Source organism: Taudactylus pleione, unplaced genomic scaffold (assembly GCF_031769625.1).
Source record: "Taudactylus pleione unplaced genomic scaffold, aTauple2 ptg000969l, whole genome shotgun sequence".
NCBI lineage: Eukaryota > Metazoa > Chordata > Amphibia > Anura > Myobatrachidae > Taudactylus > Taudactylus pleione.
This window is the reverse complement of record NW_028285370.1, coordinates 3,080,948-3,141,895: the sequence shown is the minus strand read 5'-3', so window position 1 is coordinate 3,141,895 and position 60,948 is coordinate 3,080,948. Positions and strand designations below refer to the sequence as shown.

The 60,948-nt window shown below is 49.5% G+C and overlaps 1 protein-coding gene across 1 annotated transcript; it reads left to right on the top strand.

Moving 5' to 3' along the window:
- The first annotated feature begins 255 nt into the window (after positions 1-255).
- On the top strand, positions 256-22,684 carry ATP6V0B (ATPase H+ transporting V0 subunit b). Its single transcript, XM_088460667.1, has 8 exons — positions 256-490; positions 4,812-4,860; positions 10,857-10,940; positions 11,312-11,389; positions 11,723-11,792; positions 13,392-13,443; positions 14,477-14,667; positions 20,895-22,684. Exons 1-8 carry the CDS (start codon positions 403-405, stop codon positions 20,919-20,921), a joined length of 639 nt encoding a protein of 212 aa, XP_088316793.1. The 5' UTR covers positions 256-402; the 3' UTR covers positions 20,922-22,684.
- The last annotated feature ends 38,264 nt before the right edge of the window (positions 22,685-60,948 follow it).

Sequence of the window (60,948 nt, the reverse complement as noted above, 5' to 3'; positions counted from 1 at the left end):
TAGACAAGGTCATAAAGCCAATCGAGCTGGGACTTGTAGTCCACTCTCAGGCTGCATATTGGAGCAGGAGAGCGGTGACACGGCCGGGGACCGACCTCTGGGCTCCAGGGAAGGCAATAGGCAGTAGTTACTATCAGTGACAGAGAGACATGATGATGAATCCTAACGCCAGGAACAAACATGGCGCCGGAGAACGGAAGACGCAGGCACCGTGCTGACGTTAGGAGGCGTACTATGGGCAGACCTGTGAGGGGCGGACTGCGGCGTGACGCCCATGGTGGTTGTCACGTGTCCTACAGTCAGGTGATTGGTGAGACGGCGTCAGCTGACCTGTCCCCGGGATCCGTGGTGCGCTTCTCTCCTCCCGGGTCAGTGTGACACCGAGCGGCCGCACAGAGCATCATGTCGTCCGCCGGCTCCACCATGAACGGGCACCTCATGCTGTACACCGGGATCACGCTGGCCTTCTGGGCCACCCTCATCATCGTTGGTAAGAGGCTCCCAGTGCCCGCCCAATGTCAGTGTTGGGCCACTCTGCAGAGGCTGTTGGGCTCCCATAGGGAGCAGAGGCTGTTGGGGCCCTGGTAGTTTGTAGCATTGAGGGAGTGCGTAAAATGAATCCTCTTATGTGTCCTCAATCTAATTGGTGTCCAGAATTGAACTTCTTATTCTGCCTACTCCATCCATCTTTCCTCCTATGTTTGTGTTAATGTGATGTTTTGTATTGGGGAAAAATAATTTCTACATGTAATCTCTGGTGTGGGTTACTTCAGGTGATTATTAGACACTGTGTTGTACGTATATTGCTGTATATCTGTTACTGTACAGGTAGTGGATTTGAGAACTTGTATGGGCAGATCTCATCCATAAACCTCTTCGTAATCCTTGCAAATCATTATTTCATTGTAGTATCCCCTTATCTATCTGACATTGCCCTGTGTGCACAGTATTTGTCCATTTAATCTCAGTATTTCTGGTTGGATTTGTCACTGCTTTTGGGGAAGTGATATTAATAGAAGAGGGAAGATCAGTTATTCAGTATCACAGTTTCCACGAAGACCCGGCTCTAGCGTGCCCATCTTGTGCCTATTTCCTGGGAAGGAAGAATATTCTAGAACAGGATCGGTCGCTGCTTGCTACTTTGTTTTGTGGAGTATATCCCTAATCATTCAGTGTACTGTGCTGGATTTGTCTTTTGAGGGTCCTAATTCATGCCGTCTTTTGCCCCATGCATTCACCCAAACAATGAGATCTAACCAGAATGGGATTGGAATGCCGGCGGCTGTTTAGCGGATGCTCGACAGGAGGAGATCCCAGCTGGGGCAGGTAAGTATCCTAACCCTAACCTCTCCCCAGGGGTGCCTAAATATGACCCATCCCCCTGCACCCTAAACCTAACCTCCCCCCGGTGGTGCCTAATCCTAACCCCACTAGAGTCCCTAATGCTAAGCCCTCCCCCCGCGGCTAGCGCTAAGGGTGCCCCGGACTTACCTTCGTTTGGTAAGTGCCCTTCCGCTGTCGGGATTGGTCTCCTAACTACATCCCCCATCTGTCCATCTATATGGAGAACCTAGGTGGGTGAACAACTGTTTTGTGAAGTGCATTTACAGCTGCCCACTGATTGGAGGACCATCAAATGCCTGTCTCTGTGTTTGTGCACCTGCCAACTAGGTTTTCTTTCTGCCCTATCAAATCTGATTAGATTTGGCCTGTGATGGCCAAAGTCTGTTTTATGAACTGGGTGCATGTTGGGCGATATCTGAAGTGCTAAACATCAACGTGATCTCTGTTTGATAGTTATTGTGACCAGTTTAGTAATGAAGTGTAAATATATAAACTAGATTCCTTATACTAGATTTAGCCCGCAATGCAGGAGTTGCCCCACCAGTTCTTCATTGTTGGGGGGTAAACAGTTTGTGTTCTCACAGTGACTCTGATCTGGGACAGTCTGGTTTCATCTCTTCTAATCTTATTCATCAGGTTCTCAACTGTCCCACATATCATTCAAACGTACGAACCTCTCAGACAGACAGAGGTTATTTTTAACACTGATAATAAGCTGTCTGTACAGAAATACAGACTCTAGTGATTTTAAAGGGAGTAGTTGGGTCTATCCCCTTTTTTTGTTTGATGTGACATATATTAATTTGTTCTCATTTATGGCCATCTATCGCCATACTGAAACCTACAGTCTACTGCAGAGATATGGGACTACATTACACACATGCAGTTAAATATTGGTGCGTTGCAGATGATTAATTTTATTTCCAAATCTTGGTTTCCCCTCTGGACACTGATTGAGGAACTTATTAGCAGAGCTCCATCTCTATATCTGTCAGGACTTCCTCAAATCTCTATAACTGGCTTCTGTGACGTTTGGCGTTGCTACGAGCTTACCAGCTGCATGTCGTCCTCTGCATGGAGATAGGATGGATTCTACTAGAATCCATCCTATCTCCATATTTCATACTAGCTGGGTATAAGTGTTCAAGTTATTACGTTTTATGTGATGTCGTCCAAATCCATCCAGTGGAAGGCCCAGATTAGGCTGCCCGGTTCAGAGTTCTGCCCAGCATACACCAACGGGAGGTCCAACCGAGACCCTAACCCCCCTAATACCTGGCCATGATCGAACTGGACCACCTCGCAATGGTTTCATCCCAATCGGTGCAGGGGTGTCCGAATGCATTACTGGACAGACAACAAACAGACCAATGAATTTTATATATAAGATGGTTTAATTTGACGAATGGTAGAATAGAGAGGTTGGGTTCTGTGTGCATGTATAGGTTTAGAGCGATGTGTCTGTGCTTTTATGCTGAGTTGGACCTACGCTGTCTTTTGTAGTATAAAATCCACAATTAATACTGTGTACATCCACAGAAAACCATATGCAGATTTTCTTGCATCTGACACTGCTGGCGATTGGAGAAGTCCACAGTGTAGGCTAACGTGTGCAGAGAACAGGAAGGGCATGATTGGGAACAAACCCTCATGAGGATGTCAGTAGCCGCATTCCTTATGGGTACCTGGCGATTGGTGTAAATTGACAGTGATGAGGCCGCCAGCACTTGCGCTAGCAGTTTCTGATTGACTTATTGCAGATAGGTACTTTTTACATTGATCATGTCTATGAACTTTTTTTTGCTACTTTAATTTTGTCACTGATTAGAATAGAGTGTAGTTACTAGTCCTTGAGTGGGCCTACATCACCACTCTTAGGGATTCCCTCTCACCATCAGTAACCACCTGTTACTGACTCCTCCGTCTGCGCAGTGGTAGCGCAACTCGCTTCTACATCTGCTTGTTCCACATGGGCTCCTACCAAAGGCACCTCCTGCTGCAACACCTCCTGGGCGGTTACTGACGGCGCAAGGGATTTCCTCAGTGGTGTGAATTGAGCCTACTCCGGTATGAGTAACCACCCTCTATTCTACCAGTGTCAAAAATCTGATTGCCTGGCGGAGCAAGTTCACCCGGTCACACATTTGTTTGCAGGAAGGATGGAAAAGCTGTTTTATTATACAGTGTTTTTTTAACTCAAACTTACTGGTAAATGCAATTTTTTCCATATCCAATCAAATTTTAAAAATGTCTTCCTATACTTTTGACCCAGTGGGTGCAACTTGGTGTCCGAGCTCCTCCTTATCTGCAGCTTATTTGATATATTTTATATGAACATGTCAGCCCCTTAATGGTCCAATAAAATTCCATTTGTATTTTTAACAAGTGTTAACAGCTCCGAACGCTACTGTAAACTATGAAATCGATGTAGATTACTGCACACTTAATTCAATTATCTTTGACTATCCGAAACAAAGTGCATTAATAGGCTTTGAGAGTGCATTATTTTTCCACAGGAAAGTTACTCCTCTGGCAGTATGGGTTCATGCTTGGTGACTAGAACGTGACGTTTGGGTAATAATTGGACAACCACAAGTACTCTGTGCACGGGGCATTGTCATTCTGTAAGTCACCCCTCTGGCATTGAAATAAATGCCACAACATGGAATGAAGTGAATCCATTAATTACTGAAACCAAACCATGTCAGGAAGATGCATCACACAGTATTGCAGAACCACCAGGACCCTTTCCAGGTGGTGGAGATCTTTAGGTTGGCATCACACCTCTATTCCTCAATTTGTGTAGTACACATGAGGATTCATCTGACTGTCGCCTTTCTCCATGTCAATAGCGACCTTTGTACCACTGTACTCACAAATAGGCCCTGCAAGGTGTGATGAACGGTTTATGCTCTGCAACCCAACTAGTGCCTGATGAAAGTGGCTACTCTGAGCCGCAAGTTGAAATGTGCAGCTTTGAATCAATGCATGGTTATCTGTATCCCGGAAAATGCTCTTCCATCGTTTGTTGCCCTCTGCTGCTGATTTCCCTTCTGAGTCCCAGGCTGACATCACTTTCGCTGCCTCTGCACGTGAAACAAAGCAGGACGAGTGTTTTTCGGTCACTGGAGCTCCTGCCGATCATGCAGAGTGGTCTCCTCTTCCAGCCATAATTATAAACATCCCGGCATTATTAAACATGACCCCGACCAGGCTGGGATGTTCTTTCCACTTGTGTAGAATCCTTTGCGAACAATGTTTGGAGGTCTCTCGTGTACTCAGGGTTTTCTCTTAGTAACACAGTAGTGTACAGGTAGTGCTCACCGTTACAAAGATCTAGGAACATGATAATCTTGTTACTCATAATAATTAGTGATGTATAAAGGCCGTCTCAACATATGACATTTGTTATATCTGTGAGGAGAAATGTAAAAATACTGATTATCATGCCTTGTTTTATATTCTAGGAACCTGTTACACAATATTTGATTTGGGGTTTCGATTTGATGTTGGTTGGTAAGTGGCTTTATTCTTACATTACTAAATAATTAGTGCAACATATAATATATTTAGCTCACATCACAACTAGAGATGTGCACTTCGGTTTTGACTCAGATCTTACCACCAAGTTCGTATCTCATAACGAGGCAAAAGGTCAACTTTGTCTGTGAAAGGTGAAGTTTTGCCTCGTTCCGAGATCTGAAGTTGGCGTTACGATCCGAGCCAAAACCGAACTGCTCATCTATCTAATCACAATGGCTCCTTGGCAGTCTCTGTGTGTGGAGTCTCCTGGTGTCTCCATATTTGTAAATGTCCGTTTATCTGCTGGTATTTAGCAATATTGGGGCAGCTGCGTAGCACATAAAGGTTGTCTATTGGTTTCTGAGATGAAGAGTGACCTGCGCCAGTAACCGTCACTTTCAACCAAATGCGTTTGTTCTGCCTCCTGTGTCAGCAGATTGCAGGCGAGGTCTGAACATTTTATCAAGCTGCGCAAACATTGTTTTGTACAGCAAATTCTTATCCATGATTATAATGTGCAAGTGTTTTCACACAAAATGTATTAATCGTTTGCAGCTCGCAGTAAATATGTGAGTTTATTTAAATCCTGTCTGATTTTTGTTTTGTTTTGCCCCTTACATATATGTTCTCACAATCTCCCAAATTAATTATTACATTTCAAGGCTTGTTCACACATGAGCTGAGTAAATAGGCTAATGAGCACTATTTATTTATTAATAGATGATTATATAGCGCACACATATTGTGCAGAGATTACTTTTGGTCATTTATTTCAGTCCCTGGTCTGTGGAGCTTGCATTCTATATGTATACATGCACATACCAGTATATTTATTGCATAGTGAGAGGAAACCAAAGCACCCAGGGGAAACCCAGGCAAACACTGGGAGAACGTACAAACTCTACAAAGGGCCTTTGTACTAATCGAACCCAGAACCTCAGTGCTGTGAGGTAGTAATGCTAACCACTATGCCAACCGTGCGAATGTGCAATATGTTAATGTGTAGTCCCTGCACTTTTGTTGCATTGTACTTTAATTTCAGTGAATTACTGTATTGGGAGCCCACCGTTAGCTGATGAGAAACAGATTGTGTAGTGTTAAAACTTTAGAATGCAATGGTGCATATGTGCTGGAGGCAATAATTCCTTGTGCCCTGGTCAGGTGTTACTGGCTGAAGAATGCATTAAGAGCGGATAGGTGTGAATGAGCCATCATAATACTAACCATGATTTTATGCTGTGGGAATTTTCTAGCAGTAAATGTAGAATACAGCAGTGTTGCTGGAGGAGGAATTAGGACATTATATTACTGATCTGTAGTGTCTTGTATAAACTTGCTGGTGACCTGGAGAAGACAAAGGAAGGAGCGGACATCTCTTATTTCTCATTGTCTCTGGATGAAAAGTCATCTTTACTAAAACAGCCCGTGCCTCTCCCCTGTGTTTGTGTTCACAACATAGCAGATTGCCATCACTGTGTGGCTGGCTGAGCCCGGTTCCTGTGTGTCTGAAGTCACTGGTACAGGTTATCCTCACTGTAACACTGACCCTCAATACTGAGCACTGTCACTGTGTGTGCAATGGGATATGTATTTGTATATAACAGAGGTTCCCAAACTCTGTTCTCAAGGCACCCTAACAGTCCAGGTTTAAGGATATCCATGTTTCACCACAGGTTACTTAATTAGTACCTCAGTCAATTTGATTTAACCACCTGTTCTCAACCATGGATATCTCTAACACCTGAATTGTTGAGGTGCCTTGAGGACCGTGTTTGGGAACCTCTGGTATATAGTAATGAGTACAGGTTTTGCTCGTCCAGTCCAGATGGAGGGGTCTACTCTCACTGCAATGGGGTATGTATGTATGTGTCTCTGCCAGCCTGTCCTGATGAGGGGTCTCCTCTCACTGTGTGTAATGGGATATACATGTGTACATAGAAGGCTGTACAGGTTCCCCCTGTGTCTCTGTGGTCCTGTCCTGATTAGGGTACTCCTCTCACTGTGTGTAATGGGATATACATGTGTACATAGAAGGCTGTACAGGTTCCCCCTGTGTCTCTGTGGTCCTGTCCTGATGAGGGGTCTCCTCTCACTGTGTGTAATGGGATATACATGTGTACATAGAAGGCTGTACAGGTCCCCCCTGTGTCTCTGTGGTCCTGTCCTGATGAGGGTACTCCTCTCACTGTGTGTAATGGGATATACATGTGTACATAGAAGGCTGTACAGGTTCTCTCTGTGGTCCTGTCCTGATGAGGGGTCTCCTCTCACTGTGTGTAATGGGATATACATGTGTACATAGAAGTCTGTACAGGTTCCCCCTGTGTCTCTGTGGTCTTGTCCTGATGAGGGGTCTCCTCTCACTGTGTGTAATGGGATATACATGTGTACATAGAAGGCTGTACAGGTTCCCCCCCCTGTGTCTCTGTGGTCCTGTCCTGATGAGGGGTCTCCTCTCACTGTGTGTAATGGGATATACATTGTGTACATAGAAGTCTGTACAGGTTCCCCCTGTGTCTCTGTGGTCCTGTCCTGATGAGGGGTCTCCTCTCACTGTGTGTAATGGGATATACATGTGTACATAGAAGGCTGTACAGGTTCCCCCCCCTGTGTCTCTGTGGTCCTGTCCTGATGAGGGGTCTCCTCTCACTGTGTGTAATGGGATATACATGTGTACATAGAAGTCTGTACAGGTATAAAGTTTTTTTTCTTATTTTATTCCCTGTAGTTACATTTAATAATTTGTAAGAACCAGTTCAGGAGGCAGCAATATGGTACTTACTACATGTACTGTACTAACACATTTCCTCGATCCTATAACATGGTCACTCCAGTCAGACCAGTATACACACGCAGACATGCCAGCACTGAAATAGCGATTATTCTTCTCTTATATCGCCGGAATAGGCCCTGTCACAGTGATCATATTGTGGTAACGCTGCACCCTATATGGGGTTGTCATACTACATTTGATGTCTTAGTCGCATGTTGACGCAGTGCCTCCGACCCTCACCTCACTGATTATACACTAAGGGCCTGATTCAGAGGTGCTCGCAAAAAGCGAGCGCTTGCTCTGAATCAGGGCGGCCGTTTCTTTGTTTTTGTTTTAAACCGGCCTCCTGGCCGCTCGCTAAGCTGTGGGTGACCACCCACAGCTTTTGCGAGCGGCCAGGTGATGGTCGCGACCCTCGGGCTTGCAACGAGACCCTTGTGGGTAGGGTCTCGTTCCCGCAAGCCCCAGTGAGCTTCCTGCTCTAATAGAGCAGGAAGCTCACTACTGAGCTCTCCTTCGGGAATGCCTCCATTTGACCTGCCACACCCCCCCCGCGCTCCGGGGCTCGCACACTGCCCGACCATCGACCCGCTTGCGAGCGCATAGCGCTTGTGAGCGGGTCTGAATCAGGCCCTAAGTGTTTTTATGCAGCCCTTTAATTAAACAATGCTTATTCTTTATGTCACCATTCTGTGGTCTGTCACTTAGTTATAACTAATGTGGATGCTCACCCTCCAAACTCTATTGGCCACACAGAGAAGTTGTCCTGTTACTCCAGCTGGAAATATCTGACTGGTTTATACTGGTAGTTGGTCCTGGAAATGATAAAACTGGGAAGAAGGATCTTACTGAGCAGGCGCCTTTATTTCCCGTCTCTCTGCACTATGTAAGGTGGCACCCGGCTGTCTGGGGAAGGGGCAGTTCCTCCGGGACACGTACAGCCTATTGTATATTGTGAGCGTCTTGTGACTTGGTGTAATGGATGGGATCCTCCCCGAGCTGGTGTTTAATATCCCTGGGCAGGGAACCAGCAAATTCCTGCATGGTAATGATAGTAATAGTACAGATATATGTACTGTGATCGCACCTTAGGGAAAATAAATGGCTGCATGCACCGCATCTACACGGTGCTAGAACATTGGGGGAGTAGAGAGAACATGCAAGCACGGATACATGAAGGGAATCGCAGCTCTTGTATTAAGAAGCGCAGCCTGGTTACCCTCTGTCACTTTAGTATTATATAGCCGGTCCTATAACCCACAGTATGCCTCTCTGTTTCCAATGTAATAGGAAGGTATTAATAAGGTAACGACTGTACACTGCAGGGGGTAAATACACAGCGAGGTTATGATGTCAGTGGTCTTATAAAATCTATATATTAGAGGCATATAATCAGGTTGGGTACGGGATCCCGGCTGTCAGAATCCTATCCCTAACCCTCCCTCCACCGGTGCCTGAACCTTACCTCCGCCCCTCGTGCCTAAACCTAACCCCCCTCCTCCCTGCACCCTAAACCTAACCCTCGCCCCTTAGTGCCCAATCCTTACCCTCACCCTAACTGCAGTACTTGCCGTCGGGATGCTAGTGCCGGGATTCTGACAGGTGTCGGGATTCCAGCGCTGGCATTCTAAGTGCCGGCATTCCGACTGTCGGGATATTGACCGGATCCCTTATCGCCTCCTCTTCCTTCATCAGACTCCTTACTCTGGAATCGATTTGTCTCTATGAAGTTGAGTGCTCTTTGCAGTCTCACATCCCTTGGTTCGTGCTGGAATGTCGGTAGACATTCAGCTCATACAGTTGTACATACAATGTTAGTTAATTTTAGCCTTTTCTCCAAATATTGGTAAATAGTCAGTGGGGGCAATTCAATGGCCCCGATGCTGTTTTTCATCTTAGCATGTCGCTAACAGCATCACGGCTGGCACTTAAGTTGGAAAATACCGTTTAGCGCGCCTAAACACCCTGCTGCGCTGACCAGCATCTCCCGACTAAGTGCCTGGCACGGGGGAAACGATTGAATATCTCTGAGAACTCCTTCCTGGCGCTATACACACCGCGTTCAATTGAATTACCCCCAGTGAAGCTGATTCTGAGTTTTGGGAGTTAAGCAAAAAAAAAATGAAAAGCCAGTGACACTTTTGGTAACACCATGCTTCAGGGGGGGCAGATGTACAATGTGCAGAGAGATTTAGCGTTTTTAGGCCACATGCACAAGAGGCCAGTAATTACCCTACATGCAAACATTATAAACGTATTTGCCCCCTTTGCAGTGCAACATGGTTTGTCCAGGTACTTGTGTATATATGTGTATTTTTTTTTTTTGCTTCTCAAATTAGAATCAGGCCCAAAGTGTGCATACAATGTCAACCATGTCTCACATTAGCACGTGTGTTTCCAATGGCCATGTAACTGATATACTGTGCTATTTAGATTGTAAATTGGTACATACACTTTGCCTTGTGCTTCCGTGCCGGCACCTATTTCTAATGAATGGACAGGCTGCACATTCGCGAATATTGGTTTACCTCCAACTTTAAATAAGGCATGGTCATTTGTAGGTAGTATAAGGCATGGTCATTTGTAGGTAGTATAAGGCATGGTCATTTGTAGGTAGTGTAAGGCATGGTCATTTGTAGGTAGTATAAGGGATGGTCATTTGTAGGTAGTGTAAGGGATGGTCATTTGTAGGTAGTGTAAGGGATGGTCATTTGTAGGTAGTGTAAGGCATGGTCATTTGTAGGTAGTATAAGGCATGGTCATTTGTAGGTAGTATAAGGCATGGTCATTTGTAGGTAGTGTAAGGCATGGTCATTTGTAGGTAGTGTAAGGCATGGTCATTTGTAGGTAGTGTAAGGCATGGTCATTTGTAGGTAGTGTAAGGCATGGTCATTTGTAGGTAGTGTAAGGCATGGTCATTTGTAGGTAGTGTAAGGCATGGTCATTTGTAGGTAGTGTAAGGCATGGTCATTTGTAGGTAGTGTAAGGGATGGTCATTTGTAGGTAGTGTAAGGGATGGTCATTTGTAGGTAGTGTAAGGGATGGTCATTTGTAGGTAGTAGAAGGCATGGTCATTTGTAGCTAGTAGAAGGCATGGTCATTTTTAGCTAGTAGAAGGCATGGTCATTTGTAGGTAGTATCTCACTCACTGTATGTTTCAGATGATTCTACTTAAGTCACTGACTGGGGCTGTCTGTTGCACTTCTTCTCTTTCCAGGTTCCTGACGGAGACATCGCCATACATGTGGGCCAACCTTGGTATTGGATTAGCCATCTCTCTGTCTGTGGTGGGTGCTGCATGGTGAGTGATGGGGGGGCTGCTGCTTGTATTACTGTATGACTGTGTATACAGCATATTCCTGTCACATGGAGCGTGTGACCTACAGACAGTGCATGCTGTGCTGTGCACGTTCTGCCTGTGGCTTTTATACTCTGTATTTACACCCGGAGCTGTGAGCGTTTTGCCTGTGACAATTTCGGGGTTCAGAATGTTCCCACTAAGATAAAATAGCCGCAGTTCCTCTCCTCTATGTGCCCTGGGGTGTGTGTTTTCTGACATACTAATGTTACGGAATAACGTGATTGATATACTGTTAACCATTTGTTGTTCTGCGCATTGTGACTAAACAGCTGCACTTTATTATTCTCACAGTGTCTTCTGACTTGTTCTAGGGGCATCTACATCACTGGCTCCAGTATCCTGGGAGGTGGGGTGAAAGCTCCACGAATTAAAACCAAGAACTTGGTCAGGTAAGCTGTGATTGCTAGTAAGTAATATAATATGCTCCGCGTGACTTATTACAATGGTTCTGCTGAAGTTTGATCATTTGAAAATGTCAAAACTGTAAAATTTGATTTAGTGACTAAATAAAACCCGCAGCAACTTTTCACAAATCGTTTCCCAGCCCAACGGGAACAGAGCACTTTCCCACAGACTTGTTTAACTTTTGGCAAAGCGTCCTGGGCACCTGTGAGTTTGTCGATACAGATATGCCGGAGTAAGGCCCCTGTAATAATACCACCTTTTAATTGGCAGATATCGACTTGAGAGTGATCCTCATTATCATCTTCTTGTTTTCCCAGCATCATTTTCTGCGAGGCTGTGGCAATCTATGGCATCATTATGGCCATTGTAATCAGCAATATGGCCGAGGTAAGGATCTGTTTTCTTCTGTCCCTATGTACCTCTAACAACTTATCGCAAAAGAATAAACTTTCCCTTTGAACGACTGTGTGGGTGACACTGTACATAGGCTTTGGGTACGTGTTGTAGTGGGCAAGCAATTAGTGTTCCAGCACTTGCATGTGGTCTAGGCAGCCATTGTGTAGTTTGGACTAATATTGTGGAATGCCGCTTATCTAGTCATGGGTGCCAACGCAGAGGCACAAGGCTTTGGGGGAAGGGGGCAATTCAGTTGTCGGCGAAGGGTGAGAATTGCCATCGTCAGCCCGTCTCGCACCCTTCACCCGGCCGAATGCCCGATTCGCACATATGTGCTTGCTACACTATGGGGTAGCGAACACTTCTGTGCGAAATCCTGCTGCAGTAAAGCACGCCCCCTGCTGCGCACATTCTGCTGGGCGCATGGATTCGCCCTTAATTGAATTCCCCTCTTAATCTCCACTAAACTGGTGGGCAATATTCTAATGAATATTGGATGAGCCTCGAACAGTGATGCTCGACCTCGGTCCTCAAGGCACACTAACAGTCCTGGTTTTAGTGATATCCATTCTAAAGCACAGATGGTTAAATCAAAATAACGGCGGTACTAATTAAGTCACCTGTGCTCAAGTATGGCTATCCTTAAAACCTGGACTGTTAGTGTGTCTTGAAGTCCGTGGTTGGGAACCGCTGGCCTAGAAGGTGGGCTCAGCTTCTACTTTGCTGGTGACTGGTTCACTTAGAATGATGATTTTTCAGTATAGCTACCCTCGCAGTCCTGCAGTGACAACATATATTAATAGTTACTGATATCTGTAGGCAATTAGTCCTCCTAATGTTTGATTTACGTGATTACAAGGATACAAAAAATAGTTTCTTTAACCAGTTGGTGAGAGCAGACTTGCAAACATACACGTGTTCATTTTGTTCTCACCCAATAGTTCTGAATCTTTCATATAACATGACTAATTAAATCAAGATTAAAAAAACATCTATGACTTCAGCTATTTGATGGCAGTAGTCACATTTAACAAATAAGTACAAATTTTTAATGATATTCTTGTATTTAAGAGTAATAAGTCCCAGGTAAAAAAAATTCATTGGTAAGAGCAAGGACAAAGTAATTAAACGTTTGAGACCATAGTGTTCATTCTAGCACCCTGCACCTGTCACAACCCGTGCAGTTCCTCTTTCCTGCCTGTGGTGTCGCTCTCTGGTGTCTGGTGCTTCTAGCACACTCTGGTCTATCTCAGCAGTTTGTTGCATTAGCTGAGTGTGCTACCGTAGAATCACCAGAGCAGAGAGCGACACCACAGGTAGGAAAGAGGAACTGCACGAGTTGTGATAGGTGCAGGTTGCTAGAATAAACACCAAGGCTGTGTATAACCCTGCTACAATAAGCCACATGTAATTGCTGATATAGTCTTATACCTGAAGAATTTCACTGTGTTTGACAGGAAAAAAGAAATAAATTTCAATTAATAAAGGAGAGAGAATTAAAAATATTAAAATGTATATGTATAATGTTGTGTCTAATAACACACAAAATGTAAAAGTGCAAATTTCCGAACATCTCTTTTTGTGTTGCAGCGTTTTTCAGGTACAACTCCAGAGACTATTGGGAGGAAGAATTACCATGCAGGTCAGTGATCTGTCATGTTTGATGGGGACACAGAGTTATTCCCACCCCAGCAGCACAGAGCATATCAGGAGATGAGTGATGTGTCAGTAAGGACAGGGCTGCATGTGACAGGGGCAATGTCATTCTGTGAGGAGGCGAATGGAGCAGCAGGAAACAGACCTAGTTATATAGTGGAAGGAGCAAGGTCCCCAGCAGCACAGAGTATATCAGGAGATGAGTGATGTGTTAGTAGAGGACAGGGCTGCATGTGAGGAAGGAATAGATGCAGCAGAAAGCCAAAGACTTAGTTATATAGTGAAAGGAGCAGGGTCCCCCCCAGCAGCACAGAGTATATCGGAGCTGTGACGTGGCTCCTGTCACACACTCCTATATGACATAATTCATACATGTAATTTGTCACTCTGATGCTGTACATGTTTCAGATTAACACACAGCATTTATTAGAGCCATTTATTTAATCTTTGATATACAAATTTAAACAGTAGGGAATTTACCGAATAAATTTAAACATGGGCAATAATATTATTATATTATTATACAATAATATTTACATATTATTGTAAAAATTACAATAATATGTAAATACAACAAGATCAACTTGTAGAACAGTGGTGCAGCATAGATTGGAGCAGGGGGAGTAAGGAGCTTTTATTCAGACCATTGTAAGCAACATCAAATTATTTTAGTCAGCAATTAACATGATTTGTTTTTAATGTGGAGCTGTATGAGCAATGACCTTGAAATCATGGCTGGAAGCTTCTTTTACGGTTTGTATTCTGCTAACTGATCACAAGAGGGCAGCAGTGTATATGAATTGTCTATCTTCCAAAACTGGATTATAGAAAAGCTTTTGAATATTATTTTCTATAATCGATTGTCCCTTACACCCTTCTGGAAATTTTCAGTAGGAATGCTTCTATAATTCTACAGTGTCTAAACTCCAGTTGAAAGACTCTAGTGGTGTTTGTCAACTTTCCATTTTGCTCCTCGCTTTTATTCTAGTGGTTGAGTCCTATTATTCATCTGTTTTTAGGGTTCTCCATGTTTGGTGCCGGCCTCACCGTGGGATTCTCGAACCTGTTCTGTGGGATTTGCGTGGGTATCGTTGGCAGCGGTGCGGCACTTGCTGATGCGCAGAATGCCAGCCTTTTTGTTAAGATCCTCATTGTGGAGATATTTGGCAGTGCCATCGGGCTTTTTGGTGTGATCGTGGCGATCCTGCAGGTACGTGTGAATATTTTCTGACCTCTCATTGTTTCCCTTGCTGTCCCCGGTCACGTTTGGTCGATCGCTGAGGATTTTACTGTTGACCAAGAGCTTTAGTGACGGCTATTGGCAATAAGAGGATATTACAGACCAGTGTGACCATCTTGGGTATGCTGGAATCTATTTCAAAACAGAAGTATAGTGACAATGATATAGGGGTGGCTTTACTACAGCCAGTGATTTAATACGGACCTTACAGGCCTGGGGCTTTTTCCAGACCTTGTTCCTCTTTATAATACATTAATAGTGTATAAATGTGACCTATGATACAGTTACCTTTTGTTGTATATTCTAAAAGGTTATGTATTTGGGTAGATATATGGATAATTCTGGAATTTCTGTTCTACCTTTTTTTTTATTATTGTTATAATAAACTTATGTTAAACTGTTTCTAGCTCAACCTGAAAATAAGAAGTTGCGCTCATATCCCTTAATCTGGCCACACATCCAAAGAGTATCACTCCAACCAGCCAAGTCGCCAGCAAATGCTCGATCAGACAAGTTGGTTAAATCCGTTTGTTTTTACCAACTTGTCTGAAAGACCGTCTTCGTTCGTTATCTGGCGTTCTGGAGCAAATAGCCGATTTGTAATTTTCTCCCATACATTACCAGATCTCTGTTCCAACTAGTTGGCTGGTTGGACTTCTCTTTAAATGTGTGGTCTCTAATTTCACAGACAGCCTATGTTACTGTCTGCATATCGCTTATCTCCGGTGACTATGCCGACATGCAGAAGGTTGACATTGATGTCGACACGGTTAATCGATGCTTGCAAAATGTTGACCTTTCCATGAGGCTTAGGGACAGAATGACTATAAAAACAGTGTGTTGATATTCAAACAATGTTGACAGGACATCAATTTATGGCTCATATGGATGTTATGACCATGAATTACGACACTGTAAATGAGATATATATATATATATCTCTATCTCTATCTATCAAACCCAGTTACGCCTCTGTGCTGCAGGCGCTGAGTTTAAACGTGTTTGAATGCCCGGATCGTTTATCTCCCCGCCCCCCCTTCTCTCCTTTTAACTGGAATATCAAAGACCTTTCACAGAACTAATCTGATAGTATACAGTATTGTACTTTATACAGATAGTATACAGTATTCTCTGCCATAATGCACCGTTATGTATAGTGACACCTGTGCCATCTATACATGACACATGGCAGACCCTGGGGTTATCAGTCGTCTGTGTAGTTATAGAATAGGAAGGAAATATGGCGCTAATACATATCCAACAGCACAAGAGTAAATTATCGCACGCCTGCTGCTCACCTAAATCTGGAGAGCTGAAAAACATATCCAAATAAAACAAACCGGAGGAGGGCTGATGTGTGGAAATATTGATTTATTTTCAATTACAAATTAAAATACACAAAACTGCATATAGTAGTAGCACATTTATTTATTACCAGTTATTTCTACTTCAGGGTCCACAGGGTTGACCTTGGGGTATAGCTGGATCTGGATCCACGGGCACCACGCAGTTAAAGCTTTGCTGCTCTCAGGATGCACTTGGGTCTGTCCTCCTCTATACCCCGCCCCCGAGCCACAGCACCTCAGTTTTAGTTGGTGCCCGGCCGGAGTCGGGTCACCCTGGCGCAGTGGGGCTGCATAAGCAGCCCCTAAGCTTTATTTTTTTAAAAGAAGATTTTATCTTTTTTTTTTTTTTTTTTACTTCTTCAGAGCGGCAGCATTAGACTGTCCATCTGGACGTCCACGCTGCCGCTCTAACAGCCCCGCTGGCGCTGCGACGCCAGTACTGATCTGGGGATCGCAGCGGGACCCCGGAGTCAGTACTAGCGTGGCTCCGAGACCTCCCGCTCACTGCTGCCGGATTCTGCGGGGCCAGGTAAGCCGCGTGCAGCGCTTTGCGCTGTGCGCGGGGGAAAATGCAGTCTTCAGCCGCCGGTCTCTGGGGACAGACCAGCGGCGCTAGTAGCGGCGGCGGGCTCCCCCTTCTGTTGCATACCCCGCGTGACCGCTGGACCACCAGGGAGTAATGGCTGGAAGGGAACCAGCGTCCCTGGGGTTAATCGCTAACCAGGGGAGGCAGCCTTCCCTGGTTTAGCGGATCCTCCCCTCAGCCCAGCGCACCTTCTCTAATGCGTGCTGGTGTCGCTGGGCTGTTCCTGCCTCTGCCACTCCTCCTCAGAGCTCTCCGGCGGCCATCTTCTCAGTGGCAACGCAGATCTCCCAGGCGGTGCATGGACCGGTCCCCCTGCATACCTCTCCCCTGCAGACGGATTGTGTTCGCAGCGCTATAGCCCTCCCAGACACTGAATCTGGGAGGTTGATTGTAGCGGAAGGTGCAGTGAGTATAACTTCTCTGCATGGTATGTGACTTTTGCTAGTGCTGCTGTCTGTGCTTATTTATTCTTACTGTCAGCTTATACCTATCCCTTTCCTTCTCCTACAACCCGCAGGTGTGTGGGGGAGGGGTGTTCTTTCTGTGTACCTCACTTATATAGATCTACGTATTTGTGAGGTCAGTCACATACAGTGGTGTGCTACGCAGTACCATATTGTGAGCTGTTTGTGTTGCATATGTGGGAGTGCGTGGGTGATTTACGCCTCACCTCTTTTCAGTGATACACTTTTATTGCAAAAGTTATTGTGTCATGTCTGATGAGGAGAATGAGCGCTCCGTGGCTCCTGTGTTGTTTTCCTGCCAGCACTGTTCGGCAGGGGTTGATGGGGTGGATTTGTCTCAGGACGGTCTGTGTGGGCGGTGCCAATTGGTACCTGGTCCCTCTAAACCCCCGGTGGCGCAGGATCCTCATTGGGCGATGTTTACACAAGTGCTGGCGTCGATCGCGGACTGGCTTGCGGTCCCGACTGCGGTCCCTTCTAGGGCGTTGCCCCAGCCTACCATCCCCCGTTCCCCGGGGGTTACGCATCTGGTGCAGTCGCCTCCCGGGTCTCAGACTGTGGGTCCTTATGCGGGATTGCCTGTATACGTACAGTCTCCCACGGTGACGCAGCAGTCAGTGGTACCCTTTCAGGGGTACCCTCAGACGGTACCCCCTCCCTGGGTGGATGTCCTCTCCAGCTCTGTTCAGAGCCTGGCGGCCTCGTCATCGGCTTTTCAGTCAATGTTGCAAAGTGATTTGCCCCCAAAGGCGTCCAAGCGACCCATTCCGGCTTCACTGGCGGCGCAGTTCACGGACACGGACGTGTCTTCGGATGACGGAGAGATCCATGAGGATTCTGACTCAGATGCCGGGGCCCAGGAGGTGGAGGCTAATTCCTCCATTAATGTGCCGGCTTTGGTTAGGGCGGTGCGGGCCATCCTTCATATAGAGGAGGATGCGTCGGCTCCCAGGTCGAAGTACCCTAATTTTAAAAAGGCCAAAGTAGCTTCGACGGTTTTTCCCCTGTCAGACCAGTTGACGGATCATATGGCGGGGGCCTGGCAGTTGCCCAGCAAGAGATTCCAACCGCAGAAACGGTTGGCTTCCAACTATCCTTTTCCTGAGGCTCATTGCAGGAAATGGGATACTCCGCCTGCGGTGGATTCCCATGTCACCCGCTTAATTAAAAGCGCTACTTTGCATTTGCCGTCGATCTCCTCCCTGAAAGATCCCACGGACAGGAAAGTGGAGACTTGTTTAAAATCTATCTACTCTCTCTCTGGGGCTGTGGCCCGTCCGTCCATGGCCATCTCTTGGGTGGCTAAGGCCATCGAGAGCTGGGCCAACGCTTTAGAGGATACCTTTCCCGATGATGCTTCGGATATCCAGAGAGCGTTGATAGGACAAATGAGGGCTGTGGCTTCCTACATTGGGGATGCATTGTTGGATGCAAGCTTGCTGACCTCTAGGGTGTCGGCGGCTGCTGTGTCGGCGCATCGGTCCTTGTGGCTGCGGTCTTGGAGAGCTGACGCAGACTCCAAAAAGGGCCTGGAGGCCTTACCTTTTAATGGAGAGTTGCTTTTTGGTCCAGACTTGGACAAAATAGTGGATACTCTGGCTAAGTCTAAATCAGCCTTCCTCCCTTCGGCTTCTGCACCTACCAAGGTACGGAGCTCTGCCTTTCGGTCCTTTCGGGTTCAGGGCAAGGCCAAAGGTCAGTCCTTCCCGAGGCAGTCGACTACCAAGGCCGCTTCTAAGCCCAAGAAGCAGGCTTGGAGTGCAAGCCTGCTTCTTGGTCCAGATCCAGCTATACCCCAAGGTCAACCCTGTGGACCCTATGGACTTCGTAGAAACAGAGATAACAAAGGTAAGTTCTTACCATATCTCTTGTTTAATATAGCGCGCACACATTCCACAGCGCTTTACAGAGAATGTTTGGCCATTCCCATCGGTCCCTACCCCAGTGGAGCTTACAGTCTATGTTCCGTACCACATGCATGTTAATTTAACCTACCAGTATAGTTTTGGATTGTGGGAGGAAACCGGAGTACCCAGAGGAAACCCACCCAAGCAGAAGGAGAATATACAAACTTACATGATATATTAAAATAATGAAATATAAACTCCAGAAAGTGCATTTTTTGTTTTTTTACGTAGGCACTTTAAGTGCAATATTGGCATATAAAATGGGAACCAGTCAAGTTCAGATATGATGATATTAGAGCACTTAAAGCCAATGTTGGTGCAGGAAATTAGTCATATGGGCAGCTCACCAAGCCTCACAGCACAGATTGTCTAGGACACAGGTTCTCAAACTCTGTCCTCAGGACCCCACACAGTGCATGTTTTCCAGGTCTCTTCACAGAATAAAAGTGAAATATTTATAACCACCTGTGGATCTTTTAAAATGTGTCAGTGTGTAATGACTACACTTGTGCACCTGCTGGGTGACCTGGAAAACGTGACCTGTGTGGGGTCCTGAGGACAGAGTTTGAGAACCACTGGTCTAGGAGATACAGGAGATGTTGGTATTCAAATGCATATATATCGCCAGCCTGAGAATCTCGTCACAGTCTGTAGGTGCTTAGAGGGTCGACCTTGAATACGTGAAACTTCTATTATGATGCTGCTATAAATGAACAGGGTCTTATGGGCATCAGGCCCTCTCGCCAAGAACCGGTAAGGTCTCTCCTCCAGCTATAATTCTACACTGGATAGCGGTAATAGTGGTAACCGGCTCGGCCTATGTGTCCCTGTTAAGCCATGAAGTGCAGATGTGTCCACATACATCTGCCCTCCGTGTGCTAAGTCTCGATACACATAACGAATGAGCTCCATGCGACTTGGTAGCGCCAAGTGTCTTTTTATGCAACGTTTTCCCTTTAGAATGTCTTATTTGCAAAGTGATGCGAGCAGGACGCTCAAGCAGCTTCTGCTGATTAAAGTGATATGCAACATGCCTGAAGCGTGTGCGACTGCGGGTGTATCTGCATGCGGCTGTGACACTGTAATGTAGAATTTCGTATGCAGATGCAGTCACACACAGAATATAGGCATATGATTTTAATTGTGTCTCCTAATAGCAACGCTTTGCGAACAAGACACATTTTAAGGGGAAAAGTTGCACGAAAAGACGCTCGTCGTTACGGCGTTGCTCCACGGCATGGCGTGACTAGAAGAGCTGTTTAACGCTCAAGGAGGTTAGATATATCTGGACACATCTGTAAGTGGAGATAGAGTTCAAAGGGGAGGTAGTTGAAATCCCGGTTGTCATAATTGCGGTGCCGGAATCTTGACACCAGTCAACATCCCGGTGCCGACATCCTAACCCTAAGTAGTGGGGTTAGGGGGAGGGTAAGGGTTAGGCACTAGCGGTGGTGGGTTATGGTTAGGCACTAGAGGCGGAGGTTAGGTTTAGGGTGTAGAGAGGGAGGGTTAAGGTTAGTGGTAGGGTTAGGATACTTACCGACAGGTGTCTGTATCCTAAATCTGTCTGGATTTAGGATACAAGATAAAACGCCAGGATCCCGAGCATCGGCATCCCAACCCGTTCAAATGACCTCCACTGGGCCAAATGCGGGAGCTAGTGCTGGGGTGCAATTTGCGGCTGTCAATGTTCAGGATGGTGTCTATGGTGCTGCAGTGGTTGCTGATAATGTTCCAATAAGATAGTAGCGTGCATGTGTCACAGCATTTACTGTATAGGGATAAGCTGACTCGCTTCTCGACCAATGGGAATAGTCGTTTCATCAGACGAGGTTCTATATGTAGAAATCGGACCATCCCTACGTTATACTAACTTTCCTTCTCTCTTTTCCAGACCTCCAAAGTAAATATGGGCGACTGAGCGGACGAGAGCGGCTGCGATGTGACCCTTGTTCCATCCTCCACTTTGGTGACCTGAAGGACACAGACTTATTTATTCCTTGTGCTCATCTCTGACGTGGTCAGATAATTTTTTTCCTTTTTCCCAGCCTGGTTGTATTTTTATTTGAATCTTCCAACACGTGCTGTAAAGATGGTGTATATAATAATGTCGCCCTGTTTTAGGATCCTGTGAAAATGATAAAAAATATATAATATATACTTGTTTGTGGAGGTCTGTTTCCTAAGGTGCTCCAGCTGGAAGAGCGTCATCTTTCCCTCTAAGACTATTGCAGTATCTCCGGACTTGTGTAAGTTATTATTATGCACTGATTTCTGCAGATTCAGCTCCCGGGGATGAAACGGACAGAAGAATTTCCTGTGAACTTTTATGGTAGTGTTTTAATTATTTGGTGTAACTTTTGTGTAACAACAGATCAACTGCTAAAATTCTATAACTATGTTCATGTTCTACATGAAATCCATAAACTGATTTAATATCTCGGGGTCATTACTGACTTACTGTGGTAACATCATCGCATCGTCTGTGACCCCAAGCATCCCTGTTGGGGTATTGTACCATTTTCTGTTGCCCATGGGGTCTTGAATAGCACTGATCATGGTCACGAAGTTCTGCATATTGCCCTTCTGTCCTGTTGCAGAGATTCATAGCCAATATCCAGCATTTGTGCGCAGTAGCTACTGTCCCTATCAGAGCGGTATTGTGGCATCCTCCGCTTTACATAGTCGTCCTGTTTGGTGATTTTCTCTTTGTACTGTCCACGCTGCATGGTTTCCTTTGTTGATCTGTGTATATATTGCTCCCGCTTTAGTACCACCCCCAGCGCATCCGGTTATGTTGTTTATCTTGTGCAATCAGCGCATATTCCCTGTGATCATGTTTGGCCGCAGTGCAATCCCGCAAATAGTGTGTGCGTACTTGGAAAAAGCTCGATGAATACATTACATGTCCCGTCTTGTGCACAAATATGTGTATAGAAAGAACAAGTCACATCTGCTGGTTTTTATCTTATTATGGGTGAGAGAAAGGAGTACCACCAAGAAAGGAGTACCACCATCTGCTGCAGTAATGTAAATAATAATCCAGTGCTTTTGCTTCACCTAGTGACCGCGCCAGAGGGTGTGTATGTCTACGACCGCTGCAGAAATGGTGTTTATAACTTCCGCACATGTATTAAGGAACAACTTCTATTTTGCTAAGTCTTCATTCATTGGTTTTATTGCCCAATACAGCTGTCACCCTTAGAATTCGATGGCCTGAATTTAGGACTTTGGTGTGGATGTGATGGTGGTCTGCCCCTAGTGGCTGATCTAGGAATTCATTTGGAAATATCTTGCAGAGACAGATCTATCCTATAACTTTCTGTTACCATATTGTTCCTAATATTTTTGGGACTTTCAAGGATGGGAAACGTGAATTACCTCAGACTGCCGCGTGTGATGGGTCCTTACTGGATGTAAATTTTTTTTATCGGGGACATAATAAAGGGTGTACGTGTCATTGTTCTATTTTTGATCATTCTGTTACAATGTTTTATCCATAAACTGATCTTATACTTAACGAAAAATTTTCAGACTCTATTCCTGTGTCCTCACCACATAAATACATCTCGTCGTGTGGGGGGAACTAGTATTTCTCCCTTAATCCTATGATGGGTAGAAGTCTTGTCCTCTGACAAAAACAATGTCATTTTACATTGAATATTAAATTTTTCTTCAAATTGAGACTGTCCCAAATCTGTTTTTTAGAATAAGCAATTTGGGCCAAAGAAAACTCATATTGTCTGTCTGTAGAATATTTAATATCTATTTATTTCTTAGGAGCACATTCACTACAGCGGGAACAGACACTGATACTTCTGTCTGGCTGCTAATTACAAACTTCATATCTAGATCCAACAGGATAATGATTATGACTAATTATCCTGCATCTGTCAGTGGTGCGCAGACCACCATGGCAGCTGGAGCCCCGCAATGTATAATGTGTTTACAGAGGTGAATAGGGATGATTCTCTGTATTTCTATTGTATAATTCTTGTTTATTACTTGAAACTTGGCTATAACTATAAAGTGCCGTCTGTAAGGGATCGGTATGAAATATCAAATCCCGACGCCGGAAGACCGGCAGTGAAGTTCCCGACAGGCAAGTATTTTCAGTATACCCTAACCCTCCCTTATACCCTTTTTACACCGGAGCTAAAACCCGGGTTTTTGAAGGCTTAACCCAGGCAGCTCCCTGGTGTAAAAGGGGAGAGAGTTGGATCGCCGGGTCGAGTGACCCGACAATCCAAGCCAGGTAACTAGCAGGGTTTAACACGGGCGTAGCCCGTGAAACCCTGCTGTGAGAACAGCGCACTCCGGGTTACGATGACCTGGAGTGCGCTGCTAGCTGGCCGATTGGTCCGGCTTCAGTGGCGCTTGGAGATGACGTCATCTCCAAGCGACCACTTTCACTCCGCAAAAGCTGGGTCTATGCAGACCCGACTGCGGTGTGAGCGGCGCTGACTCGGGAATATCCCGAGTTGGCGCCGGCAAAATTCTGGGTCTGATCCGGATAGGAACTTTGTTCCAACTCCGGGTCAGACCCGGAATTTAGGTGGAAAAGGGGTATTAGTAAGCCTAACCTGTCTCTGGGGGGCGGGGTCCCTAACCTCCCCCCTGGCCTGCATGCACTGTCGATGGATGATATCTTTATCGTCCATACGTGCCTGCGCATCGCAGGTCGTTGGTAGGTTGGAGGCACTGAAAAATGCACGATATGACCGATATCATTATTGTTCATATTGTGCATTTTAATTGTACCGTGTGTACGCACCGGCTCCAGTTTGACAGCCATTCTTCAGATGTCTCTGCACATGTAATACCGACAGTCCCGGTATCACCTTACTTTAAAGATACATGTAATACAGACAGCGCCGGTGTCCCCTAACTCACAGGAAACATGTAATACATACAGTCCTGGTGTCCCCTCACTCAGGTCACATGTAATTCAGACAGCCCCAGGATCCCCTCACTCTCAGGACACACATAATACAGACAGTCCCGATTAGCGTGGCAGTGCTCTGACTCAGTGCTGCCCGGCTAACTTCATCATGCAGCTCCTGCTCAACTCAGTGGAGGGCAGGCTGTGAGCCTGAGCGAGTGTGACCCCACACCAGCCCCCCCCTCTTAACAGCTGCGCCTGCCAACCCGCTGGCTTCAACTTGTCTTCTCACTCTCGGATAATAGATAACGTCCAGATTTCTCCTCACATCTGAATAATTTAAGCAAAAAATTAGGGTACAATAAGTTGCATCTTGGCTGAAGTATTTTAAAGTTTAGATGAATGAAAGGGGTGCTATTAAAATAGGGGGAAGTTAGAATATGATGTGACGTTTACACCTAGACGCACTACAGGAGAGTGCCTGTGATGTGGGCTGGGCGAAGCTTCTTGGGGTAGAGAGTAATTTGTGGTTTGCATCCAGGGCATTTGGTGAATGAGGCGCTCGGTGTACCTTCTCTACATCCATCATCTACACTCTTAATGGGCCTCTGTGTCCTTATGTTCCCACGAATTGTATCTGATCGATAGTTATCTGATATCTATAAATTATTGAACAGATCCAAAGTCTAATGGATGAACAGTCGGGGGTGTATCTATAATGGGTGCAGGGTGTATGGTGCACATGGGCCCCTGTGTCACGACCCTGTCTAGTTGTCACCTTTGCCTTGGGACTTACCCCCTGTCAGCTTCCCCATGGATCTGTGTGTGTAATTTGCCTGGAGGATTAGCTCTGATTATTGCACCTGGCCTCTCCTCTGTCTGTGAGCACTGCTAGCCCTGATTGGAATCGCAGGTGTGGTTCTGATTCTCAGAGCTGCAGTGATGAATACTCCCTCTGCATGTTGTGCCTTCCACCACTCAGAATGCTACTACCAGACCACCTGTCTGTATCCACCAATTGCTGCCAGACCCATGGTATATATATATATCCTCTCCTGATAACATTCTGTGCCTGAACATCTCGTCTTCCCGTGGTGTATGGTTCATGCTGTTCCTGCATTCAAGTATAACCCTGAAACCTGCTACAGCAATCCCTGGCGCTATCCAGAAAACCGGTTTCAGCTGTACCTGGCAATCCAGTAAATCTGCTGGCAGCAACCCCCGGTGCTTCCAGAAAACCTGTTACAGCCAAACCTGGCAATCCAGTAAGCCTGCTGACAGCAACCCCTGGTGCATCCAGAAAACCTGCTACAGTAATACTTGGCATCCAGACGTCCTGTTACAGCAATACCTGGCCTGTGCTCTGCTGCTAGTCCTACTCCTAGTTGGTCCCTGGCACTCTGTAAACCTGCATCGTGTCACCCTGCCTTGCTTCCTGCTGTGGATCAACTCCTGCCCCTTTTACCTACCTACTCCCTCCCTGAACCTAAAATTCCCAAACCTACCCATTCCTTCCTGAAACCTGTTATTCCCAATTATCCTATCCAGCCTGCACCTGAGTTCCAACCTTGTCACAGCATTTCCAGATTACCCTGTTTAACCCTCATCTCAGCATTACCTGACTTCTCTTCTGCCATTGTCACATTCCAGTCCAGAGTCAAGTTCCAAGCTCATCAGTTCAGTCCACGTTGTTCCAGTCCAGAGTCAAGTTCTTAGTTCATCAGTTCAATTCAACAAGTCTTCCTGCGGTCCCAGGCGGTCCCTCCAGTTCCTGTCATTTATCATCAAAGGCAGTTTTCACTGCTACACAAGTCTTATAAATAGAGCTATCTTCATTATCTGTGATTCCAGTCATGCCAGCCTCCGTTGAAACCCGATCACCACCTGAGACAGGTAACTCGCAGACACTAATCATGACACCCTGGGTCCGGGGGGCGGGGCCCACACCGCACACCCTGCACCCATATTTTCCAATACTTACTTCTCTGAGGTCCTGCCTCGGGTGTTTCAGCCCTGAACAAAACGCTGAAAAATGGCTGCAGCGTTTTGCACGTGTGCAGTGAGGAAATCTAGCGCCCAGAGTCTACTGATGATGCGGTTGCTGGTCAGCCGTAGGCAGTCTGCTGCCGGGGAGAGAGGAGGGGACCCCGGACGGGGAATGCGTACTGGTCCCCCCCCTCCTCTTAATACGCCCCTGTGGACTATAATAAATAAGTCTTGTCATTTATGTGACAAGATTTAATCATCCGTCAGGACACCATAAATTCCCTGTTACCTAGTAAATTATATACAGGGGTGATTATAGTGTGTGTGTGTGATAACCCAGCTACTGCATGAAACAGAACCCCCTCCCCTCCCCGCAAAAGTCATGTTTTATTTATTAGGAGAACCAGTTACATGTCAGGAACTGAACCCTGGTTGTGTCTATGATTATTATTATGTTGTAAATCGTACATGATGGTTGTATCCTGCCTGGTATACAGAGAATTGTACCCCATTTAGATAACACCCTGTCCTTCAAAAGGTCAGCACTTATGTCCTCCTGTTGTTATTAAGCGTGGCCACTATCAGTATGGTTGCTGATAGGATATGCATCTAAGGCATTCAGGTCAGGTGTCCTATACACTACTAGCTGGGATACCTGGCATTGCCCGGGTTGTAGACTGGACCCTGAGTACACCTGCAGCCTTTATATGTTTACATTGTCCTCGCCTATAGCCCCATTCCATTGATCCTGAAAAGGACCCCACAGTTTGCGAACATGCATGCAAACAGTGGTGCAACTACTGTGCGTGCAAGGGTGCGGCTGCTATCGTGCCTGAGCTGCCTCTGTTGCCCACCGCTTCCTCTGCACCCAGTCACGCACACAGCTGTCGAGGGGTGCCTGGGTGTCAGTAATTTGATTTAATGCCGGTGCGCCAGCGGCTTGCACGCACGGAGAGACAGCACCGCTGGTTGCGAGGCAATCGGACCTTGCGGACTGGAAGCCAATCAGCAGTGGCGACTCCTGAGTGGCTGCTGGTCCGCGAGCTCTGATTGACTCGTGACTGGCACCAGATTCAAATTGCGCTGGCGCCGTCTGTCCATGTCTGCCAGTGCGCCAGCTGTAATTAATTGGCCCGGCTCCAAATCCACACCTGTTGGCTGCTGATGGCACACAGGGGGAGGCGAGAAGCTGCTGGAGGGACATGGGGAGGTGAGTTGCTGGGGGGGCATAATGTGTAAGGGGCACTACCATTGTGTGGAATAATGTGTTATATGGGGTACTACTACTGTGTAGCATCTGTAAAGGGCATTACTGTGTGGTATAACCTGTGTGGCATAATGTGTAAGGGGCACTACTACTGCATGGCTAATGTGTATAAGGGGTACTACTGTGTGGCATAACCTGAATGGAGTCTGTGTGTGGGTAAATGTATGTTTTACCTCTTGGGGAGGGGGGGGGGGGGGTTTAAGATCTTGCTCTGTGGCCAACAAAGTTGTAGGTATGCCCTTGCATGCAAACAGAGGCTCTGGATTTAATATGAACTTGCATGAGTCATCTAGTTTGGTCGGTTTTGTAGCTTTCTCACAGGTTTTTGGCAGACTGCCAATTTCTAATGGAGCCAGCCCTGGAACCTGTGTAATTTAAGTCACCATTTTTAGGGATTGTGTGACTGTGTGTAGTCCTGACAAAGGCCCTCATTCAGAGCCGTACGCTCTGAGCAGAGCGCACGCTCTGAATGAGGGCCGGGCTCCATTTTCATGGAGCGTCCTCCTGGACGCTCGTATAGCTGTGGGTCACCACCCACAGGCTATACGAGCGTGCTTTGTGATGGCCGCGATGGTCGAGACCATCGCGACCATCGAATTTGCGAGCCGGAGCCTGCGGTTGAGGTTTTCAACCGCAAGCTCCGGAGTGATTTTGGCTCTATCAGAGCCAAAATCACTCCCACTGACATCACTAGTGATGTCAGTGGGCCGGCTTCTGACGGGAGGCGTTCCCGTGGGAACGCCCCCGTCAGGGAGGCACGCCCCCGGCATGCCCACCAAAGGGGGCGTGCTGTCAATCAATATTGACAGCACGCCCCCTTTGATCGGACACAACGAGCGAAGGAATTTCCTTCGCTCGTCGCGTCTGGCGCATGCGCACGACGGAGCTCCCTCCGTCGTGCGCATGCTCAGTGCATAACATCGACCCACTTGCGAGCGGACAGCCGCTCGCGAGTGGGTCTGAATCAGGCCCAAAGTTCAAACCTAAGCAAAAAAAACATCCTAGTCAGACTACACCACCATGTCAAATTTGGTGGAGCTAGGTCCAAAACTCTGACCGTGCATAAAGGACAAAAAGACAGACACGCTTTCTCACTTATTCTACAGATGTACCTGCCACCATGCGCCAGCATTATGCACTGTAAATCCGAAAACAGGGAAAATTAGAGTACCGAGAGGGACTAGTAGAAGGGAAACAGGCAGTTGTCTAAAAGTGCAGATAATAATTTAACATGTCTAGATTGGATAAGAGTGTGATTTTATAAAAACACTGTTGCTGATTCAGACTTGCACCTATTCTGTTATATGAGCAGATCTCACAATTTTCTTGCACTGCATGGTCTGAAAGTAATCATACGCAACTTAGACATAGCAGTAGGTGGTGCTATGAAATGGCGCTCACTATTAGCTCAGAGAAGCGCAAGATGAAGGTGTAGTGCATATTATATCGTATTGAAGATATATTGTATAACAAACACATATTCAACATACAACTTCATCTTACGCACCTCTGACCTAATAGGGAATGCCATTTGCTAGCACCACCTGTTATTTGTAGCTACCCATTTTGGGGGTTGAGGAGCATTGACCCCAGGCTGCTAACAAAGGCTGAACCCTTGTGAAGCACCTAGATTTCCGATTTTCTGCATACACTATGTGATCGCTCTCTAAGACATACTGGGCGTGCTAATGCATTGCTGTGCAGTAGCACTGCCTATGCAATTTGCATACACCATGTGAACGATCGCATCTAGCGAGCGGTTCTGAATCAGGCCCTTTGTGTCAGGAAAGCCAGGCCAGGAGGCCATGTCTATACTGAACCTGTGAGAGATAGAAGTGCCCTATTAGTGCTTTATTGGATGTTGCCCAGAGTGCCACCTAATATATATATATATATATATATATATATATATATATATATATATATATATATATATATATAATTACAACAAGTAACAGGGCCAGCTCCAGGGTTTGGAGCACCCTGTGCCGCCCCTTACTAAGGCGCCCTTACATCATTAACATAGGCCATGCCCCCTATGTGATATTTGGAGGCGTGTCTGCATGGCACGCCTCCAAATAACATCAGGCTGGGGGGTAAAGTGCCTTCCGTCACTGGCTCGGCTTCCCCAGCCCTCTCCCGTCAGTGAATGGATGCCGTGCGCATGCGCGCTGCATCCATTAACACTCTGGGGGTCCGGCACCGCCACACAGCTTCGGCGGTGGGGGGCCCCAACCTCCCTACTTGACCACCCGCGGGCCACTTCGGCCCACGGGTGGAACAGCGGGATAGTACTGTCCCGCTGAAATCGGGATGCTGGGGAGGGGTGCGCCCTCTATGGGTGGTGCCCCTGTTTGACCGCACTGGTCGAACACCCCTAGAGTCGGCCCTGACAAGTAAGCTGGCACTTTTGCCATGGTGGGTAATGGCGACTGGTGCCCCCTGATTACCTCTCCTTGCGGGGAGAGAAACGTGTTATATGCAAAAAGGTGGCACTCTTGGCCCTGTTTAAGTTATTGACGTTTCAAAACTGTATTCATTAGGGTGGACAGGCTGATCATATAAAATGTAGCACCAGCAATGAGCTACATTTTCAAATAAAAAGGGTACAATACAGCAGAGGTTCCCAAACGTGGTCCTCAAGGCACCCCAACAGGACTTCTTAACAAGTATAGAGCATCTTGAGGAGTATCATATAATGCGCAGAAAGTACCATTATAGAAAGTACCTCTCCAAAACAATATAGCAAAGAAGAATGAAGCCGGGAGGATGGCCCTCCCCATCACACATGGGTCCACTGGAGAAAGCAGGTGAATGGCTCAAAGGTGCGGGGTTGTCATGCTTGTGCTTAAATTTGTTTGTGGAACTGGATTTGAGTCTTGAGCTGGAATGGAGTCTGAGGCCATTGACATAAAGCTGGATGGTCAAAAGTAGTTTCTGCTTATGGAGTGGGGTAAGGAATGGTGGAATATATTGAGAGTGCACTGTGCGTAACTGGTAGCCAAGATCTGGCGACTCTGGCCGTTCCACCAATATTGGTTAGAACCAGAGTGGCGATACTTGATGCACTCAGTGCAAGTAGACAAGATGGAGAGTTTCAGTAACTACCCAGGCTAGAACTACATGGGAACTGAATCAAGTGGAACTTGGAGTAGCTCTGGACCCGACTGGGACCAGAATCCTCAGAACTGGAATGAGACCGTATTGCTGGAACACCAGAATGGGTCTGGATGTGAACCGACAAAGTCAGATATCTGACTGGGGGCCTGATTCAGAGATGGACGGGATTGCTTAGCCGCACACAGGGCTGATTCAGAGCCGGACACTATTTGCGAATGGTCGTTCAGAAAAAGGGGTCGGCTATTTAAATTGAGCGCTCGCACTTTGCGGTCTGTTGACGCCTCTATGTCTGAGCGAGCGAGCGAGCGAACGAAACATGCACTAGCTATTTTGTAAAGACGCCCCTGGCCGTTCGCATCATACGTCATCTCCGCTATTTATTAGATTAATCGAGTACATCGAAAGGCGTCTGAACTGCTCGCAGTGCTTGTGGTAGGTTTTACTTCCCGCAATCACTGTGAGCAGTTCAGGCTAAAAGACAACCAAGTGACGTGGTCTATGACGCTGCTTTGTTAATTATGCACTCCCATTAAACGCCCGTTTTGACCGTTTGGCACGCCTGCGTTCGGATCTCCACTCCCCGTTTTCAAGCACCTTCCCCTGTTACCACCCACAAACGCCTCATTCTGTCACTGAAATTAGCAGGCCCTCGCTGTTTTGCGAGCACACGATTTCCGACCGCAATGACTGGTTGGTGCATGCGCATTACGATGCATGCGCAGATGTGCGAACATCGCTCAGAACGAACAAGCGGCCGCTTACGAGCGGCTCTGAATCAGGCCCACAAGCCGTTGTGCAACTCCGTCCATTTAAAATGCAAATGCAGAAGGAGGTGTCACACACCTCCCTTGCTGCATTTGCGTGATCCCAGCGCTGCAACCCAGGTCGCAGCCTGGGGTCACCAATGGTCGCGATTGTTGATGTTCCATTGGCCAGGCTGCAGGAGCTAAAGCTTCCCACAGCAAGGCCGGTTCCTGGCAGCTTGCGAGGCCAGGAAGTCTGTGTGCACCCACGCAGACCCTGGCCTCGTCTCTCCCGGAAAACGGGGACGACATGTCCTCGTTTCTGGGAACGCTGCCAGGGAACGCCCCCGCTCCACCTCCCAAACGCCACAGCCTCTCAATCAGGCTGCGGCTGGGACACACTGCAAGCGGCCTCGCAGTCAGAAGGCTGCACATGCGCAGTCCTCAAAAAACATTGAATATGTGCTCTAACCATTGGGTTAGCGTACATCTCTGAATCCGACCCTGGAACCATTGGTGCTGGTTATCAAATTGAAACTGATGAGACAGGATATCGGACTGGAATCTGGTATAGGACTGGAACTGATGGTGCTGGTTATCGGATTGGAACCGGAGTGCAGGATCACCGGGATGGGACCGTATTGCCAGAGCCAGGAGTGCAGCAAGGTGGTACTAGTATTTGGAGTCTCTGGACAATTATAAGAATCTGCTAGGCTGTGGACAACATTGCACTGGCAAGTGCTGTGTGCAGGGAGAATCCTTATATACCCCTGCGAGAGCAGGGATTGGCTGCAGTTGTCAGGTGACAGCAAACTGGTCTGTTGGTGGATGGACAGTCACCTGATACAGCACTAGAAGGAATGCTGCACATGGAAGTTGGGGAGATTCAGGAGGTGAGAAGAAGCTGGAGGGACACTGTCACAGAGTCGGACTATGGAGCAAGGAACCATGTATGTGATCCGATGGCTGCAGTGTGTAGCGAGATTTGTGACTGGTGCCTTCATAAGCGAGCCACAGAGCCCACACCTGGGTGAACATATGGCCCCTATCATGGAGATAATAGAGGATGTTTTCAATTGCCGCAATATGCCAATCTTGTGATTTTAGGGCAGAGAGGGACGGCGGAAGAGGGTTCCAACTGCGAGCTTCAGAACTGTATTTTAAAGTTGAAAGATGATGACAAAAACATTAAAACACAGTCCTGAAACTTCGAAAACTTAAAGGGAGTCCAGAGACTATTGGATGCTCCTAGGCTAATTATATATATATATATATATATATATATATATATACACATACACACACACACACTTGTATTTAAAGCTTTGTGTACACTTAAGCCCTGGCAATAAAAGCAACAACACTCTATTATTTATACTGGTTTTGTATACACAATGAATAAATAAAGACACAGGCAGAGACGACTCAATCTCGCTCTGCAAAGCTTCACAGAGCAGGAAACATCATCCAGTTTACTGACTGAGCGGGGGAACAAAGTCGGATCTGGGCCAACGTGTCCTGAAATGAGACAGGTTTTCCCTTTAATGTGAGGATGAGCGGGCGCTGCTCATTCTACTGTGTCCCGAAATTCTCTCCATAACAGAATAGCAGATTACATGAGACTCCTAGCTGTGTGAGTAAGGGGGATACAGAACTCATCCTCCCCAAATATTCCAGGTCCTGTGACAGAAAAGGCCTCAGGAATACAGTTCACAGGATAATATCTCCTATTACTATCACACTGATTACATCATCCTTCCACTTGTGTCTGAATTCTCATCTTGCTGTTGTGCTTAATTAGGTTAATTTATCGTCAGATCCATCACTAGTAATTGCAGATCTGCAGCACAAATGCCCATTTGTGACCTGACGCACCTAATTCAGGGCAAATGGGTCAGGACAGCTCCTGGTTAAGTGAGAAGTAGACATATGAGTGCGGTATGTTATGCACGAAAGTGAAAATGATTTTTTTTTGCTGTACAAGATCATTTATATTAGGTGGGTGTGGTGTTTTGCCAGTGGGGGCACAGACTTTTTCTTCCCTCAAAAGGATTTATTGAATTCTGGTAGTCTGAGGTGCCAGAAATACCACTGCCTGTCATACTATGGGGTCAATTCAGTTAACAGCGGGTTTGCATACATTGCGTTTCTATACAAAGCGACTTAGTAGAAGAGTATGAATTAGTGGTGAAATCAACCTGGAACCAAAAAAGTGGCAACTGGGATAACAGGACCATATAGAAGGCTGTTAGTGGCCATAAGGAAAGTATCGGCGGATCTTATATGGTGTTGTGTCACATGGCTGATTTTTGCACTTTCTATTAATAGTTAAAAAATTATAGCAAGCAAGTGTTTTTCAGCAAAATAAAGTTTTTCCAGCATTTTCTGGTACAGATAAATATTTAATATTTTTTTTTCAGTGTTTTTATACAAGTTTGTAAAAAGATGGATTAACAATTGTATCTCTCATCTGCAAGTTCAAATACTCTTCTACTATCAATACAACACCTCCACCTACCTGTCCCACATCATTTACACCTCCACATACCTGTCCCACATCATTTACACCTCCACGTACCTGTCCCACATCATTTACACCTCCACGTACCAGTCCGACATCATTTACACCTCCACATACCTGTCCCACATCATTTACACCTCCACACACCAGTTCCACATCATTACACCTCCACGTACCAGTCCCACATCATTTACACCTCCACATACCTGTCCCACATTATACACCTCACCATACCTGTCCCACACCATTTACACCTCACCATACCTGTCCCACACCATTTAATCCATTATTGAGCTTTTTATGCAAATTCACCTGAAAATTTACTTTATTGGCCAAATTATGTTATTTACACCCCTCCAACTGCATGATTATTCATTGGGAGGGGTGGGCTAGAGGGTTCTGCACTGTGTCCCGACATTTTTAACTTAAAATAAATATATTCTCTACCTTTTCACCTGCTCAGGGCAGTGCGCATAAAAAGAAGAGAATTTCCTCTAAATAATCAATGCGAGTTTCGAATTGGATTACAAATGAAATTCACAGTGCAAGTTCCCTGGGAGAACGGCTTGCAGCACCCAGCTCACACCTATTCAAATTGATCCCTATAAATGGGAATCATTTGGCATCTTCAAATTCCATTTGTAGTTACTAATTTAATGTGATAAAAAGGTAAAAGTGACAAATACAGTCTTGATGCCTCCTCACACTCATGACACTTGTAATACAGACAGTCCCGCTGTCCCCTCACTCTCAGGACACATGTAATACTAACAGTCCCAGTATCCCCTCCCTATCAGGATACATGAACTACAGACCATTCTAGTGTCCCCTCCCTCTCCGGATACATGTAATACAGACAGTCCCGCTGTCCCCTCACTCTCAGGACACATGTAATACTAAAAGTCCTAGTGTCCACTCACTCTAAGGACACAATACAGACAGTGCCAGTGTCCACTCACTCTCAGGACACATGTAATACAGACAGTCCCAGTGTCCCCTCCCTCTCAGGCAGGGCTGCCATCAGAAATTGTGGAGCCCAGGCCTGACAAAATAGGCAGCTCCCCCACTTCCATGTTTCTGCAACTTCAGCCCTGCAGTATCTCCCCAGCCAGCACCCCTTCTGTCTCCCCAGCCAGCACCCCTTCTGTCTCCCCAGCCAGCACCCCTTCTGTCTTTCCAGCCGCCTCATGTCTCTTCAGTCCCAGCTTGTGTCCCTCCAGCCCCAGCGGCACTCACTTATCTTATTCTGTCTTCCGGCTGGCAGCTGCTCCTCTTCATCTCACAGCTTTTCTCAGCGGTGCGGTGGCTCCTGCTGTTTGCTGAGGGCAGAGGAGCCAGTGCCCTGCTATCGATACTACCTGTCTCCTGCTTGTCTGCCTACTACCTACATACCTATCTACCAGCCTACTCTACTTACCTACCCACCACCTGCCACATACTACCTACCTATCTACCCAACTACCTAATGTGTACTTACCAACTGCCCACCTTCCTACTACTTACCTTACTACTTATCTACAGTCTACGATCTACATACTTACCTACCACTTGCTTACATACTACCTACCTGCTATAAACCTAACTACCTATTGTCTTCTTCCATACTACCCACTTTCCTACTACCTACCTTATTACTTACCTGTCTATACTCTACTTACCTACGATCTGCCTATATACTACCAACCTGCTATTAACCTTACTACCAATTGCCTACTTACCTACTGCCCATCTTCCAACTACCTATTTTACTACTTACCGATCTACTGCCCATTTACCTACTATCAACAACACAGGATAGACTGGATTGCTGCTCATGTAGCGGTCTGTGAGCTCTAATTGGCTAGTGGACAGTGCCAGATTGACTGGTGCTGTGCCGTTGTCTCTCCATGGATGCCTGCTGGCCTGGCACCAAATCCACACCTGCTGCTGCTGACACATGGAAGGGAGGTCTGCAGCTACTGCCAGTTGTACCATGATGTGGAGGTGAGAGGATGCTGGTAGGACACGAGGAAGTAGGAGGCTGTGGGGAAGGGGGGCTTTACTGTGGGGCATAATGTTATAAGTGGCATTACTGTGTGGCATAATGTGTAAGAGGCACTAATTTTGTGCGGCATAATTTGTAGAGGACATTACTGTGTGGCATCACTTGTGAAAGGCATTACTGTGTGACTTTGCCCTTGTGACTGCGGCTATGGCTCTCCCTTCCCTGGACCCTTCCTCAATCCTGGCAATTTGAAATCAGCGCCATCCGTGAGCAAATTACAGCTAGCGAACCGGCAGCCAATCAGGGGCAGCCACGTGGCTGCCCCTGATTGGCTGCCGGTCCGCAAGCCGTGATTGGCTCGTAGCCAGAGCCAAAAATTAAACATGTAGCCGCTTGGTGACAAGCGCTGTGACAGTCCCAGCACCAGACGAGTGCCAATATGCCGCCGCCCACCCCTGATTGGCTGCTGGTCCGCGAGCCATGATTGGCTTGCGGCCGGAGCCAATCCAATTTTAAACAAGCAGCAAGCAGCCGCTTGTTGACCGGTGCTGGAACAGTGCCAGTACCAGCGCCGGACGGGTGCTGGTATGACATACCGTTTCATACTGGCACACTTCAAGCACTGGTGCAGGGGCTGCAGTATGGGCCCCCCTGGACCCAGGGGCCCGTGTGCACTGCCCACCCTGCACCCATTATAGATACACCCCTGTATCTCCTATCTATCTATCTGACTGTCTATCTATATCATATCTATCCATATCATGTCATATCAATTATTCTCTGCTGTATAAGTACAGTATGGGGCCAGTTTCTGGTATGGATAAAACATCAGCTACCGCCTACATGTCCTCTAAACAACCCTGTCTGATCATATAGATAACGCATCAAGGTTGCTGGGGGGCACCTACATCCTTGTAAGCTAAAGTGGTCATTAGGTAAAACTCCCTTTAAAACAAGCAGGATGCAGCATTTATAGTGGAGAGTGTATGTCACCTGGGTCCCCCTGCGATGGGATCACACATTGCTCTGCTGGGAGCAATCATGAAACGCGGATTACATGAGGAATGAGTCGTCTCTGAGGGTAATTGCACACACACCTGCCCAGGGAAAACAAATTGGGATCTCACTGCCAAGCTGTCACCAAGACAAACAACATCTTTTCCTAAGTATATTCCTGACAAATAATTGATTTACATTATTCGGCTGTTGCTGTCTCCACTATTGGCAGACAGCAAACCACCAAGACTTAGAAAATTGAGTCATTTTATCTCACAGGAGAAAATATCTTTTTATTGCTCCATAATTCAGTAAAACTGTGTTATAAAAGGGGACTTGTATATGTTGTGATGAGACTATTAGATCTCAGATATAAAGCCGGGACAATCTGTACTAATGACACAAAGTAACAAGATTGCTTCGTCCGGATTGAGACACCGCAGGCTTCCGTGGGATACAGAGGCGTCGGGGAGATTGGGGGGGGGGGGGGGGGGGGTTCTTTAGTCTGTGTCTGTCAGATAAATAAGTGGAGGAATTCAACATCTGTGTCAGCACAACAATGAGTTTAATGAAATATAAATCATTACCAAGGATTCCATCGGAAAAACGTTAGCAGTTCAGCTCATAGTGGGCGGGATGTACTAAAGGGGAAAATGCAGTTTACCGCATTTTCCATATGTACAAAGCTTCGTCCCGGTGGGTAACGCCATCTTCAATAGAAGCCTAAGGGCTTCTTTTTCGAATGCCTCCCCTGAGAGCAGGGCTGTAACTAGTAGTGCGACCTGTGTCATGGCACAGGGCACCGCAGGGCAGGGGGCACTGTTTGGGCCTGTCAGTGTTCCTGTTTATTGCCATTCTTACTTGTAGCTTCCTCTTCTTTTATCCCCAGCATCTCCTGGCCTCCCCTATCTTTTCTCTGGCCCTTCCCCATGAGGCCATGGCCCTTTTTCAGGTGCACTATCTTATGTCCCTATTTGAAAAATGGGAGAGGGGCACCAATGCTCTTTCTCGCACAGAGCACCGAAATGTCTAGTTACGGATATGCCTGAGAGGGATCCAATCGGATCCCTCCCAGCATCCATCGTGGCCCACATTGCGCTGAAGAATGCCAGAGGGACTTCTGGGTGTTAAACCTGAAAGTCCCTCTATCTGGGGGCATCGCAAAGGATAGCTCTTATTGGGATAGCTATCCTTTGCAATATTCTAGGTACATGCCTTAGTACATCCGGCCCAGTTATTGATGTGTAAGGCCCCTCTGTAGCATGTGGCTATTTGCGAGAGGTTATAGGGGGGCCCATTTATTAATAATTGCATTTGCAATGGAATCTGGGGGTAATTTCAGCACCCATAATCGCATTGCATGATGTGATCATAGTGCTAGGTTGTATGAAACATCACATGCAGGGACAGGGGGCCATCTGTCCCTGCAATGTATTGGGAGTGAAGTGACTGCATCAGCGATCTCATCACTCCTGTGCTGGGGATCCTGCACATGCGCGGCCTGCTGATCACACACGTGCGGTGACCATTGCCGGGTGAGGTTCCTATGGAACACTCTCCAGGCTAGTTTTGCCATTATGTTGCCCGTAGGCTACAGCGGCTTATACCATCTTCAGATGGCGCAAGCTGCAGCAACCAAGCTTGGTGAATCTTACAGCATCGCATGCCCCCATGTTTGGTCCAGAGATGAAATGAGCGATAGTCCTATACCTGAAGGGGTGGGGGGCAGTATTATTTCATATGTGGACTAATAGAGGGTGAAAAGAGTAAAGCTGATAAAATAGAGCACGGAAATCCCAAGTTGGAAATGAATGAATGGCTGCAGGACGGTTATGAGGAGAGCATCAGAGGAGACAGGAAGGAGAGCATAACGAAAGAGCTTCAGCCTCTATTGGCACCGCTACTGTCTAGCAGGAGCATGCCAGTGAGTACATGGCGCTAGTTGAATGGCACAAATTTATTTAAAGAGGTCAGGGACACCGATGCCTCTGAAAGTATAATGTTTTTGTAAAAGGTAGAATTTTGACTCTGGGTTTTTTTACCCGCCCAAATGAAGTCAGAACGCTCTCTTTGGAAGTGCTTTGAAGTTTTTGTATGGATGTGTATCAGAAGTGCCTTGCGGAGATATAACGGGCAAGGTAAGACAGTCATCCTAACCGAGGCGGTACAGCCGAACCAGTAGATTAGCAATTTATCCCAAGCAGAGAAGACCCATTGCATTGAGGCTGATAGTCTTGGACAGTTGGCAGCATAGAGTTGAGTATATGATGCTGTTAGGCACACGCAAACGTATTTGATTTTTTCTGGCCGCCATTTGAATTTATAAGTAGCCTGTTAGGAGTGGAGATCTCCATGGGGAATGTGTAAATATAAGATTTCAGATTTGCCGTTATTCATTTAATAGTTGGACAGGGAACCTCTCCCAGCACACTGTGGTTGACGCGTGCATCATCCATCACTGCCGCAGCGCTGCTCTGCCACACCATCTGAGGGGGTAACACCAAAATAGCAGAGCAGCTCTGCTGTCTCTGTGTCACCCCCTCAAATGATGTAACCCGGGGTGGCCCGCACCCCCCCTAGTGATGCCACTGTAGGTGAGGAGGCAGAGTTAGGGGGATTGATGGGCAATATAATGAAATGGGGGGAGATTGGGAGGGCATGATATGGGATGAGATTGGGGGGACATAATGATGAAAGGGGGGAGTGATGGCACGAAAAGAAAGCTAGGCACACCTCTCAGCGCAGAGTGATTTCTCTGGGTGCACACCCTAATGAAATGTGTTGCGCACTCCAAGGGTAAAAATGCCAAAGGGATAGATCGGCAGCTGTTGATGATGATGTTGATCATCATCATCATCACAAACACCTCCTGACCGGTGCCTACACATATTTATTGTATCATGCATGAGACACATTTGCGTGAACGCGCCGTTACTGTATTCAGCCAGCGCTTGCAGACCCCTACTGTCTCCTGTTTATTCCCTTTAAGTACAAGGAATGTATAAAGATGTCTAAGATTTCTTTTTTGCATATATCGGCCCCCACCCCCATAAAATGGCTTATGCCCAACTCTACACCAGTCCCTTACTTATTAGTGATGCTCTATGTAATTGTGCAAATACTACAATGCGTATAATGGGCGCTGTCCAGGGTGCTAGACCGGTTACTTCTTCCATACAATGGCAGTAATCTTGTGTCTCCAGTAACTGAGTCTCCTCTGTGACTGCCTCTGTAATGAGCATTTTCTAACATTTACTAATATACCTGAAGCTAATGCACACAGTTAATATACTGTGTTCCAAAGCTAATTGCAAAAAGAGACGTTATCCCAGCTCTCAGCTTGGCAGCTGCAAAATGTGGATCTGGCAAATGTGCCGCTCTCATATCTTGTTGTACTGCAAGTATCAGCTTGTCGTGCAAGCCCAAGTAGACTATACAGGGTATATTTAGAGCGACCCAGTAATAATTCTTTGAAAGTAGATGGGAAGATCAAGTCTCAGTGACAGCGGCTGACAGGGAAACGGTAAAACTAGATAAGATAATAACACAGAATGAGCCGACTGTCACCCAGACCTGAGCCTTATGCCGTATCTGATAAGTACATTGCTGATTGGTTGATGCAACTTTCAGGTCCCAACAGATAAACGATGAATAATTTTGTATTTGGAAATGAAGACGTGAGAACCAAAATGAACATTTTATTTTTTTCCCTATTTACTGGAATTCCAAGCCAGTCCTGATTTTATAGCTACACTGCCAATGGTATGCAGTCGGGAAACCAGCTGCCTTAATACCGACAGCCATCTTCCCGGTTGCTTTATCCCGGCGTGGGATAAATGACCGGCATCTATATCTAGACGCCTGTCATTTACCCGACGCCGGGAGACTGGCGCCCGGCATCTCGATCGAAGGGATGCCGGGCGCCGTGAGCGGACAGCCGTAGGAGGGGAGGGTTAGGTTTAGGGCACCCGGGGGGGACTTAGGGTTGGGCACCCCCCCGGGAGGGCTAAGGTTAGACTAGGGGAAGGGGGGGTTAGGTTTAGGCACCCCCGGGGGGATGTTAGGGTTAGGCACCCCCCCGAGGGGACTTATGTTTAGGCGGCGGGGAAGGGGCGGTTAGGGTTAGGCACTTAGAGCGGGGATTAGGGCTAGGCACTTGGGGGGGAGGTTAGGGTTAGGCACCCCTAAGGAGGGTTAGGGTTAGGAGGGTTGGTTAGGTTAGTTAATACTTACCTTAGGGATGATCGGGATTTCCAGTGCTGTCGGGCTTCCGCTGCCAGGCTCTGCTGATCTGTCATGCTGCCGCTGCCGGGAGTCGAACTGCCGGCCATGCGGCAGCCGGGGTTCCATACCGATTCCCTGCCAATAAGGTTGAAAATACACGGGTCCATCAAGAATTCAACCTTTCATCAATTGTGATTTATTAACATTTATTTATGAACATTTATTCATAAGGCAGCTTATTCCATTCCGCGTTACAATTGGGAACAAAACTGTAATAAAACGAGACTGAGGGCCTAATTCAGAGGTGGACGCGTTTAAAACATCGGCATAAGCGCCTGATGTTTTAAATCTGCACATGCGTCCGAGACACACTGCACATGGTCCTGAAGGTTACCGCCAGGGGGCGCAGATTGGAATTGCATAACTGTGGTAACCACGGTATATCATACCTTCATATCTATCAGGTCACTGGCTCTTCTGTTAATGTGAACCCATAACTAGAGTATCTTCAACACTCCCCTACAGACTTGCAAGTATATAATAAGTGTGTGACAAGCCATGTCTTGCCCAACACTGGAACGACCCCTACCCTGCGCAACTATCTAAAATTAGCAGGTCCGATATGGAAACTCTTCACTGTAAATACTCCTCCTCTGTTTTCTCCCCTTTAGTTAAGTGGACCCTTTGGCACATTTATAGCATGGAGGTGGCCACGAGAATTACACCAACTCTTAAGTGCCCCATCGGTTGGTGCCTACGCTGCTAATGTTGGAGTCTATCTGCTGCCCTCTATAATGAAATGACTTACTAGCCGTGTAGAAGCACTACTTACCCATTATTACTCTGCTTAGCTACCCTTAATACATCTTGTATTTATGATCATCTATGCTTGAACCATTGTTGAAGATCCTACAGGTCTTTTTCTGACTATTTATGTATCTGTTGTACCTCCCTGTGGTTGTGTTACCCCTTAACCCCCTCTCCTTTTCTATGTTGTTTGTATCCTTATACCTCTCTGTATAAAATAAATAACAATTCAAAGTAAAAAAAACCTACAATTCTTCACACTTCTTTTTCTATACATAGTTTAAGTTTTAATTAATACAATTCCCCCTTGGAACTTTCCATCTTCTTATAGTTATTCACATGTTGCGGCATCTCAAACGGCCGATCCGGCTGATCCAGACTCATTGCCAAGAATTACAATATAGAAGAACATTGCAGATATTCCTGTGCACCCCTATGGGCGGGGAAGGGAAATATGTCATGTTTGTGACCTTGAGCTGCCGGAGAAATAAACTGCGGCAACAGAATGGTGGGCCAGATACAATTCTAATTCACCAGACTGTGGATCTATAGCCAAAGCTGCATGTTCAGAGCAGTATGAAATAACATAAGTTGTACAAAACGTTATCCGGATGGAAGATCAACAGTCAATAGGTCGTCACCTGATGGTAGATAGGCAAACAGGTTGACATGGTCAAAAGCTCGACAGGAACAAAAGGTCGATTGACAAATGGTCAACAGTGCAGTAGGTCAACATGGTGAAAAGGTCGACAGGCTCAAATGGTCGACCCAGAAATAGTCAACACATTTTTATGGCTTTTCAAAATATTTTATGTTAGGGTTAGATACTTAGGGGAGTGTTAGGGACAAAATAACAAAAACAAAAGTGTCAACCTTTTTGAACATGTCGACCTATTGCATGTTGACCATCTGGTGTCAACCTTTTGACTGAAAATCTATTTACTGCCGATCCGTTAAACCACAATCGTAAAAAAAAACATGGGTGGAGGGGAAAGGATAATTTTGTTTAAAATGCTTAGATGTTTTACACACATTTTACCACCTTGATTGTAACTAGTAAAAGTCTCTCTTTAAATATGGGTGAAATTTTTACTTTCCTAGATTAATTATGGTTTCTTCTTTTTTTTTTTTTTTTGTAAGGGGAGGGAGGTGAATCCTATGTGAGGGATTAATGGAAGAATATGAGCACCAGAATTTTCTTTTGACAAATTCATCACCTCTCGGTAACATAACAAAAGGGTTCGTTGAGCACCCTGTAATAACAAAAACATTCAATGGAAATTATTTTGGTTTGTTTGTGAAGCAGGCTGCACTAAAATACAGTTTATAGATGAAATATAACTTTGATTTGAGCCTCTGCCCACACTTGTACTTTTTGTGATTCTGACATGATATATGGGTGACTGGCACATAGCAAAAAGCAGAAATAAGGACACACCATTATTATTAACACATCTGTCAAATGTTAATATATAGATGTTCCTGGTATTTGAGTCCCTATTTTAAATATTGACCAAATGCCCAGAAAAAGCTCTATTACTCTTTAGATTTTATTCAATTTCTGTATCTTTTTTTTAAATAACAATAAAAAAAAGTTTTTTACTGTAGTAATATGAAGATGATCATGTCTTTTGTTTTGTTTCTTCAGAGTGACCTCTAAATCTTTCCTTTTCAAAACACTTCCTTGGGGTGTAATAAGAGAGCCTGAGTCATTCAGAGTCGGTCGTTGCGGCCGCACGGTCCTAGGGGAAAGGGGCTGGATATGCAAATTAAGCGATCACAAGTTGCGGTCCTAAGATGAGATCGTTAGCTGAACGACCGAGGGTAAGAATTGGCCGTAAGACTAAATAACGCCCCCTTCTCGATCACAACACACGTCATCTCCTGGGATATAAGGATTAATCGCGAGCATCGGGAACCATCGGAGCTGGTCGTAGAGCATAAGGTTGACCATACCCTCTCTTAAGCACTACGATCAAGTCAGTGTAAAATCCTCCCATGTCACGTGTTCCATGACACTACTTTGTTAATTATGCACTCCCATAAACCGTATGCACTCCCATTAAATGCCGTTTGCATAATTAGGCACGCCTGCGTTCGGATCTCCACTCCCCCGTTTTCAAGCACCTTCCCCTGTTACCACCCACAAACGCCTCATTCTGTCACTCAAACTACCGACCTGGCTGTGTTCAAGGAGAGAGAAATTTCTGATCATAAGAGCTAGTTTGCGCACGCGCATTGCAAACTTTACGCATGCGCAGTTTAGCGAACATCGGTGGTGTACGACCGTGCGGCCGCAACGACCGACTCTGAATGAGGTCCTGAATGCTTGTTAAAGTAAAAGTTACTTTTATTATGTCAACAGCCAGAACACATAACTGGAAAACAGCTTTAATATAACTAAAATATAGGTTCCCTTTAGCATCTACAGCAGTGGTTCTCAAACTCGGTCCTCAGGACCCATACTTGTCACATTTTCCAGGTGACCCAGCTGGTGCACAGGTGTAGTCATTACTCACTGACATATTTTAAAAGATCCACAGGCAAGATAATTATTTCACTTGTGATTCTGTGAGGAGACCTGGAAAACATGCACTGCTTGGGGTCCTGAGGACCGAGTTTGAGAAGCTGTGATCTACAGGAGTAACAGAAATACAGGCTTATCTTCTGCAACACAAAAGGGATGTTTGTACAGAGTGTTCGGTATATATGTTCGTCCTTCACAATGTCAACATTCGCTATGTTAACAGAAGAATGTCAACATGGTCGTAATGTCGACATTGAAAATGGCAACATGTTATTGACGTTCAGTATGTTAGAATGTCGACATACATTATTGTAGTTATTCTTCCCCTAATGTTGGCCCCTTAAAAAGTGGGAGGCACATATAGAAACCGTTGTAATTCCTACACCGTTCACCTGATTTGGATGTAATTACCCTCAAATTAAATATGAAAGTCTGCAGTTAAAGCACATATTGTTTGTTTCATTTCAAAGCCATTGTGGTGGTGAATAGAGGCCAAAATATGAAAATTCTGTCAATGTCCCAATATTTATGCACCTGACTGTATATTGGGCATCGTGCTGTGTGTATGGCCGACCTGCCGACCACACGATTGGTTGGCCATTCAGCATTTTAATAGGATGGGCTGGATTATGCAAAGCAAACCTGGTGTCCTCATGGGAGCTGCAGTCGGCATCAGCGTGGGATCTTCTTCCGGTGCTCTGACAGGTGAGTTTGACAGCCGGGGGAGCAGACAATGTGGGAGGTAGGAGTGTGGGAGCGTGACCGGCAAGCAGAATGGAGACATCAGCAGGTATCCCAGCCCACGTAAGGGAACAGTGGGTGACCCGGCCAGTGGGAGAGCGCTAACCGAGTGTGCCTCGGCCAGCGTGACGGAGACATAAGCAGCAGGTGTTCCCGGCCATGCAGAGCCCCAGCCAGCATGAGGGAGCAACCTGTTGGCAATCCGGCCAATGGGAGAGAGCTGCCAGCTGAGCCTCGGAGCAGAGAGATGGAGGGGGTGAGTCACCATTGGCTGCCTTTCTATATGTGTGTGTATTTATATAATAAGTATATATATATGTGAAACCATAAGGTATTTTGTCTATGGAATTTCATAACTTTTTTAAAATGTATTAACTATCATGGTTTGGATGAGCAAACCGGGCCACCTGCAGAGGAGAAGGGCAACACAATGGAACGCAGGTGGGAGAGGGGACAGCACATAGGAGGTTGGTTTGGGAGGTGCAGAGTGCAAGATGGCTGTAGCTGCAGCAGCGGTGGTGCAGAGCAGTGGCAGTGGTGCAGTGCAAAGGGGGCATCAGTGGGCGACAAAGGGCTCACTGGTAGTGCGTATGCACCTGAGAAAATCAAATCAATAAGTCACAGATGGCCGAATGCAGCAGTGAGATCTACGCATCTATCTTAAAAATTGAATGTGTAAATAAAAAAAATTTAAGAAGCGTAGCCCCGCCCCCCCAGAAAACAACCAGCACTGGGCTATGGAGCCCCAGTACTGGTTCTGCTAAATACAGGGGACAAATTACATAGGGGTCCACCGTATTAAGCACAACCAGAACCAGGTTTTTCAGAACCAGTCCTGGTTGCCAAAATACGGGGGACAAATGATGCAGGGGTCCCCGTATTTAGCGCAACGAGCACAGGTCTCTGAGCCAGTCCTGGTTCTGGAAATTTAGAGTGGGAAATGCGGAGGGTCCCCCTGTATTTCCCAGAACCAGCATTAGACTCCTTCTAGCAGGGGGGTGATGCCACAGCCAGGGGAGCCCTTTCACCGGGCCCCCCAGCTGCAGCATCACCACTGACCACTAGTCAGCCCAGGCCAGGGATTCCAAAGGAAGTTGGGGACCCCCTCCAATAAAGGGGTCCCCCTATCCAGGGTACCCCAGGCCCAGGCTGATAGCAAGGGGCTATCCCCAGCACCCCTGGGCGGTGGGTCCTGGGTTGATTGTGTTGTGTGGTGCATATGAAAATATAATTATTGTCTTTTGCAGTAGTACTACAGATCCCAGCAGGCATCCCACATACTGGTAATTGGAGAACCACAAGTACAAACAGGCAGGGTATTAAGGGCCTGCTGGCACCTATAGTACCTCTGCAAAAAAAATATTAAAATAAAACAGACACTGGTTTTAAAAGTATTTTATTATGCAGCACCTTCACTTAGAGGGTGGCAGCCTTTAAGCTCTTTTACATGGCTCCCACCAGACTTCTACAGTGTCTTCACCTGGAGTGTGCGGCCATTTTTGCCTGGCCGCCGCCCCTCCAGGGCTTCCCGGGATCTTCATACCTCAGCTGGTCTCTGTTGACTGAATGGACGGGGCCTCGCGCTGGCTGTATTTTAGCCAGCCGAGGGGGCGGGGTGAACATAAACCTCTTAGGGGTTCTCAGCAGGTCCCCTGCTGCTGTTTCAAAGTTTGTTGAGGCTTTGGCCGCCTCCTAGGTGTTCTCAGCAGGTCCCCCTCTGCTGTTTCAATGTTTGTCGAGGCATCGCCTGCCACTTTGGGGTACTCAGCAGGTCCCCCTCTGCCGTTTCAACATTTGTCGGCGCTTCGGCCACCTCTTAGGGGTTCTCGGCAGGTCCCCCTCTGTTGTTTCAATGTTTGTTGGTGCTTCGGCCGCCTCTTAGGAGTTCTCAGCAGGTCCCCCTCTGCTGTTTCAATGTTTGTCGGCGCTTCAGCCGCCTCTTATTGGTTCTCAGCAGGTCCCCCATTGCTGTTTCAATGTTTGTCGGCGCTTCAGCCGCCTCTTATTGGTTCTCAGCAGTTCCCCTCTGCTGTTTCAATGTTTGTCGGTGCTTCGGCCGCCTCTTATTGGTTCTCAGCAGCTCCCCCTCTGCTGTTTCAATGTTTGTCGGCGCTTCAGCCGCCTCTTATTGGTTCTCAGCAGCTTCCCCTCTGCTGTTTCAATGTTTGTCGGCGCTTCGGCCGCCTCTTAGGGGTATGTAGCAGGTCCTTCTCTGCCTTTTCAACGTTTGTCGGCGCTTCGGCCGCCTCTTAGGGGTACTCAGCAGGTCCCCCTCTGCTGTTGCATCGTTTGTCAGCGCTTCGGCCACCTCTTAGGGGTTCTCAGCAGGTCCCCCTTTGCTGCTGCAAAGTTTGTCGGCGCTTCGGCTGCCTCTTAGGGGTTCTCAGCAGTTGCAATGTCTGCCGGCGCTGTTGCAATGTCTGCCAGCGCTTCGGCAGCCTCTTTGGGGTTCTCAGGAGGTCCCCCTCTGCTGTTTCAATGTTTGTCAATGCTTCGGCCACCTATTAGGGGTTCTCAGCAGGTCCCCCTCTGCTGTTTCAATGTTTGTCGACGCTTCGGCTGCCTCTTAGGGGTTCTCAGCAGGTCCCCCTCTTCTGTTTCAATGTTTGTCGGTGCTTCGGCCGCCTCTTGGGGGTTCTCAGCAGGTCCCCCTCTGCTGTTGCATTGTTTGTCGGCGCTTCGGCCGCCTCTTAGGGGTTCTCAGCAGGTCCCCCTCTGCTGTTGCAATGTTTGTCGGCGCTTCGGCCGCCTCTTAGGGGTTCTCAGCAGGTCCCCCTCTGCTGTTTCAATGTTTGTCGGCGCTTCGGCCGCCTCTTAGGGGTTCTCAGCAGGTCCCCCTCTGCTGTTTCAATGTTTGTCGGCGCTTCAGCCACCTCTTCGGGGTTCTCAGCAGGTCCCCCTCTGCTGTTTCAATGTTTGTCGGCACTTTGGCCGCCTCTTAGGGGTTCTCAGAAGGTCCCCCTCTGCTGTTTCAATGTTTGTAGGCGCTTAGGCCGCCTCTTCGGGGTTCTCAGCAGGTCCCCCTCTGCTGTTTCAATGTTTGTCGGCGCTTCGGCCGCCTCTTAGGGGTTCTCAGCAGGTCCTCCTCTGCTGTTTCAATGTTTGTCTGCACTTTGGCCGCCTCTTAGGGGATCTCAGCAGGTCCCCCTCTGCTGTTGCAATGTTTGTCGGCGCTTTGGCCGCCTCTTCGGGGATCTCAGCAGGTCTTCCTCTGCTGTTTCAATGTTTGTCGGCGCTTCGGCCGCCTCTTACGGGTTCTCAGCAGGTACCCCTCTGCTGTTTCAATGTTTGTCTGCGCTTCGGCCGCCTCTTAGCGGTTCTCAGCAGGTCCCCCTCTGCTGTTGCATTGTTTGTCGGTGCTTCGGCCGCCTCTTAGGGGTTCTCAGCAGGTCCCCCTCTGCTGTTGCATTGTTTGTCGGTGCTTCGGCCGCCTCTTAGGGGTTCTCAGCAGGTCCCCCTCTGCTGTTGCAATGTTTGTCGGCACTTCGGCCGCCTCTTAGGGGTTCTCAGCAGGTCCCCCTCTGCTGTTTCAATGTTTGTCGGCGCTTCAGCCTCCTCTTGGGGGTTCTCAGCAGGTCCCCCTCTGCTGTTTCAATGTTTGTCGGCACTTCGGCCGCCTCTTGGGGGTTCTCAGCAGCTCCCCCTCTGCTGTTGCATTGTTTGTCGGTGCTTCGGCCGCCTCTTATGGGTTCTCAGCAGGTCCCCCTCTGCTGTTGCATTGTTTGTCGGCGATTTGGCCGTCTCTTAGGGGTTCTCAGCAGGTCCCCCTCTGCTGTTTCAATGTTTGTCGGTGCTTCGGCCACCTCTTAAAGGTTCTCAGTAGGTCCCCCTCTGCTGTTGCAATGTTTGTCGGCGCTTCGGCCGCCTCTTAGGGGTTCTCAGCAGATCCCCCTCTGCTGTTTCAGTGTTTGTCGGCGCTTCGGCCGCCTCTTAGGGGTTCACAGCAGGTCCCCCTCTGCTGTTTCAATGTGTTTCGGCGCTTTGGCCGCCTCTTAGGGGTTCCCAGCAGGACCCCCTCTGCTGTTGCAATGTGTATCGGCGCTTCGGCCGCCTCTTAGGGGTTCTCAGCAGGTCCCCCTCTGCTGTTTCAATGTTTGTCGGCGCTTCGGCCGCCTCTTAGGGGTTCTCAGCAGGTCCCCCTCTGCTGTTTCAATGTTTGTCGGCGCTTCGGCCGCATCTTAGGGGCTCTCAGCAGGTCCCCCTCTGCTGTTTCAATGTTTGTCGGCGCTTCGGCCGCCTCTTAGGGGTTCTCAGCAGGTCCCCCTCTGCTGTTTCAATGTTTGTCGGCGCTTCGGCCGCCTCTTAGGGGTTCTCAGCAGGTCCCCCTCTGCTGTTTCAATGTGTTTCGGCGCTTCGGCCGCCTCTTAGGGGTTCTCAGCAGGTCCCCCTCTGCTGTTTCAATGTTTGTCGGTGCTTCGGCCGCCTCTTAGGGGTTCTCAGCAGGTCCCCCTCTGCTGTTTCAATGTTTGTCGGCGCTTCGGCCACCTCTTAGGGGTTCTCAGCAGGTCCCCCTCTGCTGTTGCAATGTTTGTCAGTGCTTCGGCCGCCTCTTAGGGGTTCTCAGCAGGTCCCTTTCTGCTGTTGCATTGTTTGTCGGCGCTTCGGCCGCCTCTTAGGGGTTCTCAGCAGGTCCCCCTCTGCTGTTGCATTGTTTGTCAGCGCTTCGGCCGCCTCTTAGGGGTTCTCAGCAGGTCCCCCTCTGCTGTTTCAATGTTTGTCGGCGATTCGGCCGCCTCTTACGGGTTCTCAGCAGGTCCCCCTCTGCTGTTTCAATGTTTGTCGGCGCTTCGGCCGCCTCTTAGGGGTTCTCAGCAGGTCCCCCTCTGCTGTTTCAATGTTTGTCGGCGCTTCGGCCGCCTCTTAGGGGTTATCAGCAGGTCCCCCTCTGCTGTTTCAATGTTTGTCGGCGCTTCGGCCGCCTCTTAGGGGTTCTCAGCAGGTCCCCCTCTGCTGTTTCAATGTTTGTCGGCGCTTCGGCCGCCTCTTAGGGGTTCTCAGCAGGTCCCCCTCTGCTGTTTCAATGTTTGTCGGCGCTTCGGCCGCCTCTTAGGGGTTCTCAGCAGGTCCCCCTCTGCTGTTTCAATGTTTGTCGGCGCTTTGGCCGCCTCTTAGGGGTTCTCAGCAGGTCCCCCTCTGCTGTTTCAATGTTTGTCGGCGCTTCGGCCGCCTCTTAGGGGTTCTCAGCAGGTCCCCCTCTGCTGTTTCAATGTTTGTCGGCGCTTCGGCCGCCTCTTAGGGGTTCTCAGCAGGTCCCGCTCTGCTGTTTCACTGTTTGTCGGCGCTTCGGCCGCCTCTTAGGGGTTCTCAGCAGGTCCCCCTCTGCTGTTTGAATGTTTGTCGGCGCTTCGGCCGCCTCTTAGGGGTTCTCAGCAGGTCCCCCTCTGCTGTTTGAATGTTTGTCGGCGCTTCGGCCGCCTCTTAGGGGTTCTCAGCAGGTCCCCCTCTGCTGTTTGAATGTTTGTCGGCGCTTCGGCCGCCTCTTAGGGGTTCTCAGCAGGTCCCCCTCTGCTGTTTCAATGTTTGTCGGCGCTTCGGCCGCCTCTTAGGGGTTCTCAGCAGGTCCCCCTCTGCTGTTTCAATGTTTGTCGGCGCTTCGGCCGCCTCTTTGGGGTTCTCAGCAGGTCCCCCTCTGCTGTTGCATTGTTTGTCGGCGCTTCGGCCGCCTCTTAGGGGTTCTCAGCAGGTCCCCCTCTGCTGTTGCATAGTTTGTCGGCGCTTCGGCCGCCTCTTAGGGGTTCTCAGCAGGTCCCCCTCTGCTGTTGCATTGTTTGTCGGCGCTTCGGCCGCCTCTTAGGGGTTCTCATCAGGTCCCCCTCTGCTGTTGCATTGTTTGTCGGCGCTTCGGCCGCCTCTTAGGGGTTCTCAGCAGGTCCCCCTCTGCTGTTGCATTGTTTGTCGGCGCTTCGGCCGCCTCTTAGGGGTTCTCAGCAGGTCCCCCTCTGCTGTTGCATTGTTTGTCGGCGCTTCGGCCGCCTCTTAGGGGTTCTCAGCAGGTCCCCCTCTGCTGTTGCATTGTTTGTCGGCGCTTCGGCCGCCTCTTAGGGGTTCTCAGCAGGTCCCCCTCTGCAGTTTCAATGTTTGTCGGCGCTTCGGCCGCCTCTTAGGGGTTCTCAGCAGGTCCCCCTCTGCTGTTGCATAGTTTGTCGGCGCTTCGGCCGCCTCTTAGGGGTTCTCAGCAGGTCCACCTCTGCTGTTGCATAGTTTGTCGGCGCTTCGGCCGCCTCTTAGGGGTTCTCAGCAGGTCTCCCTCTGCTGTTGCATTGTTTGTCGGCGCTTCGGCCGCCTCTTAGGGGTTCTCAGCACGTCCCCCTCTGCTGTTGCATTGTTTGTCGGCGCTTCGGCCGCCTCTTAGGGGTTCTCAGCAGGTCCCCCTCTGCTGTTTCAATGTTTGACGGTGCTTCGGCCGCCTCTTAGGGGTTCTCAGCAGGTCCCCCTCTGCTGTTTCAATGTTTGTCGGCGCTTCGGCCGCCTCTTAGGGGTTCTCAGCAGGTCCCCCTCTGCTGTTTCAATGTTTGTCGGCGCTTCGGCCGCCTCTTAGGGGTTCTCAGCAGGTCCCCCTCTGCTGTTTCAATGTTTGTCGGCGCTTCGGCCGCCTCTTAGGGGTTCTCAGCAGGTCCCCCTCTGCTGTTGCATTGTTTGTCGGCGCTTCGGCCGCCTCTTAGGGGTTCTCAGCAGGTCCCCCTCTGCTGTTGCATTGTTTGTCAGCGCTTCGGCCGCCTCTTAGGGGTTCTCAGCAGGTCCCCCTCTGCTGTTTCAATGTTTGTCGGCGATTCGGCCGCCTCTTAGGGGTTCTCAGCAGGTCCCCCTCTGCTGTTTCAATGTTTGTCGGCGATTCGGCCGCCTCTTAGGGGTTCTCAGCAGGTCCCCCTCTGCTGTTTCAATGTTTGTCGGCGCTTCGGCCGCCTCTTAGGGGTTCTCAGCAGGTCCCCCTCTGCTGTTTCAATGTTTGTCGGCGCTTCGGCCGCCTCTTAGGGGTTCTCAGCAGGTCCCCCTCTGCTGTTGCATAGTTTGTCGGCGCTTCGGCCGCCTCTTAGGGGTTCTCAGCAGGTCTCCCTCTGCTGTTGCATTGTTTGTCGGCGCTTCGGCCGCCTCTTAGGGGTTCTCAGCACGTCCCCCTCTGCTGTTGCATTGTTTGTCGGCGCTTCGGCCGCCTCTTAGGGGTTCTCAGCAGGTCCCCCTCTGCTGTTTCAATGTTTGTCGGCGCTTCGGCCGCCTCTTAGGGGTTCTCAGCAGGTCCCCCTCTGCTGTTTCAATGTTTGTCGGCGCTTCGGCCGCCTCTTAGGGGTTCTCAGCAGGTCCCCCTCTGCTGTTTCAATGTTTGTCGGCGCTTCGGCCGCCTCTTAGGGGTTCTCAGCAGGTCCCCCTCTGCTGTTTCAATGTTTGTCGGCGCTTCGGCCGCCTCTTAGGGGTTCTCAGCAGGTCCCCCTCTGCTGTTGCATTGTTTGTCGGCGCTTCGGCCGCCTCTTAGGGGTTCTCAGCAGGTCCCCCTCTGCTGTTGCATTGTTTGTCAGCGCTTCGGCCGCCTCTTAGGGGTTCTCAGCAGGTCCCCCTCTGCTGTTTCAATGTTTGTCGGCGATTCGGCCGCCTCTTAGGGGTTCTCAGCAGGTCCCCCTCTGCTGTTTCAATGTTTGTCGGCGATTCGGCCGCCTCTTAGGGGTTCTCAGCAGGTCCCCCTCTGCTGTTTCAATGTTTGTCGGCGCTTCGGCCGCCTCTTAGGGGTTCTCAGCAGGTCCCCTCTGCTGTTTCAATGTTTGTCGGCGCTACGGTCGCCTCTTAGGGGTTCTCAGCAGGTCCCCCTCTGCTGTTTCAATGTTTGTCGGCGCTTCGGCCGCCTCTTAGGGGTTCTCAGCAGGTCCCCCTCTGCTGTTTGAATGTTTGTCGGCGCTTCGGCCGCCTCTTAGGGGTTCTCAGCAGGTCCCCCTCTGCTGTTTGAATGTTTGTCGGCGCTTCGGCCGCCTCTTAGGGGTTCTCAGCAGGTCCCCCTCTGCTGTTGCAATGTTTGTCGGCGCTTCGGCCGCCTCTTAGGGGTTCTCAACAGGTCCCCCTCTGCTGTTGCAATGTTTGTCGGCGCTTCGGCCGCCTCTTAAGGGTTCTCAGCAGGTCCCCCTCTGCTGTTGCAATGTTTGTCGGCGCTTCGGCCGCCTCTTAGGGGTTCTCAGCAGGTCCCCCTCTGCTGTTTCAATGTTTGTCGGCGCTTCGGCCGCCTCTTAGGGGTTCTCAGCAGGTCCCCCTCTGCTGTTTCAATGTTTGTCGGCGCTTCGGCCGCCTCTTAGTGGTTCTCAGCAGGTCCCCCTCTGCTGTTGCAATGTTTGTCGGCGCTTCGGCCGCCTCTTAGGGGTTCTCAGCAGGTCCCCCTCTGCTGTTTCAATGTTTGTCGGCGCTTCGGCCGCCTCTTAGGGGTTCTCAGCAGGTCCCCCTCTGCTGTTTCAATGTTTGTCGGCGCTTCGGCCGCCTCTTAGGGGTTCTCAGCAGGTCCCCCTCTGCTGTTTCAATGTTTGTCGGCGCTTCGGCCGCCTCTTAGGGGTTCTCAGCAGGTCCCCCTCTGCTGTTTCAATGTTTGTCGGCGCTTCGGCCGCCTCTTAGGGGTTCTCAGCAGGTCCCCCTCTGCTGTTTCAATGTTTGTCGGCGCTTCGGCCGCCTCTTAGGGGTTCTCAGCAGGTCCCCCTCTGCTGTTTCAATGTTTGTCGGCGCTTCGGCCGCCTCTTAGGGGTTCTCAGCAGGTCCCCCTCTGCTGTTTCAATGTTTGTCGGCGCTTCGGCCGCCTCTTAGGGGTTCTCAGCAGGTCCCCCTCTGCTGTTTCAATGTTTGTCGGCGCTTCGGCCGCCTCTTAGGGGTTCTCAGCAGGTCCCCCTCTGCTGTTTCAATGTTTGTCGGCGCTTCGGCCGCCTCTTAGGGGTTCTCAGCAGGTCCCCCTCTGCTGTTTCAATGTTTGTCGGCGCTTCGGCCGCCTCTTAGGGGTTCTCAGCAGGTCCCCCTCTGCTGTTTCACTGTTTGTCGGCGCTTCGGCCGCCTCTTAGGGGTTCTCAGCAGGTCCCCCTCTGCTGTTTGAATGTTTGTCGGCGCTTCAGCCGCCTCTTAGGGGTTCTCAGCAGGTCCCCCTCTGCTGTTTGAATGTTTGTCGGCGCTTCGGCCGCCTCTTAGGGGTTCTCAGCAGGTCCCCCTCTGCTGTTTGAATGTTTGTCGGCGCTTCGGCCGCCTCTTAGGGGTTCTCAGCAGGTCCCCCTCTGCTGTTTCAATGTTTGTCGGCGCTTCAGCCGCCTCTTAGGGGTTCTCAGCAGATCCCCCTCTGCTGTTGCATTGTTTGTCGGCGCTTCGGCCGCCTCTTAGGGGTTCTCAGCAGGTCCCCCTCTGCTGTTGCATAGTTTGTCGGCGCTTCGGCCGCCTCTTAGGGGTTCTCAGCAGGTCCCCCTCTGCTGTTGCATTGTTTGTCGGCGCTTCGGCCGCCTCTTAGGGGTTCTCATCAGGTCCCCCTCTGCTGTTGCATTGTTTGTCGGCGCTTCGGCCGCCTCTTAGGGGTTCTCAGCAGGTCCCCCTCTGCTGTTGCATTGTTTGTCGGCGCTTCGGCCGCCTCTTAGGGGTTCTCAGCAGGTCCCCCTCTGCTGTTGCATTGTTTGTCGGCGCTTCGGCCGCCTCTTAGGGGTTCTCAGCAGGTCCCCCTCTGCTGTTGCATTGTTTGTCGGCGCTTCGGCCGCCTCTTAGGGGTTCTCAGCAGGTCCCCCTCTGCTGTTGCATTGTTTGTCGGCGCTTCGGCCGCCTCTTAGGGGTTCTCAGCAGGTCCCCCTCTGCTGTTGCATTGTTTGTCGGCGCTTCGGCCGCCTCTTAGGGGTTCTCAGCAGGTCCCCCTCTGCAGTTTCAATGTTTGTCGGCGCTTCGGCCGCCTCTTAGGAGTTCTCAGCAGGTCCCCCTCTGCTGTTGCATAGTTTGTCGGCGCTTCGGCCGCCTCTTAGGGGTTCTCAGCAGGTCCCCCTCTGCTGTTGCATAGTTTGTCGGCGCTTCGGCCGCCTCTTAGGGGTTCTCAGCAGGTCTCCCTCTGCTGTTGCATTGTTTGTCGGCGCTTCGGCCGCCTCTTAGGGGTTCTCAGCACGTCCCCCTCTGCTGTTGCATTGTTTGTCGGCGCTTCGGCCGCCTCTTAGGGGTTCTCAGCAGGTCCCCCTCTGCTGTTTCAATGTTTGTCGGCGCTTCGGCCGCCTCTTAGGGGTTCTCAGCAGGTCCCCCTCTGCTGTTTCAATGTTTGTCGGCGCTTCGGCCGCCTCTTAGGGGTTCTCAGCAGGTCCCCCTCTGCTGTTTCAATGTTTGTCGGCGCTTCGGCCGCCTCTTAGGGGTTCTCAGCAGGTCCCCCTCTGCTGTTTCAATGTTTGTCGGCGCTTCGGCCGCCTCTTAGGGGTTCTCAGCAGGTCCCCCTCTGCTGTTGCATTGTTTGTCGGCGCTTCGGCCGCCTCTTAGGGGTTCTCAGCAGGTCCCCCTCTGCTGTTGCATTGTTTGTCTGCGCTTCGGCCGCCTCTTAGGGGTTCTCAGCAGGTCCCCCTCTGCTGTTTCAATGTTTGTCGGCGATTCGGCCGCCTCTTAGGGGTTCTCAGCAGGTCCCCCTCTGCTGTTTCAATGTTTGTCGGCGATTCGGCCGCCTCTTAGGGGTTCTCAGCAGGTCCCCCTCTGCTGTTTCAATGTTTGTCGGCGCTTCGGCCGCCTCTTAGGGGTTCTCAGCAGGTCCCCCTCTGCTGTTTCAATGTTTGTCTGCGCTTCGGCCGCCTCTTAGGGGTTCTCAGCAGGTCCCCCTCTGCTGTTGCATAGTTTGTCGGCGCTTCGGCCGCCTCTTAGGGGTTCTCAGCAGGTCTCCCTCTGCTGTTGCATTGTTTGTCGGCGCTTCGGCCGCCTCTTAGGGGTTCTCAGCAGGTCCCCCTCTGCTGTTGCATTGTTTGTCGGCGCTTCGGCCGCCTCTTAGGGGTTCTCAGCAGGTCCCCCTCTGCTGTTTCAATGTTTGTCGGCGCTTCGGCGCCTCTTAGGGGTTCTCAGCAGGTCCCCCTCTGCTGTTTCAATGTTTGTCGGCGCTTCGGCCGCCTCTTAGGGGTTCTCAGCAGGTCCCCCTCTGCTGTTTCAATGTTTGTCGGCGCTTCGGCCGCCTCTTAGGGGTTCTCAGCAGGTCCCCCTCTGCTGTTTCAATGTTTGACGGCGCTTCGGCCGCCTCTTAGGGGTTCTCAGCAGGTCCCCCTCTGCTGTTGCATTGTTTGTCGGCGCTTCGGCCGCCTCTTAGGGGTTCTCAGCAGGTCCCCCTCTGCTGTTGCATTGTTTGTCAGCGCTTCGGCCGCCTCTTAGGGGTTCTCAGCAGGTCCCCCTCTGCTGTTTCAATGTTTGTCGGCGATTCGGCCGCCTCTTAGGGGTTCTCAGCAGGTCCCCCTCTGCTGTTTCAATGTTTGTCGGCGATTCGGCCGCCTCTTAGGGGTTCTCAGCAGGTCCCCCTCTGCTGTTTCAATGTTTGTCAGCGCTTCGGCCGCCTCTTAGGGGTTCTCAGCAGGTCCCCCTCTGCTGTTTCAATGTTTGTCAGCGCTACCGGCCGCCTCTTAGGGGTTCTCAGCAGGTCCCCCTCTGCTGTTTCAATGTTTGTCGGCGCTTCGGCCGCCTCTTAGGGGTTCTCAGCAGGTCCCCCTCTGCTGTTTGAATGTTTGTCGGCGCTTCGGCCGCCTCTTAGGGGTTCTCAGCAGGTCCCCCTCTGCTGTTTGAATGTTTGTCGGCGCTTCGGCCGCCTCTTAGGGGTTCTCAGCAGGTCCCCCTCTGCTGTTGCAATGTTTGTCGGCGCTTCGGCCGCCTCTTAGGGGTTCTCAGCAGGTCCCCCTCTGCTGTTGCAATGTTTGTCGGCGCTTCGGCCGCCTCTTAGGGTTCTCAGCAGGTCCCCCTCTGCTGTTGCAATGTTTGTCGGCGCTTCGGCCGCCTCTTAGGGGTTCTCAGCAGGTCCCCCTCTGCTGTTTCAATGTTTGTCGGCGCTTCGGCCGCCTCTTAGGGGTTCTCAGCAGGTCCCCCTCTGCTGTTTCAATGTTTGTCGGCGCTTCGGCCGCCTCTTAGTGGTTCTCAGCAGGTCCCCCTCTGCTGTTGCAATGTTTGTCGGCGCTTCGGCCGCCTCTTAGGGGTTCTCAGCAGGTCCCCCTCTGCTGTTTCAATGTTTGTCGGCGCTTCGGCCGCCTCTTAGGGGTTCTCAGCAGGTCCCCCTCTGCTGTTTCAATGTTTGTCGGCGCATCGCCGCCTCTTAGGGGTTCTCAGCAGGTCCCCCTCTGCTGTTTCACTGTTTGTCGGCGCTTCGGCCGCCTCTTAGGGGTTCTCAGCTGGTCCCCCTCTGCTGTTTCAATGTTTGTCGGCGCTTCGGCCGCCTCTTAGGGATTCTCAGCTGGTCCCCCTCTGCTGTTTCAATGTTTGTCGGCGCTTCGGCCGCCTCTTAGGGATTCTCAGCAGGTCCCCCTCTGCTGTTTCAATGTTTGTCGGCGCTTCGGCCGCCTCTTACGGGTTCTCAGCAGGTCCCCCTCTGCTGTTTCAATGTTTGTCGGCGATTCGGCCGCCTCTTAGGGGTTCTCAGCAGGTCCCCCTCTGCTGTTTCAATGTTTGTCGGCGCTTCGGCCGCCTCTTAGGGGTTCTCAGCAGGTCCCCCTCTGCTGTTTCAATGTTTGTCGGCGCTTCGGCCGCCTCTTAGGGGTTCTCAGCAGGTCCCCCTCTGCTGTTTCAATGTTGTCGGCGCTTCGGCCGCCTCTTAGGGGTTCTCAGCAGGTACCCCTCTGCTGTTTCAATGTTTGTCGGCGCTTCGGCCGCCTCTTAGGGGTTCTCAGCAGGTCCCCCTCTGCTGTTTCAATGTTTGTCGGCGCTTCGGCCGCCTCTTAGGGGTTCTCAGCAGGTCCCCCTCTGCTGTTTCAATGTTTGTCGGCGCTTCGGCCGCCTCTTAGGGGTTCTCAGCAGGTCCCCCTCTGCTGTTTCAATGTTTGTCGGCGCTTCGGCCGCCTCTTAGGGGTTCTCAGCAGGTCCCCCTCTGCTGTTTCACTGTTTGTCGGCGCTTCGACCGCCTCTTAGGGGTTCTCAGCAGGTCCCCCTCTGCTGTTTCAATGTTTGTCGGCGCTTCGGCCGCCTCTTAGGGGTTCTCAGCAGGTCCCCCTCTGCTGTTTCAATGTTTGTCGGCGCTTCGGCCGCCTCTTAGGGGTTCTCAGCAGGTCCCCCTCTGCTGTTTCAATGTTTGTCGGCGCTTCGGCCGCCTCTTAGGGGTTCTCAGCAGGTCCCCCTCTGCTGTTTCAATGTTTGTCGGCGCTTCGGCCGCCTCTTAGGGGTTCTCAGCAGATCCCACTCTGCTGTTGCATTGTTTGTCGGCGCTTCGGCGCCTCTTAGGGTTCTCAGCACGTCCCCCTCTGCTGTTGCATTGTTTGTCGGCGCTTCGGCCGCCTCTTAGGGGTTCTCAGCAGGTCCCCCTCTGCTGTTGCATAGTTTGTCGGCGCTTCGGCCGCCTCTTAGGGGTTCTCAGCAGGTCCCCCTCTGCTGTTGCAATGTTTGTCGGCGCTTCGGCCGCCTCTTAGGGGTTCTCAGCAGGTCCCCCTCTGCTGTTTCACTGTTTGTCGGCGCTTCGGCCGCCTCTTAGGGGTTCTCAGCAGGTCCCCCTCTGCTGTTTCACTGTTTGTCGGCGCTTCGGCCGCCTCTTAGGGGTTCTCAGCAGGTCCCCCTCTGCTGTTTCACTGTTTGTCGGCGCTTCGGCCGCCTCTTAGGGGTTCTCAGCAGGTCCCCCTCTGCTGTTTCACTGTTTGTCGGCGCTTCGGCCGCCTCTTAGGGGTTCTCAGCAGGTCCCCCTCTGCTGTTTCAATGTTGTCGGCGCTTCGGCCGCCTCTTAGGGTTCTCAGCAGGTCCCCCTCTGCTGTTGCATTGTTTGTCGGCGCTTCGGCCGCCTCTTAGGGGTTCTCAGCAGGTCCCCCTCTGCTGTTTCAATGTTTGTCGGCGCTTCGGCCGCCTCTTAGGGGTTCTCAGCAGGTCCCCCTCTGCTGTTTCAATGTTTGTCGGCGCTTCGGCCGCCTCTTAGGGGTTCTCAGCAGGTCCCCCTCTGCTGTTTCAATGTTGTCGGCGCTTCGACCGCCTCTTAGGGGTTCTCAGCAGGTCCCCCTCTGCTGTTGCATTGTTTGTCGGCGCTTCGGCCGCCTCTTAGGGGTTCTCAGCAGGTCCCCCTCTGCTGTTGCATTGTTTGTCGGCGCTTCGGCCGCCTCTTAGGGGTTCTCAGCAGGTCCCCCTCTGCTGTTGCATTGTTTGTCGGCGCTTCGGCCGCCTCTTAGGGGTTCTCAGCAGGTCCCCCTCTGCTGTTGCATTGTTTGTCGGCGCTTCGGCCGCCTCTTAGGGGTTCTCAGCAGGTCCCCCTCTGCTGTTTCAATGTTTGTCGGCGCTTCGGCCGCCTCTTAGGGGTTCTCAGCAGGTCCCCCTCTGCTGTTTCAATGTTTGTCGGCGCTTCGGCCGCCTCTTAGGGGTTCTCAGCAGGTCCCCCTCTGCTGTTTCAATGTTTGTCAGCGCTACGGCCGCCTCTTAGGGGTTCTCAGCAGGTCCCCCTCTGCTGTTTTCAATGTTTGTCGGCGCTTCGGCCGCGCTTAGGGGTTCTCAGCAGGTCCCCCTCTGCTGTTTGAATGTTTGTCGGCGCTATCGGCCGCCTCTTAGGGGTTCTCAGCAGGTCCCCCTCTGCTGTTTGAATGTTTGTCGGCGCTTCGGCCGCCTCTTAGGGGTTCTCAGCAGGTCCCCCTCTGCTGTTGCAATGTTTGTCGGCGCTTCGGCCGCCTCTTAGGGGTTCTCAGCAGTCCCCCTCTGCTGTTGCAATGTTTGTCGGCGCTTCGGCCGCCTCTAAGGGTTCTCAGCAGGTCCCCCTCTGCTGTTGCAATGTTTGTCGGCGCTTCGGCCGCCTCTTAGGGTTCTCAGCAGGTCCCCCTCTGCTGTTGCAATGTTTGTCGGCGCTTCGGCCGCCTCTTAGGGGTTCTCAGCAGGTCCCCCTCTGCTGTTGCAAATGTTTGTCGGCGCTTTCGGCCGCCTCTTAAGGGTTCTCAGCAGGTCCCCCTCTGCTGTTTCAATGTTTGTCGGCGCTTCGGCCGCCTCTTAGTGGTTCTCAGCAGGTCCCCCTCTGCTGTTGCAATGTTTGTCGGCGCTTCGGCCGCCTCTTAGGGGTTCTCAGCAGGTCCCCCTCTGCTGTTTCACTGTTTGTCGGCGCTTCGACCGCCTCTTAGGGGTTCTCAGCAGGTCCCTCTCTGCTGTTTCAATGTTTGTCGGCGCTTCGGCCGCCTCTTAGGGGTTCTCAGCAGGTCCCCCTCTGCTGTTTCAATGTTTGTCGGCGCTTCGGCCGCCTCTTAGGGGTTCTCAGCAGGTCCCCCTCTGCTGTTTCAATGTTTGTCGGCGCTTCGGCCGCCTCTTAGGGGTTCTCAGCACGTACCCCTCTGCTGTTGCATTGTTTGTCGGCGCTTCGGCCGCCTCTTAGGGGTTCTCAGCAGGTCCCCCTCTGCTGTTGCAATGTTTGTCGGCGCTTCGGCCGCCTCTTAGGGGTTCTCAGCAGGTCCCCCTCTGCTGTTTCAATGTTTGTCGGCGCTTCGGCCGCCTCTTAGGGGTTCTCAGCAGGTACCCCTCTGCTGTTGCATAGTTTGTCGGCGCTTCGGCCGCCTCTTAGGGGTTCTCAGCAGGTCCCCCTCTGCTGTTGCATTGTTTGTCGGCGCTTCGGCCGCCTCTTAGGGGTTCTCAGCAGGTCCCCCTCTGCTGTTGCATTGTTTGTCGGCGCTTCGGCCGCCTCTTAGGGGTTCTCAGCAGGTCCCCCTCTGCTGTTTCAATGTTTGTCGGCGCTTCGGCCGCCTCTTAGGGGTTCTCAGCAGGTCCCCCTCTGCTGTTTCAATGTTTGTCGGCGCTTCGGCCGCCTCTTAGGGGTTCTCAGCAGGTCCCCCTCTGCTGTTTCAATGTTTGTCGGCGCTTCGACCGCCTCTTAGGGGTTCTCAGCAGGTCCCCCTCTGCTGTTGCATTGTTTGTCGGCGCTTCGGCCGCCTCTTAGGGGTTCTCAGCAGGTCCCCCTCTGCTGTTGCATTGTTTGTCGGCGCTTCGGCCGCCTCTTAGGGGTTCTCAGCAGGTCCCCCTCTGCTGTTGCATTGTTTGTCGGCGCTTCGGCCGCCTCTTAGGGGTTCTCAGC

Excerpts from the sequence above, each read along its gene's own strand:
- ATP6V0B (XM_088460667.1), top strand. The coding sequence starts at position 403 with ATGTCGTCCGCCGGCTCCACCATGAACGGGCACCTCATGCTGTACACC. Across the intron at positions 491-4,811 it reads GGCCACCCTCATCATCGTTG|GAACCTGTTACACAATATTT; the intron begins GTAAGAGGCTCC and ends TTTATATTCTAG. Across the intron at positions 4,861-10,856 it reads TTTCGATTTGATGTTGGTTG|GTTCCTGACGGAGACATCGC; the intron begins GTAAGTGGCTTT and ends TTCTCTTTCCAG.